This window comes from Homo sapiens, chromosome X, assembly GCF_000001405.40.
Source record: "Homo sapiens chromosome X, GRCh38.p14 Primary Assembly".
Taxonomy (NCBI): Eukaryota; Metazoa; Chordata; class Mammalia; order Primates; family Hominidae; genus Homo; species Homo sapiens.
In genome coordinates, this window is record NC_000023.11 from 9,110,739 (window position 1) to 9,182,827 (window position 72,089).

A 72,089-nucleotide genomic window follows, 5' to 3' on the forward strand; every position below is an offset into this window, starting at 1 on the left:
AGCTACCAGTCCCTGCATCAACCTGGATGAGTATCACAGCTGCTGCTTTGAGGAAAAGCAGCCAGACATACAAGAGTCCAAGCAACCTGCTCCCACCTCCGTGGACTTTACAGATAATGGAAAACATGGATGATGACGGAAGTCAGAAGAGTGGCTCCCTCAGGTGTAGAGACAGAGACTGGCCAAGGGCAGGAGGGGTACTGCTGGCTACGAAGGTGTAGACAGATGTAAAATGCATCATGCTGTATGCTTAAGATTAAGGGCATGTACACCGCATGCCTTTTACTGCTGGTAAGTAACCACTCCATTTAAAAGTTAAGTGGCTTTCAAATAATGTAAGATCTTAACAATGAAAACAACCCAGGAAGCACAGTGCTTCCAAGAAATCTATTCTGACATGAGAAGAATGCATAACACGTTTGTTCTACATGTAACAGAAAACATGACTAATTGCTCTCAAAACATAAAGTGGTATATTTCCCACTCTATGAGAGTGACATTTTGAATTGAGTGAAAAGCTTCCTGGAGCCTTGTTTGTAGATGAGAGGGTCATAAAATGTAAAAGGATGTATGCACAATGGAGTGCTGTTCAGCCTTTAAGAAGGAAATCTCCACATCTGCAGCAATGTGCATGAATCTGAAGCATATTATGCTAAATGAAATAAGACAGGCACAGAAAGACAAGTACCGCATGGTCCCACTTACATGTGGAATCAACAAAAGTCGAACTCACAGAAGCAGAGATGAGAATGGTGATTACCAGTGCCTCGGAGTTGGAGGGTAAAAGAGATGTTGGTCTAAGGATACAAACTTTCAGTTAGACCAGGAGGAATAATTTCATTGTGCAACATGGCCAAGATAGTAATAATGTATCATATTCTTGAAAATCACTGAGAGTAATTTCTAAGTATTCTTACCACACACACACACACACACACACACACAAAGATAAGTGAGATAAGGCACATTAATTAGCTCAATGTAGACATTCCACAATGGGTACATATTTCAAAAGATCACATTCTACACAATAAGCGTATACTATTTTATTTGTTCATTAAATAAATATATATATAAATTTTTATGTGCGTGTGTGTTTGTTTCAGACAGAGTCTCACTCTGCTGCCCAGGCTGAAGAGCAGTAGCATGATCTTGGCCCACTGCAACCTCCACCCCCCCGGTTCAAGGGATTCTCCTGCCTCAGACTCCTGGGTAGCCGGGATGACAGGCGCAAGCCAACACACCTGGCTACGTTTTGTATTTTTTTGGCATAGACCAGGTTTTGCCGTGTTGCCCAGGCTGGTCTTGAACTCCCGACCTCAAGTGATCTGCCCCCCTCAGCCTCCCGAAGTGCTGTGATTACAGACTTGAGCCACCACACCCGGCCTAAATAAATATATTTTTAAAGGTGAAAGGAAACAGAGGAAAGTATAACCAACAGCAGAATCTACTGTGGATGGCAACCATGTGGAAACAGCATCCTGTGCCATCAACATCCTGGTGTCACGGATCCTTGTCCCTGGGGTTCACTATGGACGACCTCAAAGGTGGCGTGTGGAATTTCCGAGCCTGGCTTCAGCACCTTGAATGCAGACTTACTGTGATGTGATTCGCAAGGACAGCTGCATTTCAATCTCCGTGAGGGCTGGTCCATTAAACTTGATGTGTCTGTCTTATAACTACCACAGGGCAGCTGAGACGCTGGCCACCCTCCTTCAGAGGACCTGAGCCCAGACAAACCTGATGGTCACCTCCACCAAATGGGCGTATCTACCGTGTGTTTTGGTGTCTGCATAACTTCTAGCCCTTGTCGTGTTGCCTCAGGAAGACGTGAGTAGCTTGCATCTGGAAAATTAGACTGGAAAAGCAGACTCAAGTCTGAAATCTGTCTCAAAACCAGATGGCCTGGAGAGCTATTTTCATCTTTTTGTCTGCTCTTTTGCTACTCAGGTTCTAGGTTATTTAACTTATTTTTCTTTCTTTTTTCAACTTTTATTTTAGTTTCAGGGGGTACATGTGCAGGTTTGTTACCTGGGTATATTGCGTGATGCTGAGGTTTGGGGTACAAATGATCCCATCACCCAGACACTGAGCATGGTACCCAACAGTTAGTTTTTCAACCCTTTCCCCCTTTCACTCTCCCCCCTCCAGGCTCCCGTGTCTATTGTTGCCATCTTTATGTCCATGAATACCCAATGTTTAGCTTATAAGTGAGAACTCACTTTTAAGTGAAATTATGCAGTATTTGGTTTTCTGTTCCTCCATTAATTGGCTTAGGGTTTGTTCTTTTTCTTTTTTTTTTCTTCTTCTTTTTTTTTTTTTCAGCTGAGGATCTAGATCTAACCCAATGGGGTCGTCTTCTGTTCCAGATAGTTTCAGGAGTGATAATGAAAACCTCTCTGCAGCCTCCAACTTAGAAATAAGACACGCAATCTGTGGAATACAGTATTGTCAGCAGTAGGATGGTTTCCATGGTAAGGACCAGACTGTTTCAGTAGGTCACCCAGACTGTGCAGACTTGTCCCTGAGCTGCTAGAGACACAGATGAGCCAACCAGAAAAGCAATAAAAGTATGAAACAGAGATATTAAGGATGCAAGAGTGTTGTTTACCGCAAATATTGTCTCCAGGCTGTCTGCACAATAAGCCTGGTGCTACATTTTAAATGCAGCCAGTAGTGACAGGAGAAAATTTTAAATGTCAAGCAAATTCAAAAGAAGACAAGAAAATGGTTTTAAACAAGGTCCTAAGGCATTCACTTGTAGAGCACCAGGGTGAAAATGAGCATTTCCTGGAAATTCAGCTGGCAAAATATCTCTATGCAACAGTGTAAGCTCTCCCAGAGCATCTTATTTTTTTACCTCCTGACTTTTCCAGGCTCCCTCTCCATTCGCTTCCAGCTGGGCATGAACAAAGACTGTGGAGTCATAAAGTCCTGGGTTTGATTCCCATCTGTGCCACTTATTTAGCTGCGGGACCTTGAGCAAATTGCCATTTCTGCTGAGCCTCTGCTTCCCTTTTTTGTTTGGTTGGTTGGTTGGTTGGTTGGGTTTTGTTTGTACGTTTGTTTTTGTTTTGTTTTTCTGAGACTGAATCTCGATCTATCACCCAGGCTGGAATGCAGTGGCACCATCTGGGCTCACTGCAACCTCTGCCTCCCCAGTTCCAGTGATTCTTGTGCCTCAGCCTCACAAGTAACTGGGATTACAGGCGCCTGCCACCACGCCTGGCTAATTGTTGTATTTTTAGTAGAGATGGGGTTTCATCATGTTGGCCAGGCTGGTCTCAAACGCCTGACCTCGAGTGATCCACCTGCCTCAGCCTCCCAAAGTGCTGGGATTACAGGCGTGAGCCACTGCACCACCTGGCCTGCTTCCGTCTTTCAAATGGAGATAATAAAACCTTTGTCCTAGGACTCTGAGAAGATGAAACAAAGCATTAGAACACATAGCATGCAGTATTCACAAATATACTAATTAACACCCCGATTCCCCTTTCTGCCCTTGTGAACTCTCACTGCTAAAAGTAGGCTGCGTAATGTGACTTAAATTCCAAAGTGCAGAATGAAGCAAGCATGCCTCTTTAGGAAAATCATGAAGATCTACAGCAGATGTCAGCAAGCTTCCTGTAAAGAATCAGATAGTAAATAATTTTGGCTTTGTGAGCCACATGGACTCTGTTGCAAATTCTCAACTCTGCCATTATAGCATGAAAGTAGCCGTAGACAATAGGTAAACAAGGGTGTGGCTCTTTCAATACAATTGTATTTACCAAAGCAGGCTGGAAGCCATAGTTTGCCAACCTCTGGTCTATAGTTTATTGCTAAAAGTAGACTGTTGATTTCTGGTTTATTATAGTAAGTATATTCTTTAATGGCAGAGGATTAGAGAGAAAAGAACACTGAAATTGGGAAAATTGCATTTGACTCCCGACAAGTCCACTTGCTGCTCATTTACTCTTGAGCAAATCACATAATGTCCTCAAGCTTTGTTCAAAAGTTTGCTGAGAGGCTTAAATGCAGGAGGAGTAGAGTAGTCAATTTCATGTGTCAACTGCACTGGACTACAGGGAGCCCAGATACTTGGTCAAACATGGTTCTGGGTGTATGTGACGGTGTTTCTGGATGAGATTCCCATTTGAATCCATAGACTGAATAAACCATAATGCCCTCCCCAGTGTGGATGAGCTTCATTCAATTAGTTGAAGGTCTGAATAGAACAAAAGGGCTATCCTTCCCGTAAGTAAGAGAGAATTCTTTCTGCCCAACAGGTTTGAACTAAGGCATCGTCTTTTTCCTGCCTTCAAATTCAAACTGAAACGTCAGATATCTTCCTGGGTCTTGAGCCTGCTGGCTTTCAGATGGGAGCTACATCATAAGTTCTCTTAAGTTCTCTTAAGTCCCCAGTTTGCTGGCTGCAAATCTTGGGACTTCTCAGGCTTCTTCTCTTTCTTTTCTTTTCGTTCTTTCTTCCTTCCTTCCTTCCTTCCTTCCTTCCTTCCTTCCTTCCTTCCTTCCTTTCTTTCTTTCTTTTTCTTTCTTTCGTTTTGAGACAGGGCCTCACTCTGTTGCACAGACTGGAGTGCAGTGCAGCGATCTCGGCTCACCACAACCTCCACCCCGAAGAGTTTAAAAGTGGTTCACTTGCCTCAGCCTCCCAAGTAGCTGGGACTACAGACATGCACCACCATGCCCATGAAATTTTGCATTTTTAGTAGAGACAAGGTTTCACTATGTTGCCCAGGCTGATCTCGAACTCTTGATCTCAAGTGATTCACTCGCCTCAGTTTCCCAAAGTGCTGGGATTACAGGCATGAGCCACCACGCCCGGCCCATAATTATTTCTTAAGTATCTGTGATGATCAGTACATGCACAGGACCTAAGATGGAAACAAAGAGGAAATCACATGCATCTTCCAAACTCGAGGCCATAAGACTTAAATTGAATGTGATCTGGGCCATGAAATTATAGCCCCAAGATACAGTCCCTAAAGCCTAGGTTCATTTCTGGTGAGAAAAATCCTCATTCACCCCAGTAAAAAGGCAGCAGAGATGTATGCATCTTATTGATGAATAATTCTCTCTTAAAAGAATTTCGCACCAAAGATTTCCTTCATAGTCACCCTGGAATTGCTTAAATACGTAGCCTCCTCTAATTTGCCTGCCTGGCAGAAGCCCAACCTCAGCTTTCTGAGCATCCATATCCCAATGAAGAAGTCCCCATTGACTCCAGCCTCATGTCCCCACATCCTCTTCTTGCCCCACCACTCTATCTATTGACAGAATCTTGTGTAGACCTGCACCCTGATTGATGAGACAAAGACGACAGAGGCAAAAAAAAAAAAAAAAAAAAAAAAAATCTGGCAACAATCACAGCACCAAAACCTAACACTCCAGTGGGGTTTAGATGACATACATGCATGTTGCCTGGAGCTAGGTTTTGATAGCTTTGCTCCAACTTCTGGGCTCAGGCCTTTCTCCACCTGCTGCCCAAGTACTGGGACACTGTAATCCTTGTGCTTCCTCCAAAGTTGTCTAATCATTCAGCCAGCCTACTCCTCCAATTCCTGATAAAGAGCAATCATTGATGGGGACCACAAAGAGATTGTGGTGTCTACCTGCCACAGTCTACCTGCCACAGGTAGACTGCACCCTCAGTGCCATCCCCAGCCCTGCTGATGTCAGATGAGACCGCTATCGAACAACGCTTCCTCCTCCCCAATCTCTCCCTCTCCCCTTCCTTCCTCCCTCCCATCATTAAATTCGCTGTCTCTTTACCAAGTTTCCTAAGCTTTTTACACCCTTAGGAACTGTTCCTTGAGCAACACACTGCAACATGGGTGCACAAGAAAATCCACTGGGATATAGAAAAAAGTTGTTATATTTTCTACTTATGTTAGTTTACGTGGCCCTTTTTAAACTTCTATTTTTGCATACATTTTATCATGTATATTAGTATAATGTTTCATATAAAATACATTTAACTGTAGGTATGTATTTGCAGATATGTCATTCACATATATGCATATACAATCATATAGATGTATGTATGTATAATTATATGTGTATATATTTATGTATACTCATACACATCTGGTAGAGGTGCTCCTGGTTTTTAACAGACAAGGGTGCATAATCAATAAAGCTTGGAGAACACTGCTTTAAAATGCATAGTCCAATTCTACCCCAAAGCCACCTGCCTGTTCACCATCTGACATCTGTGAGAAGCTCTGCACCAGCCTACACATCATCTTCCTCTTCCCTACTGGCTATTGAGGTCCAAGCTCCCTCAACTTCCAAGATAGTCCCAAATCATCTCTACCTCCTGGCATTCACACCCTTGTGTAATCCCCTCCCCTTGAGTGTGGACTGGCCCAGTGACTTGCTTCAGACCAATAGCATCTTTCAAAAATGATGGGATGACACTTCTGTGATTAGGTTATAAGACTGTGACTGTTTTGGTCACCAACTTTCAATGGCCTTCTTGGTTTGCACACTTCAATGTAGCAAACTGTCATGTTATAAAGGCCCATATGTCAAGGAACCAAAGGCACCCCCAAGCAACAGCCAGCTAGAAACTGGGGCCCTCAGTCAAACAGTCCTTGAAGAATTATTTGCATGACAACAAAATAAGCTTGAAAGCAGATCCTTCCCCAGTCCAGCCTTTACATGAGATGTCAGTCCTGGCTGACACCCTGATGGCAGTCTTGAAAGAAACCCCAATGTGGAGAACCTAGCCAGGCTGTGCCCAGATTTCTGTCCCACAGATACTGTGAGATAATAAGTGTGTTATTTTTTAAGCTGCTACAGTTTGTGGTAATTTGTTATGCAGCAGAGGCTAATTAACAGTGCTTTCTCACCAAGGCTACCTGAGGTTTATTATTCTTAACTTTTCATCTGTGCTTTGTGGTAATTTAAGAGTTTTTTGCTTTTCTCCTAACTCCCATTTCTTTCTGACTTTCTTCCTTGCCTCAAAAATTCCCAGGCATGAAGTGCCATTTCTCTCACCGATCCTGGCTTCCAACAGTAACTACTGTACAAGCTACAAGCCCATCAGAGACACAAGGCAATATAGTCTGCTTCTTCCAGCCTTCCTGTCCCTGGCTGGTATGGAAAGTTGTTCCTTATCTGTGATAAACCATGGAGCCTACTGGGAATCAGGAAAATTTCTCCAGATCTAAGAAAGGAGCCCTGAATTCATAGGTGTTCTAGCCCATCTGAGCTTTTGATATATGGTAGAAGCAACAGCCAGGATCTGGACAAGAGACAGCTACTGTCACCGACCCAACCCACCATGCCTGCCTTGAGTTATAAAGTCATGCCTTAGGCATTCAGTGAGTAGGAGAAGAAACTTGAAGACTCTTTGCTCCTATCTAACTCTGACTCTCTTCCATCTCTTAAGCTGGTCACCAGCCCTACCCTTCCCTACTAGTTACTTTCAAGAGACTCCAAGCTTTCCTAACTCTATTATAAACTTTAGACCCCTAAATCTACACTGCCTAGTTCTGGATCAATAAATGTTGAATGAGGACATAAATCCCTGGAGAAATTCATGCAGCTGTAATAATAACAGTGGAATGATTAAAGATTCATAACTAAGAAAAAAATTCATTTGCTACTCTCAAAAAGAGTTCCAGATACACACTAAAACCTTCTCTTGAATCAGTATAATCGAGTGTTACATTATATTGGAAGACTAGAAATATATATATATGCTCTTCATAGTACTGATACGTCTCTTTGTCTCATTTACTAATAGGGTACACAATCAAAGTTTGGAAACCACTGTTTTCAATCACCCAGAGCAACTTTTGCCACCAAACTGCCTACTCCTTCTGAATCTTACATCCTGACATTTTAATAAATTGTTTGTGAATAAAATATTCTAAGAGCAGGAAAGAAGCTGAATATGCTAGAGTTGTGTGTTTTCTGCCTCTCTCCCTTCCTTGCACGGCCATCACTTAACTGCCTGATATGGCCCTTTATGGAAGTCTCCTGCAGTCTATTAGCAGGAAGGGCAGAGTTGCTGCCTCACTGTTATTTTTTTAAAACCACGTGTTCCATTATTTTTCCAGTAGGTAATCACATAGGTTTCTCAGTGTAAGGAAACAAGTTGGATACAGTGGTGATCAATTTTTCATCAACATGCCCAAGAATATGTGTCCCATGAATGCAAATTTCTTAGCATGCTAAACTTCCAAAAATCAGAGCACTCAAGTGAGTTTAAAGAAAAAGGAAACTAAACACTTAACATTTTTAAATGCAGAATTAAATATTTGGTCAGAACTCTTAAATTACCAAAATACATTGAAAAGTGTAGAAATAGCTTGAAGACTCAGAGGAATCAACACTCTGCAGGGCTAGCTGCAGTGAACATGCTTACTGCTTCTAAAGGTACCATCCTATTTCGTTCTCACAAGGACAATACATGTGGAGCCGGGACTCAAATCCAAGACTTCTGATTCTAAGACTAGCAAATCCTTCTGACAACGAAAACCATCTTTATCCCAACAGAGCTCACCTATTGAGTTTGCACCCGTTGAGTTTCCTTTGCATAGTCAGCACCATGAAGAGTGCAGAAGAATGGGTTCTGATAGGCAAACAGCAGACAGTGCGTGTTCCTTGCTGGTCTCAAGAGCCCTACTGAGCTTAGGACCCCTAAAGGAGACCAACAGAGTTATGCAGCAGAGAAGGGATATTGCCCATTTAAGGGGCGGAAAGATGTGGAGCTATTAAGATCCACAGGACATAGGTGAAGGTGCCTGTACAGGATTGGTCTATAGAACATATCTAGAAATATGTATTTTTTGAGACAGAGTCTCACTCTTACCCAGGCTAGAGTGCAGTGGTGCAATCTCAGCTCACTGCAACCTCCACCTCCCGGGTTCCAGTGATTCCCCTGCCTCAGCCTCGCGAGTAGCTGGGATTACAGGTGCACACCACCACACTCAGCTAATTTTTGTATTTTTAGTACAGACAGGGTTTCACCATGTTGTCCAGGCAGGTCTCAGGTTCCTGACCTCAAGTGATCTGCCCCCCTTCGGCCTCCCAAAGTGCTGGGATTACAGGTGTGAGCCACCGCACCTGGCCCTTTTTTTTTTGAAACACTGGAATATAGAGCAGGGTTTGGCGTCTCCTGCTTTTATGTCTATCTTCTGCTGAAATGCTCTTCTTGAACTCCATATGTCCACAATCTAACCCCAAATTGCTGTGTGTTCTTCTGCGTGGTGCCTTTCTTAGTATATGGTGCCAGCATCTACACAGTTAGGCATCTTACTAAACTCCAATTTGTTCTCTCTCTGACAGAGAAAATTCCAATCCATCCTTCAACATCTAGTTGAAATAACACCCATTTCACTAATCCTTCCCTTATTTCCCAACTAGGAGGGAACTCTCCATCCTCTGGAATTCCACAGTGCTGTGAAAACTCATTACATGGTACTCTGTGCTGTAAATATTTGTATGGATGCCACCTCCCCTTCTAAAATGTAATCTCCTGTAAACAAGTTTAAGCAGAATGGCACAGTGATGCAGAAAAAGCAAAGGCTTTGGAAACAGGTAAATCTGGGTTCAAATTTTGACTCCCCACACTTAGCTCTGAGATCTTGGGCTACGTACTTAATTTTTCTGAGCTTCAGTTTCTTCGTCTGTAGCGTCATGTGAGTCTGTTCAGCAAATGAATAGAAACCATTTAAGACAGTGCTCCCCTCCCCAATATTCACACACCTTGTACTCCATAAACCATGTAACAATAAACCATGTAACAATAATAAATGCATAGATGGGCATGAGCTTCAGTATCACTTTCATTCCCCAGCCCAGCAAGGGGAACATACCCGCATGATTGCAAGGCCAGAGAAAAGCACAGTGATTCACGGATGGGAAGAGAATAGTTGAGGTCCCCAGAGACCACAGGCAGTAGTTCAACATGGAGTCAGGGTAGACATTTGAGCTGTGTAGCCAGAGAGTGGTGAATCCACCTCTATCCAGCTCTGGATTCCAAGAAACAAAACCAAGCAGTCAATACTTGGTGAACAAGTGGTAAAAAGGAACCAAGTACTGATACATGCTACATGGGTGAAGCTTGAAAACATTAGGCTCAGTGAACAAAGCCCCCCACAAAAGTCCTCATATTGTATGATTCTATCTATTTGAAGTGTCCAGAAGAGGCAAGCCCATTGAGACAGGAAGTAGATTTGTGGTGGTCAGGGGCTGGAGCAGGGGAAATGGGGTATAACTGTAAACTGGTGAGAGGGATCCCAATGGGGTGATGGGAATGTTTTAAATGGAGTTAGAGTGATGGCTTTACAACTGAGTACATTTACTAAAAGTCATTGAATTATACACTTAAAATGGGTAAATGTTATGATATGCAAATTATACCTGCAAAAAAGTTGTTAAAAGGTATAAACACAGGCTGGGTGTGGTGGCTCATGCCTAATCCCAGCACTTTGGGAGGCAAAGGCAGGCAAATCACTTGAGGTCAGGGGTTCAAGACTAGTCTGGCCAACATGGTGAAACCCTGTCTCTACTAAAAATACAAAAATTAGCTGGGCATGATGGTGGGCGCCTGTAATCCCAGCTACTCAGGAGGCTGAGGCAGGAGAATCGCTTGAACCGCTGCACACCAGTCTGGGCAACAAAGCAAGACTCCATCTCAAAAAAGAAAAAAAAAAAAAGATACAAACACAGAAAAAATGTAGTGTGAACCATCTCACCACTTTTAAGACATTTTACGAATTACCTCATAAGTATCCCTGCTCACTGAACTCCAGAATGTTTCAAAGAGAATGATAATATAATAAAACAAAATTTGGGATTTCTAAAAAATATATAAATAAATAAACTTATTGGTATGGTCTGAATGCATCTCCACTCCAAAAAATTTATATGTTGAAATCCTAACTTCTAAGGGATGGTATTAGGAGGTAAGGCCTTTGGGAGGTGACATGGTCATAAGGGTGAGGCCTTCATGAGTGGGATTAGTGTCCTTATAAAAGACGCCCCAGAGAGCTCCCTCACTCCTTCCTCCATGTGAAGACACAGTGAGAAGGTGCCATCTACGAACCAGAAAGCAGGTTCTCACTAGACACCAAGTCTACTGGTGCCTTGATCTTGGACTTCCAGCTGCCAGAACTGTGAGCAATAAATTTCTGTGGTTTCTAAATCACCCAGTCTATGGCATTTTGTTATAGCAGCCTGAATGGACTAAGATACTTACTTTACCTTGGATGTACAATCTTCACACCAACTTCCACCCCTCGTATTCCAGTACAAGTGTTGCCGGCAAGGTCACTTTGGATCCTGTAGCTCTTTTCCTCTTAAAAATTCCACTCTCCACTCATGTCATGAAATCGCTATTTCATAGTTCTCCTACTTCCTCTGCCACACAGTCTCCTTACATGCTCTCCTGGTGATTCTGAGCATCCCATCTTTAGCCTGTTTTTCTCCTCACTCTGGGTACTTTCCATGGGGGATCCCATCCATTGTATACATTGTATATGCTGATAGCTCTCAAATATATACACACACACACACACACACACACACACACACACACATATCACATCCCAGATCTCTCAATGGTGCTAGAAGGTCTATAAACACAACTGCACCAAGGGGGCATGCTCACGTCAAACTCGATATATCCAAAAATGCGATCAAAAGACAGGTGGGTGTTAAAAGGCATCACCGTCTACACTGGATCTTGTGCTAAGTTCCCACTCCTCTCTCACCCCTCATCAGAGTACCTAGTAATCTCTCTAATCCATCTATTCATCTCCAGCCGCACTGTTCCTGGTACCAACTAAATCTTGTTTGGAATACAGGACTGGGCTTCCACCTAGTGTCTCTACACATGGATTCTTGGGTATCTAGAATCTATTCTATCCAAAACATTAATATGATTGTGTGGTCTATCCAAAACATTAATCTGATTGTGCAATTCCCCAGCTGAAAATATGTCATGACCTACCATCACGTGCAGGTTCCTTTAGCAACTTTCCTTCTGCTTTTCCCAGCACATCCTCTTACTACCTACCCACAGGCACCCTATTCTAGCCTTTTGAAACTACTTGCAAGGGTGCCTTATTTGTCTAAGGCACCATGCTCTTGGTACATTTATGTGAGTTACCTCCCGTGCCTTGACAACCTGTGTTTTCTTTCTCCCATCTAGCTAGTCCCTCACAGTTCATCAGGACCCCACGTAGCCTCACCTCCCCCATGGTCTTCTCTGACACCCGCAGGCTGGATTAGCCTTCTGCTGCCTCTGCATCTTTCAGCACTTTATACATTCCTCTTCCGTCTGTTTTTATTACCCATTCATTCTCTGACTCATTCACCAGACTGTGGAAACCTTGGGGCCAGGATTGAGTCTTTATTCTTTGTATGCTCAATGGTTAAGGCAGTGCTTTCCCACAGCAGGCATTCAATAAATACTATTGAAGAAATGAATGAGAGTTGTGCCCAGACACATCAAAACCTAGTAAAAGTGTTATTTCTATGTCTTTCTCTCCCAGGTGTTGCCTTTCATATAATTATAGATTGATATATCATTCTGAGTTATGGCCCCACCAAAACACATGGACTGCATCTTTTTGATCTTCCATCATATGTCAGCCCTTGAATTTATTTCATCATTTCTTTCTCTTTCTGTTGAACTCTCTTCAAATTGTGTCTTTCAGCTACTAAAAGCTCTAAAATATTTATCATGATATTTCTGTGCTCCTTTTAATCTCACTGATTTCTTTCCACAAGAAATGGTAGCCTTGAAGCCAATCACGAAATCATCCCGGAATATAACATTTTAGAGTTATTTTTCACTGACATAATTGAAAGTAATAGAAACTCAGATTAAGTATATTTCTCAAAATTTAAGATCATAGACAGCTTTATTTACTCATTTATCTTGACAACAATTCTTCTTAATAATTAGATATCATTTACATAGAATAAAATTTCATTACAGATGGCAATTCACAAGCAGTCCTGATGTTATATATATATATATATAATATACAAATAAAAGTAATTTGTTTTAACCTGGTACAGCAAATAACCAGTGGTTTCATCAGAAATCAGGTGCCAATGGCTGCCTTATGAAAGTAAGACTAATTTTAATCCCTATGTTTTTAAACATAGGCATAAACATATGGCTCTCTTAATACTAAATTTCTTAGAACAGCAACACATATTCTGATTTTTTTGTCATAATGGATGCTAAAACTTGGATGACTTCTTTTTACCATTATTCATTATTTCTAAAGATTTAACAATCATCACATTTTTCCATGGGTGGGAGAAATTACAAGTCTATAATAGCCTCAGGTAGTTTTGTATTTGGATGAGAAAAATACGGCAAGGAGAAAGTAATAACTTGAACAATGAGAGTTTGTTTTTCTCATATACCAAGAAGTCAGGAGGCAGGTAGCCAAGAGCTGGTGAAAATGATGCCTCTGGGGTCCTGTGCTCTCTCTGCATCTGTCCCTCAACCCATAGCACCTTGTTCCATGTCCATCACAGCTGTGACCTTAGAGACTTGAAGGCTGATTCGCGTCCAGGCTTCCATGCATAAAGAAGGATGGGCAAAACATGAAAGGACATCAGTGGAGTCTCTCTTTATCAAGAGAGAAAAAGGTTTCCAGGACCCCACCTGGCAGACTCTCACTTACATGACCTGGGCAGGACCATCATATCATGGCTCTAGTTGGAGGAGACCAAAGGGATGCAAGCTGTGGATAGAGGTGGGGTCCACAAATTAAATGTTTCTTCCACAATGTGAATGTCTAATTATCAAAACTGTCAATGTAAAAAGAATAAATTTGCTTTCTTTTTTCCTTCTAAACTTCAGAAGAATGTGTCATTCTAGACATTGAGAGAGAGAAAAGAATATAGGTCATATCTCCTAACCCCTTCCTACCCATAGCTTACTATATCTTTCAAGAAGCTACAAGAAAGAACCACCTTAGGCACTTGCAAAGACTTATCATCCATGCATTGGAGCCACTGCTGCTCAAGGTGTTGTCACAGATGGGTCCGCACTGGATAAGACCACTTTCCAACATGTGCTGTAGTCTTACACAAAGTTTGCAACTACAAAGATTCCAAAAGCAGCTGGAGTAGAACCCAGGACCCTCAGAAATTAAATTATTTCTTTGAGTCCAACAGGGACTAATTCCTATGAACTGGGCATTTCCTTCAGGGCCATGTGGGGAGTCCATAGATTGGAAGGCAAACACACTTATATCCTAACTGCAGGACCTTGGGCAAATTACTGACTCTCTCTGAGCCTAGTATCCTCAACTGTACGATGAGATTAGCCAGGCCCATCTTATACCACTGTTTGGAAGACTTAAGAGATGGTATGTATATATAATCACCCAGGAATGGCCTAGCCTATTGTAGCTTCAAGTTTTCTCCTTTTTGCTTTCTCCTCTGTATCAGATCAGAAGTAAGATCTGTGTGGGAGTGGCCAACCTACCAAAAGACTAATATAAATGAATTTTCAGTTAGAGGGGTCTTCTAGATTCTTGCACATTGACACAGGGAGCACAAATTTGCACAGTTCCTATGAAAGCTAATTTCATTTCTGTTTCTCTCAAAATTACTTTTTTTTTTTTTTAAGACAAAGGTTCGCTCTTGCTGCCCAGGCTGGAGTGCAATGGCACGATCTTGGCTCACTGCCACCTTCGCCTCCTGGGTTCAGGCAATTCTCCTGCCTCAGCCTCCCATGTAGCTGGGATTACAGGGTCCAACCACCATGCCTGGCTAATTGTTTTTGTATTTTTAGTAGAGACGGGGTTTCACCATGTTGGCCAGGCTGGTCTGGAACTCCTGACCTCAGGTGATCCACCTGCCTCAACCTCCCAAAGTGCTGGAATTACAGGCATGAGCCACTGTGCCCACCCTCGAAATTACTTTTAATGAATGAAGGAGAGGAAACAAGATTCATATCCATATATCCTATTTGCATAGAGAAGTTCAGTAAGCATATATAAGATAAAGAGAAAAGTGATTACCAGAGATTGGGGATATGACAGGGAGTGTGTGGAATCCATACTTTTCCCTATATGTATTTTGTGTTATTTTTATTTTGAAATACGTGAGAGTATTATCTATTCAAAGTAGAAAATGCAGCCAGGCATGGTGGCTCCTGCCTGTAATTCCAGCACTTTGTGAGGCCAAGGTGGGCAGATCACTTGAGCCCAGGAGTTTGAGACCCACCTAGGCAATATAGTGAGGCCCCATTTCTACAAAAACATACAAAAATTAGCCAGGTGTGGTGGCACATGCCTGTAGTCCCGGCTGCTCAGAAGGCTGAAGTGGGAGGAAAACTTGAGCCCAGGAGGTTGAGGCTGAAGTGAGCTGTAATCACACCACTCCACTCCAGCCTGGGTGACAGAGTGAGACCCTGAAGAAGAAAGGGAGGGGGGGAGAGAGAGAGAGTTAAAGAAAGAGGAAAGAAAGAAAGAGAGAAAGAGAGGAAAGAAAGAAAGAAAGAAAGAAAGAAAGAAAGAAAGAAAGAAAGAAAGAAAGAAAGAAAGAAAGAAAGAAAGAAAGAAAGAAAAGAAAGAAGAAAGAAAAAGAAAATACGTACTTTTCAAAAGTGGGCCTTTTGTGCTCATTCGGGGGCGAGAATTCTGGCTTACGCTCAGTAGATGCCTAACTAAAGACAAGGATGAAGGATTCTGTGTAAAAGAAAGCTGCTCTGTCTATGTGGCTAAAGCTCAGTTTTCAGAGGACCAGAAAGGTAATCTAAATATGAAAAAACTTAATCTAAAAAATTATTTTATGATTGCTTTAAATAATTACTTCCTTTTGGTTCAGCCATGATACTCAGTACAGTTACTTTTTTAAATCCCAGCCTGTTCGGGAGAGGGATTTTGTCCAAGTTTGTGCTCCTTTCTTCAAGTTTGTGCTCCTTGGTTCAGGGCAAGTTTATGACTGTGAAAGTCAAAGTGAAATGCACCCAATGAAAAATAAATCTCAAGGGGAAAGTAGATAGCATAGCCCTACTTTTCTACCTGAGGATCAAAACTTCCCTACTAAAACCTAGGAACATTTTCTGGTTTGATTTATGCTGTTGTACTTGGTGGTTGTGGTGGTGGTGGTTTATCTTCTTCAGTGAACCATTGCCTTATTTTGAAAAGCAAACATAAACCCAGTGAAGGAAAAAAATGGATCATGGAAAAAACATTAGCACTGTCATTAAGCCCCAAGAGAAAATGTCTTACTGGACCAGGTTTGTGAATAATTTCCTTGCCAACCATGACCTGGTTCTTCAGGCTCTCCCTTGCCAGAAGGAGAGTAAGCCATCATCCTGAAAATCAGTTTCTACTCCTTGACACCATCAATGGAACCAAATGTCAACATCTCTATATTGGTTTCCTATCCCAGCATAACAAATTACCTCAAATATCATGGCTAAAAAATCCACATTTATTATCTCACAGTTTATGTAGGTCAAAAGTCTAGCTCTGTTTTAGCTGCAGTTTTAGCTCAATGCCTCACAAAGTTGCAATCAGGATATTAACTGGGCTGTGTTTCTTTCTGAAGCTTGGGATTCTCCTCCAAGCTCATTTCATTTCCTTGTAGCTGTAGACTCCCATTGTCTTGCTAGTTGTTGACCAGGGGTTGTTCTCCATTCCTTGGTGCTTGGCCCACTCTATAGCCCTCCTCACACTTCCAATCTTTTTGACTTTGGAAAGGTTGAGTTCCTCTTAATAGCTCACCTGATTGGATCACACCCTACCAGATAGTATCCCCACTGTGGTTTGAATATTTCTCCCCTTCAAAACTCACGTTGGAATTTAACCCCCAATGAGGCCATTCTGAGAGGAGGAGGCCTTAAGAGGTGATTGGGTCATGAAGGTTCTGCCCTCCTGAAAGGATTAATCCATTTATAAATCAATGGGTTAATGGATTAATGAGTTATCATGGGAGTGAGACTGGTAGCTTTATAGGAAGAGAAAAAGACACCTGAGCTAGCACACTCAACCCCCTCACCATGTGATGCCCTGTGCCAATTCAGGACTCTGCAGAGTCCTCACCAGCAAGAAGGCCCGCACCAGATGTGACTCCTCAACTTGAGCTTCTCAGCCTCTATAACTGTAAAAAACAAATTCATTTTCTTTGTAAATTACCCAGTTTCATGTATTCTGCTATAAGCGACAGAAAAAAGACCAAGACACTCCCTTTTGATTAAATCAAAGTTGATTGACAAGTGACCTAATCACAGGAGTGATATCCCATCATATCCGAAGGCTCTGCCCATGCATAAGGGTTGGAGATTATATAGGGCGTATATACCAGGGAATGGGACTCTCTGGGACCGCCTCAGGATTCTGCCCAACTAATTTCCATTTTCTTCTACCACCACAATATCCAAGTGGAAAACAGAGAAGTCTGGCTTCAAGCCCTTTAGTTTTCTTGGCAGAAACTCAGTCACAAGCGATGCATTGCAGATCACTTTTGGCAGTGCCATCTGGGTGCATCTGAATCAGCAGAAAGGGGAAGATGTTAGGGCCGTAGAGGCTTCGGTAGACTCTTGGCATTCCATGAAATGCTGAATGCTACAGGGGACTGTCAGTTGTTTCACTGATATAGAGTGAGACAAGGAAGAAAGGAAGGAGAGAAAGAGAAGGAGGGAAGGATGGAGGGAAGAAGGACTAACACATTTTTTTAATAACCATTTTTTACCACAATGAGATACTAATTCACAGCAGTCAGAATGGCTACTATTAAAAAGTCAAAAAACAACAGATGCTGTTGAGGCTGCAGAGAAAAGGGAATGCTTACACTGTTGGTGGGAATGTAAGTTAGTTCAGTCGCTGTGGAAAGCAGTTTGGAGATTTCTCAAATAACTTAAAACCGAATTACCATTTGACCCAGCAATCCAATTACTGGGTATATATCCAAAAGAAAACTAATCGTTCTACCAAAAAGACACATGTATTTACAAGTTCATGACAGCACTATTCACTACAGCAAAGACAAGGAATCATCCCCAGTGCCCATCGGTGGTGGATTCGATAAAGAAAATGTGGTGCGTATGCATCATGGAATACTACACAGCCATAAAAAGAACAAAATTATGTCCTTTGCAGCAACATGGATGCAGCTGGAGGCCATTACTCTAAGTGAATTAACGTAAGAACAGAAAACCAAATAATGCATATGCTCTCTTATAAGTGGCAGCTAAACATTGGATGCTCAAGAATATAAAGATGGCAAATCTCAGCACCATGCAAAATACCCAGGTAACAGACCTGCATGTCTACACACTGGATCTAAGATAAAAGCTGAAAAAATAATGATAAACAAATATTTTAAAAAACAATCATTTCCTCTATGCATTTATTAAGTACATGTTTAAGGAAGACCTATTGAGCCTAGAACTGGCTGAACTGACTCAGGTCCTAAGGATGTAGTGTTGGACAAATGACACATGCAACCTGCCCTAATAGCGATTACATTATATTGAGAAAACAGCCCACTGCAATAAAAGTAAGCCAATACACAATATAGTCACAAATTGTAATTTGCACTATTAAAGAAATTCTGTTCAGAAACTGTGTGCTATAGAAGAAAATGTGTTAATTCTTTTATTTGACACACTAATGGTACATTGGTCAGGAGGCCACATTTGCCAGTGTCATTTTGGCTTTCTGGGGTGTCATCTGTGTTGTGCGGACCACACCTTTGGAAACTGCTCTACTTTCTCTCAGTCCTGGATTAAGATTACAAACTCCTAGCTCAATGTGTGCAGCCCCAGACTCTCAGTAAAGATCTCAAAGCAGGACATCTGCAGCTGGCAACATGTCTCCTCAATCTGCAAGGGTCCGGGCATCCTCCCTGCCAGACATCTGTGGCTTTTCAGTAGCTACAGTTGCATCCCCGTGGGGAGGGCTTACTTGTATTTTTATGCTCCCCCTAACAGGGAATTTCTTCTCTCTGAGATATGCTTCTGCACAATTGGCTTCTGCTCATCATCATCTCCACACAAGTTTCGACGACTCGTTGACTCCAGGTCTTTTTGTTTTCTGTTTTTCCCTGTTAAATCACGTATTCCTTTCCGGGTATGGAAACTGCATTCTTACTTAAAAGCAAGAACCCGAATTTCCCTTCTCCTCTAGCCAGGGGACTAGTTGCATCTATAGCTCACATATTTTCCATCCATCTCCGAGAGAAGCTCAGCATACTGGAGGCATGTGCAGCAGATGTCTTCCTGGTTAACACTTTCCCAGTAGAAGGCCTGTTAACCTTGAGTACCCAAACTTCAGAGAATGTTCACATTTCTCCAATGCAACATTTGTGATGTATTTTAGGCTCCTTGTTGGCATTTTCCTGCAGATCTTTGATTTTCCAAGAACAGACTGCTGACGTTCGCAGGGTAGAAGGTGGCTGTGTCTGTGCCAGGTCTCAGTCCCACTTCTCTCACTGCCGGTGCCTCCTCTACCTACTTGTGATTCCCCATGAAAAACGCCCCCTTTTAATTCACCTGAATAAACTGCCTCTTCACCACTCCCGGATTCTAATACATTGTGTGGGTGTGGCAGGGGATGACACCACTTCCCTTCAGAGCAAGCCTCTGTTTCTTCGGTAAGCGTGGGAGGCCACTAAAAAATTAATTGCAGCAAATTGAAAAAAGTCTCGGGCAACATCACAAATGCTAATACAGCAAGGAAAGAGCAGCATGATTGCCTTTTAAAAAGGCCTTTTCATTGATAGTATTATCTCAAATGTCTTCATAAAAAGAAAGGGTGCCATCCCTGGTTGCAGAGATCTCCTTAATGAGCTCCAATTTTAAAGGAACATGAGGAAGGAGGAGTCTGCAAATGGAGATGAGCAGGGCCACAGTGAGCTGGGACTTGTGAAGTGTGCCAAGTCCATCTGCAGCATCTACAGAGACTTTGTCAAGGATAGGCAAGAGACGAAGTGGAAGCATTTGGAATAGATACCTTGGGTGGCATAGGTGGCACAATATTATCCCATCAGAGCAAGAAATGTTTGCTACTAAGGAGAATGTTTTAAGCTGGTGTGTGAGTTATCTTTTGCTGTGCAACAAATAACACACTTAGGACCTTGAAACAACACACACTTGTTAGCCCACAGTTGCCATGGATCAGGAGTTCAGATACAGCTTAACCAAGTCCAGCCCTCAGGGCTTTGCAAGGCTATAATCAAGGTGTCAGGCTGTGGTGTCTGGAGCTGGGGTCCTTGTCCAAGATCATATGGTTTTGGGCAGGAATTAAGTCCTTGCAGTTGTAGCACTGAGGCCTTTGTGCTCTCACTGGCTGTCAGGCAGGGGTCACTGCTTCCAGAAGCTACCCTCAGGCCCTAGCCTGTGACCCTCTCACAAAATGATAGTTTGTTTCTGCAGTGCCTTTCAGTTGTTCCAGGAGAGTGTCTCTCTCTCTTTCTCCAGCCTGCTACCATGGAGTCTTATATGACATAATGTAATCATGAGTGGGTGACAACTCATCTTTGCCATCTAAGGTAACGTAATCAAGAGAATGACATTCATCATATTCACCGGTCTCACCCACACTCAATGGGAGATGATTAGACAGGGCATGCATGATGCATATACCAATCACCGGAGGAGCTTAGGGTTCAGCCTCTCATAGCTAGACAGGAAGACACAACATGATTAAGAGGGCCAAAACCAAGAACGGTCACAAGATGTAATCTACAATTAGTTTAAACTTAGTGCAGCATTCTAGATGCAGGTGAGAATTCTAGATCCATTCAAGTTCACTGAAAGGCTGTACCCAAAAACTGCAGAGAACCACTCCTAGTCATCCCGAAATACAGGCACATCTCCTCAAGTCTGGAGTTGCCACCAACTTGAAAATAAGGCAAAGAAGTAGACTCCAAACCAAAGACTCACGGTTTAGTTGTGAATTCTAAAATACATTAGACAAATTTTTTTTCAAGCTCCTAGGGAATGTTATATTGATTACCAGGAGCTAATGCTGATTCACTAAAACAATTCCCTTCAGTCTAACCCAGTTCTTTCTTGATGCAGCCTTCAGTAGATAGCTGAGAAAATACTGAAAACGTGATCCCCATTGACTGTAAGATAACTCACACAGGTGCTCTTTGTGGGGAAAGTGAAGAAATATTATCTGAAGTAAAGTGCTCGCTGTTTTTTTAACTGCTTTACCTAGAAGTGGGTCAGCTATAAAGTGGGATGGATATTAATCTGAAGAATGGCATTTTGCAGTGAGAGGAAGGACTGTGCACTCAGCACTGGCCCACTCAATACTAAAACGGATGTTTTGGAATGTTTGTGGATTGCCTATTTTGGGAACAATGGTCCATAAAATAAATCACGGCCTGGAGATTCAATATCATCCCTACAAGCTTAGCCAGTTGGCAGCAGTAAAATCAATTGAGCTTTCATATCATATGCTGCCTCGCATACAGTTGACCTTTAACTCAATACTATTTAACAGAGATCGAAGTAAACTCCTCTATATAGGCTCAGAACTCCACCAAGGAAGTACACTATGAGGAATCCCTGGCTTAACAGCTTTCATGTGACAAACATCAATAGTTCTAATGGCCTTAAGGCACAGTATTAACAAGAGCCAACAGGGAGAATCCACAGTCTACAGAGAGTTACAGCAGTGGACATTGCCTGTGCCCTACAATGCGAACAGATGGATAAATGGGTGTGTGTGGGGGGGGCGGGTGTCTCATGGTCAGATATGTGTGGAAAGTGTCCAGTCAAATGAAGTTAAGCAAGTTTCATTACTGTAATCCTTCCAGATGTCAGCATGTATTTTGAATATCTAAGGGTGGACAATGATTTCACTGAGAATTTCATGGAACTAGATTCTGGAAGCACTCAGGGAAAAACTAAATTATCACAACACCAGGCTGTCCTCATTAGTATGCAATGTCTATATTTAAAAAGCTAAAAGTCAAAGGTCACCTGCCCTGGACACAAGACTTCTGTCTTGCAGAGGTCAGTTCTAAGGGCCTGGAAAATTCCAAGTTATTCTGGCTAACCAGAGCACACCCAGAGGGGAAAGGCAGATGCAGCACAGGATACGCTCAAGAGGATCTCCCTCTGTCTGTCCAGGTGCACTGCTATAAAGAAACACCTGAGACTGGGTAATTTATAAGGAAAAGAGGTTTATTTTGGCTCACAGTTCTGCAGGCTGTACAGGAAGTGTGGTGCTGGCACCTGTTTCTGGTGAGGGCCTCAGGAAGCTTCCAATCATGGCGGAAGGCAGGAGAGCAGACGTGTCACATGGTGAAAGCAGGAGCAAGGTAGGGGAGAAGGTGCCACACACTTCTAAACAATCAGATCTCACACGAACTCAGAGCAAGAACTCACTCATTACTATGAAGAGGACGCCAACTCTTTCATGAGGGATCCACCCCCATGACCACCTCCAACCAGGCTCCACCACCTCTAGCATTGGGGATCGTATTTCAACATAAGACTTGGAGGGGACACACATCCAAACCATATCATCTCCCTTCCTGTGTCTTGCCGTATCTCATTTTTTTATTATTATTATACTTTAAGTTTTAGGGTACATGTGCACAACGTGCAGGTTTGTTACATTTTGCCTTGTTCACAAGACAGCCTTATGAGCTGCAGAGAATGAAGCCATGTCATCCTTTCATCCCTTATGGTCTCTCTGCCCTCATATATGCATAACTATCAAGAGATAAGATGGTCTCAGCCTCTTAACAAGTTCTCAGTAGGAGGCCTGACCATTTGGGAAGCTTTTCCTTCCAAGTATTCATGGGCTCTCAATTTAAAAGCAAGGACATTAAATCTACTCAAGGCTCCTGACACATTCCTGGTTCCCTCCTATGGTAGGCTGCTTCTAAAGCAGCTTCCAAGAATCCCACCTCCCTGTAGAAGCCTCTCTGCCTGTCTGTGGGCTGGACCTAATGACTCACTTTTAAGCAATGAATATGACAAAAGCAATGTGACTTCTAACATCAGTTGTAAATGTCTGTAACCAATCTATAAATACATAAAGCAGATTCATTGTTGCTGAGGGCTGGGATGGGGGTCCGAGGGCTAGGGGTTGGGGGGTAATAACTAAAAATATATGAAGTGTCTATCTACAGCCAGACCACCCTGAACATGCCTGATCCCAATTGATCTTGGAAACTAAGCAGGGTTGGGCCTAGTTAGAACTTGGATGGGAGACCACCTGAGAATGCTGGGTGCTGTAAGCTTTATAAGATAAAATAAAATTTAAAAAATAAATAAATATAAAAATGAAAAGATATGAAGTTTCTTTTGAAGGTAACAAAAATGTTTTAAAATGTATTGTAGTGATGGTTGCATAAATCTGCAAATATACTAATAACCATTGAATTGTACAAATTAAATGGGTGAATAGTATGGTATGTAAATTATATCTCTTTTTCATAGCAAAACTTTGATCACATTTTATTAAATATAAGGTAACTGTAAAAAGCATTTTAACGTCTCTTAAATCAGTTTGCATTTTACAATCAATAATGTCTTTTGATCACTGTTGGGATAGACTAAGAGCATTTTAAATTAAAATTTCTTCATGAGATTTTAGACCACATGGGTGGTGTCAACTCAGAATATAAATCTGCTTGCGGTTCAAAATCTTTTTCCCCTCCCTCTACCTAGTGCTATGATTGAGACATGAAAGTTTCCTTGCTGTTTCTTTTCACATGGTAGTTTCGTTTATTTCTATCCTAGGCCTCTGGTTGTGAGCTGCCCTGTAGAGAAGCCCATATGGCAAGGAACCGAAGGCAGCCTTGGGACAACAACCAACAAGGAACTGAGGCCCTCGAGCCAATAAGCCTGCAAGCAAAGGAATCCTGCCAATAACACGTGCGTGAGCTTGGAAGCAGATCCTTCCACAGTCAAGTCTAAAGATGACCACAGTCCTGGCCAACATCTTCAGATGCTGAGGACCCAGCTAAATGACCGCCAGATTCCTGACAGAAAAACTTGAGATAAAGCCTCTAAAGTGGGGGCCATTTGTCACACAGCAACAGATAGCTCATATACTTCAAAAGAGTTCCTCGGTCCTCTCCTCAATTTTTTATTCTTTGCCAGACCTCTTTTTAGCTTCCAGAAAGGAGTCTTACAAAAACCTCCTGGTGCAATGCTTCATGCAGGGATTATGCAGACCATCCCCGCCCCCACCCCTTGACTCTCACCACTTTCCTTTCCTGGAATGTCCCCTTCTGTCTCCTCAACATGCATATGATGTTGAGACTTCCTTCAGGCCTTTGTGTTTTTTATGAAGTGCAAACCCACCTTCCAGCCATACACTCTCTTTCCGAGAGTGATTTTACCTGTCTGAGAATTTCCAGGACACAAGTTGACACATTGAGCAACAATATCTTACGGTATCTTTAATGTGTAGGTGACCAATCAGGAAGATTGCTTTTAAATCGCTTTTCGGGAAAAAGAAGTTTATTTTCTCTCAATATTTATATTTCTGTATAAATTTTTAGAGATTTGCATTTCTTTTATCCATTGCTCTGATTCCATTTTTGTTTGTTCTTCAGTATCCCATTTTATATAACTAAGGAATTCCCATTTTTGTCCTTTTCAGAGTTATATTATATGGCACTGTATTTTTTCACATATTTAAACTTATTCTTATCTAATTGATATTAATTTAGACTTCCAGTTGTCTGCTATGTTGTAATATTGTACTTATGTTTAATTATTCCACATCTATGTGTGTATTTTTAGTACCCGAAATACCATCTAATTTCAGCCACTATAGCTACTTCATCATCCATTTTTGGATTCTTAAGCATGTCTTGCCCAGAACCTTTAAATGGATTTGCACTAGATTTACTACCTTTCTCGGCCTGAGAAAGTTATTACAGTTTTTAAAGCCCCAAACTTATTACCAGACATTGGTAGCAAAGGAAAATTGGTTCAAGTTTTGGGAGGCTCTAACTCAAGATGAACTTCATTTCATTCAAGGTTCTTCTTTATCATCCTTGGATGAGATGAAATTTATGTGAAAGTGTCCTGGAGGCAGAGGGTGCAGTGAGCTGAGACTGTGCCACTGCACTCCAGCCTGGACGACAGAGTGAGACCCGGTCTCAAAAAAAAAAAAGGATATACCAAAACATAAGTCAAGTTGTAAAACTGAGTATGAACATCAATGTATGGATCTAGATATCAAATGTTCAAAGCATTGAAACCTATGAAATTCCAGAAAATAAATCTTTATAAAGTATATTGTTTCCTGACCAAAATCTAAAAATGTTCTTCTATTTATTACACTACTAGACAAAACTCTAAAATAGATATTTATATAGTACAATCTTGCCAAATGGCTCTGTGATGGAGACTCGGTGACTCATTGCTTTAAAGAAAGAGCCAGCCCAGAATGTGCCGAAGTCTTTAAGATATCCATATAACAAACAGTGTTGAAGATAGAGATGTCATGTACAAGGAAATGAGAAAGATACTCAAAATAAAGAGAAAATATTTTGCATAGATAATTGAAATGAATGTGCTTTCATTTCCAAATATTAAACTAACACTAATCATGATAAGAGCTAAATCCCCAGGCAGGGCTTAGAAACCCAAGAGGCATGTGGGGCCCATTAACCAAAAGAGGCTTAAGCTCGGGCGATGACAGTATCTGCAAACAAATACATTTATTAAGAATGAAAGTAGTTCAGCGTCCTTGAAGAGCAAACTTCCTCTAAAGTGAAGTAGAAATTTATTTCATTAGCGAAAATGTCTATTTAGCACCAAATTGGCACAGTGTCCACATTGCCTGAGCAAACTATAAGGGGAAATTGGTGTTTATTTACATCCCATTTCTCTTCCCAAGGGATTTGAAAGACCAGGAGGAAGCTATTAAGGAGACAGTCGTATTTTTTCCATTGTTATCCTCATTTATGATATAGCCATTGCCCCGTCACTAAAATAGCTGCTGAGCCACTTGGTAAGGCAAAAGGGAATTCTAGGCAATACGGCAGACTAAGCTGACACAGACAGACCCTACTCGTTCTGCAAAGACTTTGCAAAACTGGACAAAATATATGCATATTCCAGCTTGGGGCAGAGGGCAGACTGGGTGGGGAATGTCCTAGGTACCAGACACAAAGAAGCGATCAAAGTAGAGTCATAAGTGGCAGACAGTAACAAGACCACAGTGGAGTGTGTGACTTGTATGATCGGATCTGTGGACTGGGGTCTCGGTGCTCGCAAGAAGACAGGAGGCATGGCCTTGGGCCTATACAAAGTGACTAAGCTAGTACTGGTCTCAGGGAAATCCAGAAGTCCACATGTGTTACCCACCCATGAAATAGAGATGGGAAGAACTATCCACTGGCCCAGGGACACGGAGGCTTTTCAAATCCCCAGGGCCTGGGTGACACAGGTGGAAGCAAAGAGGCTTCATATGACATAGAAAATCTGGCATCGTGCTATGTTGAGGGTACAGGCCCCCAGCTTTGTTCATTTCGTTTGGAACCTGAAACCAAGAAATTAACATTAAAAACTCAAGGGGGACCAGCAGGAGCAAAAGAAAGAAGAAAGAAGGCAAGCACAAAAGGAGCTGAGAGAGCACACAAACATGACAAGCAGGGAGAATGAGCAGCCGAGGACTGGGAATCATCATGCCACCTAAAAAAGACAACACAATAAGCTTCTAAAAAGGAGGGAAGAGGAAAGAGAAAGGATAGAAACCACAGTGCAATAACAAGGTATTCTTTTTTTAAGAAAAGAACTATTTAGAGAAACACTACACAGAATTCTAGAAATGCGCACGCATGCCCACACACAGAAACGTACATAGCTTCATTGGCATGAAAAACTCCATCGAGGAATGGAGGAGCTCCAGTTTCCAATAATACAGGCTAAAGTCAACCTCCCATTGAAAGCAACAAAAGAACCGGCTTGCTTGTAGTATCTCAAATCACCTGGAAACGTGGAAGACCTCAGAAGCTGTGGAGGCCTCCCGGGCTGATTTTTAGGCGCACACTGGGACTAGGGAAGAAAATAGGTATCAGACACCAAACCTTTCGTGCACGCCTTCACGTCACTGTGACACTAGGAACTCACACCTGGCCTTTTGTTCTCATTCTAAGAGAAATCTAATGGGTCCCACAGAAGACCTTGCCCTGTACAGTGGTGAGAACAGACAACAGATAAATTAACTCTACTGCCCGCTCCTTAGTCCAGAGGACTTGATCTGAGTGGAAAGGAAAAGGGAAAGAAAGCAAAAGAGAAGGACACACACATGGAAGTTGTGACCACTGACCCACTCTAACTTGCTCAAGAAAAAATAAGCTAAGGATACCTTCTGTCACCTTTTCTACTCACCATTGTTCTGGGAATCAGAACACACACATAGTTTTAATAAAAGACTTCACATCTTCATAATTTTCAGACAAGATGACTGTCAAATCACAAAAATTCTAACTGAATCTACAAAGAAGCTCTTGGAACTAATAAGAGAGTTTGGCAAGATTTTTGGATACAAGGTCACTAAACAAACATCAACAGGGTTCCAGCCACAATCAACCAGAAAAAATATGTTAATAATCCCATTCACAATAGCAACAAAGAGTGTAAGTTACCTAGTCACAAATCACATAAAGAAGGTACAAGATCTATACGGAGATTATGGTATGGACATAAGAGAAGATCCTGCAATCTCACTCCTGGGTTATACCCCTAGAGAAATGAAAACTTCTGTATATGCATGTATAGAGCAGGTCTAAGCATAATCACCCAAACCAAGAAACAACAAAAATCTCCTTCATCTTGGTGAATAAATAAACAAAATGTGGCCTATCTATACAACAGAGTGCTATTCACCAATCACATGAAATGAACTATTGATACAACTTGGGTGAATTTCAAAGGCATTATGAGCTAAAGAAGCCAGTCTTAACACAAGTTCATTTATATGACATTCTCCAAGAAAAAACTGTAGCGCTGGAAGACAGATCAGCCATTGCAGGAGTTGGGATGGAGAGGACGTAACTACAAAGGAATAGCATTCAAGAGTTTCAGGGCTGGCAGAACTGTTCTATATCCTCATTTGACTGGTGGCTACATGTATAAAATTAATAGAGCTGTGTGCATTAAAAAGTAAATTTCACTGTATGTTAATTGAGAAAATAAAATTTTAAAGTACAAGAACAGCCGGGCGCGGTGGCTCACGCCTGTAATCCCAGCACTTTGGGAGGCCGAGGCGGATGGATCATGAGGTCAGGAGATCGAGACCATCCTGACTAACACGGTGAAACCCTGTCTCTACTAAAAATACAAAAAATTAGCTGGGCGCAGTGGCGGGCGCCTATAGTCCCAGCTACTCGGGAGGCTGAGGCAGGAGAATGGCGTGAACCCAGGGGGCAGAGCCTGCAGTGAGCCGAGATCACACCACTGCACTCCAGCCTGGGCGACAGAGTGAGACTCCATCTCAAAAAATAAATAAATAAATAAATAAATAAATAAAGTACAAGAACTTTTTTTAAATCCAGTTTTTAAAAAAACTGGATCTGATGTGATGGGAAGGTAATTCAATATGGTAAAGATGACATTTTCCTCAAAATGAATCTACAAATTCAATGAATTTCACAAAAACCCAGCAGAGTTTAATAAAACTTGACAAATTTATATTAAAATTTTTAATGAAGAATAAAGATCTAGGCATAACCTTTTGGAGACAATTTGAAGAGAGGAAGGACACGGCTTACCACATACCAAGAAATATTATAAAGCCCTAGTAGTTAGAACCATGAGAAAGGGGGATAGAGATAGATAAACAAAACCTGACAGTGTGTACAGTTACACCAGGAAATTTATAAATTGCTGTTCATGCACTATTCACAATAGCAAAGACATGGAATCAACCTAAATGCCCAACAGTGATAGACTGGATAAAGAAAATATGGTACATATACACCACAGAATACTATGCAGCCATAAAAAAGAACAAGATCATGTCCTTTGCAGGGACATGGATGGAGCTGGCAGCCATTATCCTTAGCAAACTAATGCAGGAACAGAAAACCAAATACCGCATATTCTCACTTATAAGTGGGAGCTAAATGATGAGAACACATGGGCACATAGAAGGAAACAGCAGACACTGGAGCCTATTGGAGAGTGGAAGGTGGGAGGAGGCAGAGGATCAGGAAAAATGACTGATGGGTACTAGGCTTAATACCTGGATGATGAAATAATCTGTATAACAAACCCCCACGACACAAGTTTACCTATGTAACCAACCTGTACATATACCCCTTAACTTAAAATACAAGTTAAAAAAATATATAAATTGGTGTTCATTTACATAGATTCAAATATCTCTCATCATCTATCAATCTTCTATTATCTATCATCTATCTATCATCTCTCAATCATCTAGCAATCATCTGTTGCTTATCTATCATCTGTCATCTATGTATCATTTATTTATTTTCTATCAACTATCTATCTACCTAACCATACCCCAGGCACAAAAATAAATTCTAATCAGATTAAATTCCTAAAGGTGAAATGCAAAACATAAAAAAAGTACTAAAAATCCAGAAGAAAAAAATATGACAGAAAAAAATAAAGGATATGAAAAAAGTATGCCCCAAGGGCCATCAGTCAAATAAAAATTAAAGCAATACAGTTTTACTTCACACCCATCAAATATGTGAAGATGCAAATGTTTGGCATTCAAAACACTGGCAAAGATGAAGAAATGAACTTTTTAAACAGACGTTATCACAGCAGTTTTGGATTAACAGAAAAGCTACAGAAAGTATGGACTTCCCATCTGTTACCTTCCACCACCTCCACAGTCAACATTTTGGTACTTTTGTTACAACTGATGAATTAACATTAAGAAATTTATTAACTAAAGTCCATAGTTTGCATTGAAGTTCACTCTTTGTGTTATAGTTTTTATGAGTTTTGACAAATGTATAATAACTTGGGTCCACCATTACAATATCACGCAGAATAAGTTCACTGCACTGAAAACTCCCTGTGTCCAGACTGTTGCTCCCTTTTTCCCCCTGAAACCCTGGTAATCACTGATCCTTTTACTGTCTCTATAGTTTTCCTTTTTCCAGAATGACATATCTTTGGAATTATACAGTATGTAGCCTTTTCAGGCCAGCTTCTTTCACTTAGCAATATGCATTTAAGTTTCCTCTTATGTCTTTTGGTGGCTTGATAGCTCATTTCTTTATACTGCTAAATAATAGTCCATTGTCCCAGTGTGCCACAGTTTGTTTATCTACTTACCCACTGAAGGACATATTGGTTTCTTACAAGTTTTGGCAATTATGAATTAATGGGCTTCTTATATATCACTGGGAGAAAGACAAACTGCAACAACAGCTTTGGAAGATAAGGTGGCAACATCTAATGCAGTTGAAAAATTCTTAAGGAAGAATAAAGACCTAGGTATAGCCTTTTGGGGACACTTTGAAAAGAGGGAGGAAGGGCATGTCTTACCACATACCAAGACTTACTATAAAGCTCTAGTAGTTAGAACCATGAGGAAGGGCCGTATACACAGAGCTCAGCACTTCCATTCCTAGGTACACATCACAGAAAAACTCTTGCCAGGAAACATACAGAAAAATGTCCATTAAACACTTTCTGTAATGGGGAAAATTGCAAACAAACTAGACGTGTGCCAATTACTGTATTGGGATAGGAGACAATTCTCCATGAGGCTCTCTCAGATGTCTGCACATTTTTTCAGCAGAGGCACTGGCAGCTTTTGTTCTGGATGATCTTTTCAAGAGTATTTGTATGGTGAACAGCCTCAGAAGATAGTAATAGTGTCTCCCTCTGGAGCAAAGTTTAAGCAGACTGGCTTACTGACCATTGTAAAAGATTTGAGTTTTCTAACTTCAGGGTTCCTCTGCTATGACACCAACTGACTGCATGTGTAGCAAACACGTGGACTCCTCCACATCACCTCCATGGAATTCCAGGCACAAAGAGAACTGGTAAAAACATGAAGCTCCTGCTGTTCACTGTGACGTGAGTAACAGAGTCCATTGTCTGATCCAAGAGTCTCATGATTGCTGTCAGTATCCAAGGTACTGTGGCTGGCAAAACTCCTCACATGAAAGTAGGGTAAAATCTTAGACCCTCCTCAGTTCTTGAGAAATGGGTAAATAAAATTTTGAAGTGGTTATACAACAGGCTGCCAAAGAACAGAATAAATAAATTAAAACAGCAGGTATCCACACAGATAAATTTCAATAATAGGCCAGGCACAGTGGCTCATGCCTGTAATCCCAGCACGCTGGGAGGCTGAGGCGGGCAGATCACCTGAGGTCAGGAGTTCGAGACCAGCCTTGCCAACATGGCAAAACCCCATCTCTACTCGAAATACAAAATGAAATACAAAGGTCAGCCCAGCTACTCAGAAGGCTGAGGCATGAGAATCACTTGAACCCGGGAGGTGGAGGTTGCAGCGAGCTGAGATCACGCGACTGCACTCCAACCTAGGAGATAGAGCGAGACTCTGTCTCAAAAAAAAAAAAATTTTCAATAATATATATATACACACATATATATATATACACATTTATACATATATACACATATATACATATATACACACATATACATATATACACATATATATATACATATATATTCATATATATGTGTATGTATATATATATATATATATATTTTTTTTTTTTTTTTTTTTTTTTGAGATGGAGTCTTGCTCTGTCGCCCAGGCTGGAGTGCAGTGGCACGATCTCGGATCACTGCAAGCTCTGCCTCCTGGGTTCACGCCATTCTCCTGCCTCAGCCTCCTCAGTAGCTGGGATTACAGACGCCCGCCACCACGCCCGGCTAATTTTTTTTTCGTATTTTTTAGTAGAGACGGGGTTTCACCGTGTTAGCTAGGGTTTCACCGTGTTAGCCAGGATGGTCTTGATCTCCTGACCTCGTGATCTGCCCGCCTCAGCCTCCCAATCAATAATATATTTTTAGGTGAACATAGCTAAACCACAAAATGATATATCCAGCACTTCCATAAAATCCGTGTTGCTTTGAGCACATATACATGTGTAAAATACAAACGGGCACTGACATATAATCTTCAGGATAATGCTTAACTCAGGAGAAGCAGGATGGAGGAACTGAAGCAGAATTTCTTAAATCTTATGAAAATATGTAAAAATGCTAACATGTGTTCCTTCCATCAGCTGGGTACAGAAGTTTGCTGTATAGATCCACAGTCTTTATATGCAATTCTGAAAAATTTGTTCTTAATTCTCTTTCAATGTATATACATACATACACACACACACACACATATTTTATAATTTAAAGGTACTAAAATGAGGGCCAGGTGTGGTGGCTCATACATGTAATCCCAGTACTTTGGGAGGCTGAGGTGGGAGGACTGCTTGATTCCAGGAGTTCAAGACCAACCTGGGCAACATAGTGAGACCCCCCATCACTACAAAAGAGGAAATAAAAAATTAACCAGGTGTGGTGGCATGCACCTGTAGTCCCAGCTACTCAGGAGGCTGAGGCAGGAGGATTGCTTGAGCCCAGGAGGTCAAGGCTACAGTGAGCCATGCTTGCACCACTGTACTCTAGCCTTGGGGACAGAACAAGACCCTGTCTCAAAAAAAAAAAAAAAAAAAAAAAAAAAAAATATATATATATATATATATATATATATATATGAAAAAGTAAAAAGCTCTAATACTAACTAGCTCTACCACTTTTAAAATGTAAAACCAAATGTGCATTGCAGAACGCACATGATTCTCTACAAAACAGAGCCCAGGGCATAGGTCAAGGAGCCCTGGGATGCATCATGTCAGCCTGGTGTCCACTCCTAGCCTCATAGTGGCAAAAGGAAATCTGTCCCTTATGCACAGCATGGAGAAGACCATTCTGGAAACATTAATCCATGGTTTTTGTAATTCCTAGAGCATATTCTAGAAAACAAATATATTATTTTAAAACTTGGTAAGATAAAATGATACAAGATTTTTCTGTAACTATGAAAGAGCTAATGCTTATTTCTGTTCATATTGCCCTTATGGTCCCTGCTTGACTATTAGATTCATGCCTGATCTAAGAGCTCCAGGTCCCCCAAGTGATGAATAAAGCTGAGCACTTGTGTCTTTGGGTAGGATGTCTCTTACACAGCTCTTCAGAAGCTTTTGGCCTCTCTGGTCTCCTGTGCCATCACCCAGCTCTGCACAGGCTCTGAGAAGCTCCATGCAGCTGCACCCTGATACCTGTCAGATTCATGCCGGGAGCCTCCTGCCTTCCTTCTCCCTAAGGGCATCTCTGCTGGGGTCATGGGTGTCAGCTGACTGCACACTCCGCGATGCAGGGGAATAGTTGCCTGCTGAGGGCGAATGTTTGACCAGAGGGGTTTGGAGCCAGGTGACAGATGCTCTCCCTTCCTCACCCTGGCTGGCTGGTCTGAAAAACATTCCTACCCTTCAGAGACAGTGTCATTGAATGGAGTAACCAGTAGCCCATGGTAGTGACCCATTGGGTAAATCGCTCCTGAATTAGATCCTCCTCTCTTCCTGCCCAACCCACCTTGTCCGTGGTTCCTGCCCATGGGGGTTACTCTCCGCAATAAAATGTCCTACCTCAGGCTCATTCTCTGAAAAAATTAAGCCAAAATAGCCTCATGCCAGTCTCACATTTCCAGGTAGGTCCAGGTATTTTGGGAAGAAAGGAGGCTTTTCTCCTAACTCTAAAAAAAATCCCAGATAACCTCAGAAACTCAGAAAACCATTTCTGACTTGCTATCCATTTCTGTGCGCTACTTTTTACCTATGGCAGTAAAGATCTTCTCTGAAGATCAAGTTTTCTTCCAAAGCACTCACCTAAAGTGTCCCTGTTGGCAAACAATTCACAAACCTGCCTCCGCTGTTGTCAAACGACCAAAGCTGACTTATTAAGACACATCCGTGGTTTCCGGGCATTTTAATAGATGGTAGCTCGGTTTCATTCATGCCTGTCGGCGGCATACCCTTTGATCAGAATGAGCACTTGCTTTGCTTCTCTGATCCTAACGATGAACTTCTACCCATGCATCCGATTTGCCTGACAAGAGCCACACACTGGGGCTTGGACTTCACTTCTGTGACTCCTAAACGGAAATAAAGCAATTGACCTGCGTGAGGAAACACCCCCGGGCTACACTCCTCCGCTTGGTGTCCTGCTCAGCGCCTTACACCACACAAAACCAAATCCAAATCATAATTGAGCCACAGGACGTCTTCCTCTGACTTTCCATGCTAGCACTCATTCTAACTTCTCTTCCTGCATGTTCTGTGAAGCAATAAATAGAACTAAGTGTCTTTTTAGGACATTTTTATTGCAACATGTTGTTTTTTTTTTCTGCCTCCTGCCATCTTATTATGTTATGTCACCAAACACCAGAGAGACACAAAACAGATGTTCCCAATAGGAGGAAGCACAGAGGGAATTTCCCTATCAGAAACCATGACGAGGAAGCGCTTGGAAATCAGCTATGCTCATGGTGATACTATTTGGAGCCCTGAATGTAAGGTGGAGTGAGAGGCTCACGCGCGAAGGGTAGCACTAAGTTTATCTCTGTGGAATAATGTAAAAGGAAAACAATATCTTGGCAATTAAAAAGGAAATGAAAGGTCAAATGCTTCTTGTTACAAATGCTTTGAGATAATGTCCAAGTTTCTTTGTGGCACTGGAAAAAAAAAGTTTCACAAAAATGTTGTTTGGAAGGAATATACTGCTGCCTAGTTCATGCACATTTTTATAAACAACTATTTTTTCTTGGGATGGCATTGGTGCATTGGAGTACGACTGAATTTTATGTCTGACATATTTCCATACACAAAATTCCATACCCCCAAATTCTTACCTTCTAATGTGTACAGAAGAATGATAATGTGAATGAAAATAAGAAAGAGTGAAAAATAAGAATTTATAAAGTCCTATTTGGTTCATTGCATATATTTAAGACAGAGATATTAGATTATTTATAATCTTGCAGAACTCCATGCCCCTTTTTGGAAATATGAACTGAAATAAGTAACAATATAGCTCACAGGCTTCCCATTCAAGAAAGCAGACTTAGCGCATATTTTACATCGTTTCTCTCTTAAGACTTCTCAAATTGATGGTAAATGGGTGATCAAAATAACAAATCCATGACAACAAAAATGTTATGGTGTAAAGCTATTGACAGATATGCAATTCCAACAAAATTCTACGTCAAAGTTTCCTAATCCCAGCGCTCTTGACATTTGAATAATTCTAGATTATGAGGGCAGCATCTCTGTAATATGTGTTTAGCAGCACACTTGGTCCCTGTCCACTCGATGCCAGTAGCATCTTCCCTCACCCCCAACTACAACAACCCCAAATCTCTTCCAGACATTATCAAGTAGCTCCTGGGGGCACCATCACCCTCGTGAAGAACCAATGGTCTAAAGACAGAGAGAAAATGAAGGAATGTTTACTCACACAACTGAGAAGAGAAGGCTGCAGCCTAGAACATTTGTAGAGGGTACCACAGGGCAGAAGACAGGCAAGCTGCACATCAGAGCATCCGAGAAAGTCTAACAGGGATGCTACTGTGCAATAGAAGATCAGAGAGATGGAAGGAATGAGGGAGCAGAGAATACTGAGACTGAGTGGAGTCTGTAGACAGAACAAAAGAATAAATACATGTGTACATACACACACACACATACACATACACATGCACACACATGCACACCCATGCAGATACATGCCCTCAAACACACTCATACATGCACACACATCTGGATGCACACGCATGCACACATACTCTGTCACACTCACATATGCAACAGCAGAATGTCCATCTACACATGAATAAACAGTATGTGGTCTACCCAGACAATGAAACATTATTCAGCCAGAAAAGGAATAAAGGACTGACACATGCTATGACATGGATGAAGCTTGAAAACATCATGCTCCGTGAATGGAGTCAGACACAAAAGGCCACACGTTGTATGATTCCATTGATATGAAATGTCCAGAATAGGTAAATGCATAGACACAGAAAGCACATGAGTAGTAACCGGGAGCTGCCGGAGGAGGAAAAGGGCAGTGACTGATTAGTGGATAAGGATTTCATTTCCGGATGATGAAAATGCCCCGGAACTAGACAGAGGAATAATCTTGTGAATGTACTTAATGCCACTGAGCCGGAAACTCGTATGCTTAAAATGGTCAACTTTATGTGTATTTTACCCCATTTTTTAAAAAAGAAAAGAAAAAGAACTCTGTTGGTGTTGGGAAATCAGATTACTCTGGGAGCCGAGGGCCAGGTGTTCCCACACTGCTGAGAGCAAAATGCAGTAAAAATCTCTGAGTTTAAGCAAATTGGATTGAAATCCTAGTTACTACGTATAAGTGAGGTGAGCATGGAGAAGTTAATTTTTCTACAGTTGGGTTTCCTTTTCTGCAAAGTACATTCCAGGATTGTCCTGAGAGACAATGAATGAGGCAGATGGAAGCTCCTGGCACACAGCAGGCCCTTCAGTGCTCACAGGCGGCCCTCCTGGCCTCGGTGGCTCCATTCCACTCAGCAGCATACCAAGCTCTTCTTCATAGCCAGCAGGAGCCTTATTACATGCTCACCATTTGCAGAATGTAACAAAAATCTGCTGCAGCTTTTTTTTTTTTTTTTGGCCATGGTTTTCTAGGTGAAGGACTCATACCGCTAAGTGTAACCTTCACTTATAGAGCGTAAAAAAGCCTGATGCTTAACTGAAGGACCACAAGCATAGCTATAATAATATTCAAACAATATTTTCAAATCATGCAAGGGACTCACTGTGAGAATTCAGCCTCTATTTAACTGGTGGGATTGTTTTCAAAATTTCTGTCTTATAAAAAACTCGACAGCAAGAATCTCAAAAAGAAGCTGAAACAACAGATCGCGTATGCTTTGTCTTCTTCCACAACTGCAGCCCTGCAAACATACTTGGCTGAGTTTATGGTCTTCATAAAGGGCTAGCTGCAGTCACACTTAGTGTACCCCCTTAAGCCAGCTGAGAAAACAAAGGGATTAAGACTGCCAAACTTCACGGTGGCTTTTTGAACCTTCTCATGTCTCCCATGAACGCCTGTAAGATGGAAAATCTTTGCAGGCCAGCAAGCTGTCCAGGCAGCAGCCTTCTTCCGCCTCCCCATCCACCTTAGCCCGCTTCATCTCCCTCCCCCACCCCCAGCCACAGCCCGCATTTGCAGAACACAGCCTTTGCTTGCCCCTTTCAAATGCATCCCATCCACTGACAGAAGCCGGCTTTGTTTTTAAAAACTTTTCCTGTAATAGCTCACCGAGGTCAGGCCTCAGCTCTTGTAGGCAGCTCTCATTAAACTTAGGTTATCAAAGGCTTTCCTTGCCACTGTCAGTTTGCCAGGCTTAATGGGAATAAGCAGTGTAGTGTTCCTATTAAATTTTTTTTTTTTGAGACAGAGTCTCACTCTGTCGCCCAGGCTGGAGTGCAGTGGCATGAACTCGGCTCTCTGAAACCTCCGTCTCCCGGGTTCAAGCGATTCTCCTGCCTCAGCCTCCCGAGTAGCTGGGATTACAGGCCCTATTAAATATAAGAAGCATTTTGAGCAAATATCACAAGGGTTCTAGATTTATTTACAATTTGTGGTTCTCAACTTGGGGCAATTTTGTCTCCCGGGAGATCTGAGACAATGTCTGAAAACATTTCTGGTTGTCACAATTGGGGAGGGAGGGTTGCTACTGGCATCCAGTGGGGAGAGGCCAGGGATGCTGCCAAACACCCTGCAGTGCACAGGACAGGATCACCCCATCCTCCTGCAGCAAATAAATTAGGGGTCCCAGACGTCAATTATGCTGAAACTGAGAAACCTTGACTTAGAGGAACACCCCAATAATTTAAACATTCATCTCCCTGCCCCCCAAACAAAAAACCATAACTCATAGAAATTTTTCTTATCTATTCGTTCTTTACGTATGTTTTCATTCCTGAATTTGTTTCTGCCTTGAGTCTAATTGGGACTTGCACCGCGGGTTGCTACAGAGCCTCTGGGCACATTCCTTCCTTGTTTTGCTCGGGAAGTTGCTAGGATAGGAGGGAAAGTCTGCTTGTTTATTCCTAGGATAATCGATGGTGCAGTCAGGCCGAGTTCCTGCAGTACAGTTTGGGTATTTTTTTTAAGAGATGAATCAGATTCATGCAATGAAATTGCAGGGTTTTTGTTTTATTTGGGTCATTCTTCAATTTTAAGAGAATATATCTCAGCACAACATCACCTGAACAAAAGAGAACTAGAAGTGAAATCCTTCATTAGGTGATACAGTTGCTCCCTGCCCAAGGAGCTGAGTCCTCAGAGGGAACAGGCCTGGCCTTTAAAGGGCAGAGTTCTTCCCAGATTCACAAAGCAGGAGATAGAGCAGTGCTTCCCAAATGTTGACATGCATCAGAAACCCCTGGAGAGCCTGTGATGGGGCAGATTCCTGAGCTCATGCCTGAGATGCTGACTCATTGGTTCTGGGATGGGGCTAAGCATTGACATTTTGAGCAAGCGCCCAGGGAAGGAGTGCACGTTGAAAAGTAAGCCTCTGTAATATAAAAATGCACATCCTAACACCAATATCACCTGAAGAGACTCATGGCTCATTCTAAGTTGTCTATAGAAGATCCTCATGGTCCCAACCAACTTCTTTCCCATATGTACTTCGGGCTCTGAGTTGCTTCTGTTAAATCAAGTTTAGCCCGAAGCTGCCTCCTTACATATTTTAAGTTCAGCCTAAAGGTTTTTCTGTACAATCGTGAACTATAACCTAAATGGAAGTGTAAACAGACTATAACCTACTCTTGTGCCAATCACCGAGTTTTGGCCAATCACAGGTGACCAACTGTTCAAACCGTGTTCAAATAAGGCAAATGTCTAGCTCTAACCAATCTGGCTGTTTCCATACCTCACTTCTGTTTTCTGTACGTCACTTTCCTTTTTCTGTCTATATATCTTCTTCCATCACGTGGCTGTGCTGGAGTCTCTGAGCCTACTCTGGCTTGGGAGGCTGCCCAATTCACGAATCATTCTTTGCACAATTAAACCCTCTTAAATTGAATTAAGCTACAGTTTTTCTTTTAACACTTCTTCCTGACTCTCCTATTTGGTTTTGTTGCACACCATGCAAAGTGCAATGGAAATTCTGGGGTGGGACAAGGTCAAGGACAGACTTGAGACAAGAAATACAAAGCACATGAGGCAAAGAATGGAGCCCCTGTGAGCATATTTGTCATGGAAACACAACTTTACAATGTGGCAATTCTTGGTTCACTCACTCCAAAAGGAGCATGGCATGGTGCCATCAAATATAAGTATCGGATTAACAACAAACTATGTTTAAGACTACTATGCATGGTGATGGAGTCAAAGAAGTATGAAACTCGACTCTGCCCTTAGGATCTTATCAATGACTTGGAATCCTGGTCCACAATGGGTCCAGGCACAAAACTAAAGGCCAAAGAGCCAGAAAGGTTACAACCCACAGCCTGAAAAAGGAGGAGCACCGTTGTAAGCATTGGTGCCCTTGTGCAACATAGAGACTCACTCCTGAAAAAAGGAACATAAGAGATTTTGAGGTGTTTGTTTTTCTGCAGGCAGCATGGATCCATTTTATCTATAATGTTGCCTTTCATGGAAACCAGTGACTAAAGCAACAATGGAAATATCCACAGCAGAGCAACTTGGAGCAAATGGCACTTGGACAGGGTTTGTCCATGGAAACATCTGACCTCTCTCTGAGCTCCAGAATTGCAGGATTATTATTTCTATGCCCTTAAGTTGTCAAGGGGAAGACCTGCCTATCGGAACATCTGCATAACTCGGAGTTTTACTGAGCAATAGAACATTCTGTACTTCTCAGATCCACATTTACTAGTCTATCCTCAAAAGGACAATGTGAAGATTAATTAATCTAATGTTCATGGAGCACAGAGGAGCTGAAAATGCACCATAGACAGATCTGGCCCTCACTCAGTCAACCCCGTCACACAAATTCAGTTACAGCTGGCTGGGTCTTGAAGCATGGACATGATCCGTATCCCTCCTTTAGAGGGCTTGTCATTGAAATATCTGCCATTTCTCCACTGTCCTTCCTAAATCAGAGATGTAAAGCCTGTGGTTTCTTCAAGGAAGGTTAAGTAACTGGCCTTCATATGTGCTAAATAATGACTTTAGTTTTGAAACTCCAAGGAAGCCAAGAAAGGCTTTCTATCTCTGGCTTGCCAGAGGAATGGTTTTCAAACCCGGTGTGCAACCCTAAAAGTCCTTTGTGATAACTTGGCAGGCTAAAGACCACAGGATATTGGGCCATGGGAGCAGTGTCTGAAGAGCACAAACCACCCGATCACTCTATGGTGGAAACTCTACTCTGGAATGCGGGAGCAGAAGGAAACTATGAAGGCATTGCATGGGCAGTAGGACATGCCAGCCTTCCATCCACCTGGCCCCAGCCATTCCCCATCACATTCCCCTGTCACATAAGAAACAGTGCACCAACTGCTTTTACATTTTAGTCCTTAGATGGCAATTTCTGTGCCTTAACTTTGTCAAGGTCAAGACAAAAAGGAGTGTGGATCAGAGATAGAAGCATTCACTCAGCCTAATAGGAAATAGGATCAGGCATCAGGCAATAACTGAAATGAAAGCAAAATGGATGGTAATAAGTGAAGATGTTTGTGAACTATCCCCAAGAGGAGACACCTTCCTGCTTAATATAAATGGCATATTTCTCCAAAGCACTTGTCTTCTGTGAACCTATAACCAGAGTCCATGAGGTAAAGGGTTTTCTCAAGAGCATATGACCAGTCAACATGGGGACTCGTGAAGGGGAGCCCACCAGACCCCTCCCAATTCCAGACCCCAGTCCCTTTCCATGAACCATGTGGTATGTATGTGTTTATTTATTGCCAACATTGTATAACCCTACCTGAAATAGGCAGAAATGTAAAAATTACACTTCTTTGAATTGACATATCCTAAACCATGTATGCAAACATGAGACCTTAAATAGGAGAGAAGTAAATGATTTCTGTCTTCTCTTTATATTTGGTCTGCAAATTGAGGCAGATACTGTTACAGAAATACCAGGGGTTCAATCTAGGTCCTGTTGTTCACTTGCTCACTGCTCAAAAGCCAATCACTGAGATGACGATTATTGCCAAGGAAGAAGGATTTAATCGGGTGCTACAGCCAAAGAGATGGGAGATCAATCTGAAATCCATCTCCCTGACTAAAACTAGGAGTTTACATAGCAGAGAAGAAATGTAACAATGTGTGAGAAACAGGAACTAGGGAAGGGCAAGGAAGCAATCATGATGAATAAGGGGTGCAGCATCTCACAATGCAGTGATCTGGTGAGTTTCAGTTCTTTTATACTATATTTAGAGATCTGAAGGTTGTTTCCTGAAGGATCTCAGATACAACAAATACAAGTTTCAAGCTTTAAGACCATAAGGGTCCATTTCTTTGTTTATAAAGAAAAAAAAAACTATCTATGGGACTACTGGGTCAGTTTCAGTTGGGGGCACTTGTGCCCCTCTGGAGACATTTGGCAAAGCCTGAAGACATTTTTGGTTGTTACAACTGGGGTGAGGGATGTTCCTAGCATCTACAGAGTGGAGGCCAGGGATGCTGCTAGATGTCCTCCAGTTCATGGGACAGCACTGCCCTTCCCCATCCCTACAAGAAAGAACTACCAAGCCCATGATATCAGGAGAGGCAAGGTTGAGAAAACATGACCTAGACTACATAATTATATCATCAAATCTAAAACAATAATATATAATAAGATTTGCCATTGGACCAATCGAAGAAAAGGTCCATGTGGATTCCTGAACCACACCTTCTCACTAAAATGTTTGCATACTGGCAAAGTGGAAAGATCAATGAATTAAAACAGGGTGTCACACCTGCCAGTCTTTCTCTGCCCCAATTTGCAATCTGCAACATTAGGGCATGCTGAGGTGTTTTCCATTTCAAAATGCCATAAACTACAACTTGATTATTTTTCAAATAATCAGAATATTTTTAACACAAGTAGCTGCTCCCAAATGCTCAGCATTAATGACTAGTTAAGTGTTATACAATGATCATTTCAAAGCATCAGTCTAGTTCCCTGGGTTCATTTGTTTCCATTTTTACTACAATGTTTTTACATAAACTAACATCAGATTTATTTTTCTAAATAGGTAAACTTCAAATATTAATTTCTACTATGTGTTTTGTTTACTAAATCTATATTTCATAAACAGTAAAAGATGATTTATTTGTTTGCAAACCAAACCCCTAGCAGAATGTTACAATGTAATTACTTTTTAATTGTTTAATCTTTATTTTTTATAACACTCATAAGAAATCAAAACTTGTTTCTTATATGTCTAATTTCCACTATTATTTATTGGCTAAAATAATGGAAATGATAAAAAGGTAAGAAAACAATCAATATATCTTTTACTTTCCTACAACTCCCAAAAATACAAGCCTAGATGAGTCAGTAAATCTCCAAATCTTCTATGTACCTAAGTTGCAATTACAAGCCAGTGGCCAGTGAACTTTATTTTTGCTGATTCTGAGTGGCCAGAAGACATTACCTTACAAATCTCCTAGTCACATGGTGCTTGAGAAAGGAATTTTGTACCTTTTATTTGTTTAAAGGCTCTAAGAATGTGTTTTGGGGACATTACAGAACCACAATGATGTCAATGTCTTCCAGCTAAAGACTCACCAGGAAATCACTTGTAGATAATTATGGTTGGGTTGACTGACTCACTGCAAGCAGGAAGAACACACATCCTGGGGGACCATGAGCATCCCAGTAAAAGGTTAGAAAAAGCTCGTTATAGAACACAGGCTTATGTTAGGTGACTTAGGGAAGGATTCAAGAAAGCAGGGCTTTGCTTCTGGCTGGATGCTATCAGAAGGCAGAGGCCATTACCTAATTAGGCATCTTGATACATCTTGTCCAGAAGGCAGGAAGTAAGGCTACAACTATAATTAGTAAAGAAGCAGCAGTTGGGAAAGTGGGAGGTTTGGTCATTTGGGTGGTTTGGACAATGTTCATGTCTCTCCCCACATTCGGATGAGATTATGGAGTGACCTTGTATTTCCTGACCCATCATGGTCATAGAGTAGCCTTGTCTGATGTGAGGGTCCTGTTCAACTGGACAGCATCATGGCCTAGCTGTGAGGGCCAGACTGGCTTCCAGCTGTGAGCCACGTTGTCTTTCTGGATGGTCATCTTCCTCCCGCCTCACCTAAGAGGCAATTCTGTCTGCTGCCATCTAAGTTCGCAAAGAGATTGCTTCTGCTGGCTGGCAACAATCCCTTCTCTCATGCTGGCTGAAAAGAGAAGAGTCTCTCTGGAGGCCTGTGTCATCCAAAGATTCAAACTAAATCCTTAATTTGATTCTTCCCTTCTGAAAGTCTTATTTCTCATCCTCCCCCATTCCCTGAAGTGAGTAGGAACTCACTTGGAGTTAGGTATCATATTTAATGTATTTAACGAGGGCACCAACACCTCAGATTGCATTCCCGTTAGGTGTTAGAGGTTCCCTGATTTGCCTGGCTCAAACTCCTCAGTTGCTGGATTTTAGGGAGGTCCAAGGTACCCAGGGACAAGCCAGGGTTATGGATGGGCACACAGGAGCTAGAAGCAGTGGTTATTTATCAACTCATCCAAAGGTTAGAAAGAGTATGATATTTTTGGAAAATTGAAGTTGAGTTCTATAGTCAACAAGTGGGAAAAAAAAACCTAGGAGCCAGTTTGTGTGTTGCTAGGGTGTTATAAGTTGAATTATTTTCCAGATACTTTCACTCTGTCCCTTTACTTTCTTTTTGTTTTTTAATCTTTTATTTTTTGTAGAGACAGGATCTTGTTGTGTTGCCCAAGCTGGTCTCAAACTCCTAGCCTCCAGCAATCCTCCCACCTCGGCCTCCCAAAGCACTGAGATTACACATGTGAGCCACCATGCACAGCTATCCCTTTACTTTCTTAGGGGAAATATACTTTCCCACCATATTGGAGTTAACCTTGGCTCTATGACTTGCTTTGGCCAATGGGAGGTTAGCGGACATGATATGTAGAGGCTTGAAAGAATAAACGTGTGCTGGCTGGTTCCCAGACTTGTGGATATGCCCAGAGAAATCAGCAGAGCCACCCAAGTGAATCCAAGTTAGATCAGCCAACCCCAACACCACCCCCCATCAACCCACAGACTTGTGCACTGGTAAATGTTCATTATTGTATGCTGCTGAAGTTTTGTGATTGGTTGTTATACAGCAGCAGCTGACTGATACACTAGAGTACCAGACTGCTGATTTATGATTCAGCCAATCACTTGATTATTTCCATCTCTCATCCAAAAATAAATTCCATAGTGTACAGATAGCATGTTTAAGGTCATGGGTACATTGCCCAAAGTTCATCATAAAACAAATAATGTACTGACAAGAGGGGAAAATGAATATGTTAAGGCAATAGGATAAAATAAGGTTATAATTTGAGTGGTCACAAATAGTACTGTCAGAATGCAAAATAAGGTATTTATTCATTTATACATTCATTCAACAATGTTTATTGGTAAGAAAAATACAATGCAACCAATACTGATAAAAACCAGCAAGACAGTCATGGGATAGACATTATCCTATCCTCGTGAGGGTAATAACAGAGGATCTAGAGGTTTGCAGTGAGAATTTCATAAGGATTAAAGAAAAATTAAACTCAATGGATTGGACTCCATGCTCCAGCCCCTTGCTCTTTCCCCACCTTGTGTTCTTATCACTGTGTTTCTTGCAATGACCAATCAGTCTCTACTTCTTCACAGGCTGAGACCAGAGAAAATAAAAAGGGAGAGATTTCTGGTGCCCCAAATTAAATTTGCATGCCCAGAAGTATCCTGAGACTCCAGAAGCACTTCCCAGTGAGAGCTGTGAACATCCTTTTCTTGGAGATATGTAGGCAATGGGTATGAAAATAGCCTTGGGGAAAAGTTTGAAATTCAGTTCTGCCCCATGGAGGTTGGAGAGCAGAACCAAGTAATTGTAAGAGCCTCTGACTCTCTGGTTGGTCTCTGAAAAAATGACTATCCCTGGGCAGGGTTTTGTTTCCCATTTTCAATTCAGCTGGCTCTACATTTGAGGTCATTAATGGATTGTTTAATGTGTATTCCATTGTAGCAGCTAGTCTGCTTTCAGAAATAAGCTAAAATAATCGATTTCTAAAAATATACTTCAAGTCCAATTGCTTTTGGCATATCAGACACAGGCAGCATTTCCTACAGAAAGTTTAGCAAGTGGAATATTTTTGTAGACCCAGACTCAGTTGCAGTCATCACCACACTGACAACCATCTGTATCAGTCTACTTATCCCTTCCCATTTTGTTCAAGGGAAGTGAAAGTGAATGGGCAGAACCCGATGTGTTCCAGGAAAGTAGAAGAGAAAAGTAATGGAGGCATAGATGTTAAAGAAGGCGTCGTGACATGCAAGTTACTCTTTTACTTATATAGTTAATAAGAGTGTACTCACAATTCGTGCAAAAAGAAGCATTAGGAAGCCTACTGAAAAGAAAATTGTCAGTTGGTATCACCACCAACAACTGGACTTAATGGCCTGCTGTTCCCCATGTGATGCCTGCAAGGGATGCAGCTGCGTGTCGGTGGCATGTCTGCCCCAAAAATGTAGAACTGGAACCTAATCCTGGGAAGCCTCAGGCCAGCCCAACTTGAGCGTATTTTTCAAAACACTTGGCCTGTACCTTCTGAAAATGCCAATATTATTAAAGACAAAGAAAACACAAAAACTAAATACAATGTGGATCAGAGAATCCTAAATGGGGGAAAAGTTTTCCATGAAAAATATTCTCAGGAAAATAGGTGAAATCTGAATATCAACTGTATATCTGACAATAGTAATGTATCAGGGAAGGTGGGGAAGGTTAATGGGTACAAAAAAACATAGTTAGAAAGAATAAGACATACTATTGAATGGCACAACAGGTGACTATAGTCAATAATAACTGTACATTTTAAAATAACAGAAAGAGTGAAATTGGATTGATTGATTTTAACTCAAACAATAAATGCTTGAGGGGATGGATACCCAGTTTTCCATGATGTCATTATTTCACATTGCACACCTGTATCAAAACATTTCATGTATTCCATAAATATATACACCTACTATGTACCCACAAATATTAAAAATTTTAAAAAGATTAGACAGTACTATACGATGCTGTGATAAAAAGAGTAATGTATCAATATTAAATTTCTTTCATTTGATAATCATGGTGGGCTTTGGAAATATGCTCTAAAATATTCAGGGGTACAGGTATAATGTCAAAAATTCACTTTCAAAAGGATGGTGGGATGGTTCAGAAAATGCACAGATAACAAGCAAATGGGGCAAAATGTTATCATTTGGCGAATTTGCTGAGGGTTCCTGCGAATACATTCTAGGCCTTTTGTGATTCCTTTATAAGTTTTAGTCTTTCCGAATAAAAAGTTAAGAATTCTTCAGCAAAATTTCTTAATGTTTAAAGGCTGTGGTAGCATAAATTACTAAGAAATCCTTTACTCCACCATCTGATACGTAATCAGATTGAACTTTAACTCTGTTAGCATGAATTTGTGGTAAAAATGGCATTCAAAACAGGAAATTTCCTGACCTAAGAAATAGCTGCTTAACCTTAGCTAGTTGCTCAGTGGAATCCACAATTTGTTAGGATTTACAGAATGACAATACTGATTGTAAATTTGAAAGAATACAATTGAAATAACTAGTGTTATTTTTAAAAAATCAATTGCCATATTCAACCAAAAAGAATAAGATTAGTGGGGGGTGGTCTGACCCCTAGGCAGCTGGAATTTCTTTTTTTTTGCTTTTTTTTTTTGAGACGGAGTCTCGCTCTGTCGCCCAGGCTCCGCCTCCTGGGTTCACACCGTTCTCCAGCAGCTGGAATTTCTAATGTAGCAGAAAATCTTAATGCATGGCCCCAACTTCTTGTCTACACTTGACTTGGCTGCTACAAGATTAGCTCTTTTTTTGTCAAAATGGCTGCATTTTTTAAATAAAGTTGCTTGATTAAATTTATCAACTATTAGCCAAATCAGTATTTTCCAAGTTAGTTTAAAAAAAAAAACTGAATTTTCTGTACATTAAGTCATGACTGGGGGCATTTTTAGAAAAAAATTTTAAAAAATCAAATATATCTTTACAGGAGAAAGGGAACTTTAAGGTCTTTGAAATACATCAATAAATAATTTTTTGGTTCTCATTCTTTAAAACATTTAAACTGATCATATTTGGAAGGAAAACACATACGTGGCAAATAAATTGTAAAGGAGTAGGAATACCTCCTTGAATGGGCCCATCCTTTCGTAGGAATACATAAAATCTTTCTTGTTATTCTTAATGCCAGAAAGCCTGAAAGGCGAATGTTTTGCTGACCTCCAAGAATGGCTAAAGCCAATGCTCAGCAGTAGGCACCAAAACAAGCTTCCGGGGTTGCTGAACGCCGAAGCATGTCGTCTTTCTGCCAACAGTAACCTCCCACACTTTTCTCATCCCTTATGCCATAAACCCACCTCTATCAGGTGCCGGGCTAACTCCTGCTCATTCTTCCAAACTGCTGTATCCTAGAAGTGTCTCCGTAACCCAGAATGCCAGGTGTTCCCTTAGGTCTCCATGCCCCTGAATTCTCCCAGCATAGCACCTGTTAAACACTGGGAAACTGTCTTTGGTCTTTCTTCTCACATGATAATCTCTGACAGCACAGACCCTGTTCTTCTTACTCACCTTTGCACCCCTAATCCCTAGACGGGTGTATACAGCAAAAACTCAGTAAATGTCTGCTGGATGAATGATTTAGACGTCGTAGCCCATCCTTCGTGACACATTGATACTGACCATACTATGTAGGCATTTTCTCTTTCCCCACTTTTTCTCTGTTTAAAAAATATAACTTAGTGTACGCTCTGCTCATGGAGAGTTACAAGTTCAAATCAAACACGTGAGCTCTGACTCAATCTTCACCATCTGCCCATTCATCTGGAGATCATCTGATTTTCTCTGGGATTTTTGTAGTGCAAAAAATGCATTATACGGACCAGAAATAAACTAGAAATTGTAGCTGGCGCATTTTGTGGGTCAGGATATATTTTTTAACATTTAAGGAACATTGTCACCCCATGGGAGACTGACTACTCCAAATTGAAACTCTCAGTTTTATTCAAGCTGGTAACTTTCCTTCTCAGGCTCACCCCTAACAAAGCTCCAGAATAAAATGTTACAGGGTGACTGAATGCTCATTCGTAAGTTAATTGCTTGTAGCAAACCCATGGCTGCCTAATAATACAAATACACTGTACATTTGTCTTTCACCGTTCATTGTGTAAAATTACAGGCAGCTAGACTATGTTTGAGGGACTTGTTTATATAGTGCCATTGCTGAAAATAAGCATTTAATCATAAATCCATTAATCAAAACTAAACCAATGATCCTGCTTTTCTCCAAAAGAATATATCCATTTTCCCAATGCATTACAATAAGTTCAATGAATATTAAACTCACGATGACAGAGATTCTCAGAAAGAGCATTTGGCAGCTCTATTCTTTAAAGTATTTACTGGGACTTTCAATATGATAATCCAACACACTTTGAAAGGAGCTGGCAAGAGGACTGCAACAATCCACTGTGCCTTCCGATCAATAACTAATTCATCACTACCAACTGGCTTCTTCAGAGGACAGAACCAGCTCTGCTGCCCAGGCTGGAATGCAGTGGTGTGACCATGGCTCACTGCAGCCTTGACCTCTCAAGCTCAAGCCATCCTCCCACCTCAGCCTCCTGAGTAGCTGGGACTACAGGCGCATGCCACCACACTTGGTTAATTTTTTAATTATTTGTAGAGATGGGGTCTCGCTATGTTGCCCAGGCTAGTCTTGAACTCTTGGGCTTGAGCAATCCTCCCACCTTGGCCTCCCAAAGTGCTAAGATTACAGGCTTGAGCCACCACACTCAGGCTATCAATGACTTTTAACAAGCACAACAGAAGATAGTTTATCATGATGTCTGTGACTATTCCTTGCAGCAGCACCTCTCATTTGGGAATGTCTGGAGACATCTTTGGTTGCTGTATCCCGGAAGAGCAGTGCTATTGGCATCTAGTGGGTAGATGCCAGAGACGCCGCTAAACATTCTACAATGCACAAGACAGCCCCTTGCCACCACAAAAAATTACCTGGCCCAAATTTCAATAGTGCTGGTGGTTGAGAAGTCCTGCCTTATAGAAGGTTAACAGATGTAATTTCTAGATCTGTACCATTCAATGTGGCAGCCGCTAGCCACATATGGCTATCAAGCCCTTAAAATGTGGCCAGTTCACATTGAGATGTACTCTAAGTAAAAAATACACGCCAGATTTCAGACTTAGTATGAAAAAAGAATGTAGGATACCTTAATATTTGATAATGAAATTTTATATTAAAATAATAGGTTGGATGAAGGGTTATATTATTAAAATTAATTTCATCTCTTCCTTTATACTGTTTTAATGTCTACTACAAAATGTAATATACATATGTGGCTGCCCTGCATTTCCCTCTGGACAATACTAGGCTGGGGGGTTCCTTCTGTTTCCTTGATGATGTGCTGTCTCTATCCATGTAACCCACATTGCGATAAGCAGTTCTCTCAAAGTAAATTTAAATTCAAAAAGCACCCATTAGCTATATTCTTATAGGGTAAATAAAAGTGCCAAGTTATTTAATCAGATCAAAGATACATGAAGTACAAATTAAAGTTTCCCTATTTCTGTTTATTATAAAACCAAGCTGAGATGAAGCAAATGAAGCATGGAGATGCATTTTCCTTTATGCCCAAATGGTAAGGAATTGACCCCTTAGCAAACTGTCCAAGTCGACAAATTCAAAAGCTGGAAGGCAAAGAAACAGGGCTTTCAACAGCAAGCAAATATTATATTTCCAAGGAGAGTCAAGCACAGTATCTTGCTCATTAAAAAGAATAAACCTGAGAAGAGCACAAAAATTAGGCAGATCTGTTAAAATGATTAGTCATCAGACTAGCAACCCTTCTAAACACAGCACAACAGGGGCAGGGCTGGATGGTAGAGAAAAAGCCACAGGTCCTTTCTTAAAGATCCACCTTAAAAGGCAGGACAGACAGTTGAAAACATTACATATTGAAACATGAGAATGAACAGGGATATTCCAAATTCCAAATGAGAGTTCAGAGTCAAAACCAGAATCAGTGAGGTGCCATACTTGGGCATGGAAATAAAGGTAGAACTTAGACCAATAAAAAACCATGTTATGCATAAGACGGAAGTGGGAAGCAGAGTAAGCTAATTCTCAGAGCTGAAATAAGTATGATGCTTGTGACTGAGACAGTCGTACGAGCTGACTTGCCAAGGCTTTGCATTTATGTTGAGGAGGGTGTAGCAACTGGACAAACTTCTTTGTGATGGGCCTTAACAACCAGAATGAGAACTTAGAACTTTATCCCATAGGCAACAGGGAGACAGAGAATGGTATGGAAAGAGAGAGAAGTATAAGGAGAACATTTTAGACATGTACATGAGGTGGATCAGAAAGAGAAGAAATGGCCAAACAACATGTAATTAGCTTAAATGTATAATGATGAACCACCAGGGTGGTAGTACTGTAGCTAAAAGACAAGACACCAAGTGAACATCAGAAACAGAAAATAAAGATGACTCCAATTTTGAGTTGGAGTAACTAGGGAGGAAGGTACATAGATACAACAATGAATGCCATGGGGGCATTGACATTGGGATGATTGATTGTTGGCTATCAAGGCTGGGACTCGGGTTCCAAGAATAGAGCTATAAATGTAAAGGTCAAACTAATAGATATACCACGTTGCCTATTATTTTATAGGACATTAACAACAGTCTGTGGGCTAGGTTGGGAGGTACATTCATCTCCACGGTACCAAGAGGTCAAGGTTGCTTGGCCATTGCATGTTGGAGCCGGACCAAGAACTCCCAGAGTTCTATCTTCTAGGATTGCTTTCATCCCAATGTGCCACACTTTTTCCCTCTAAACTGTGCAGATTCTCACCCAGCGAGGGTGGTCAAAGCTACAAATAGGAATTCTGAGAGAGAGAGAGAGAGAGAGAGTCAACTAAGTTGGGCAAGTCTTGAATTGACAGAAAATCCTGTTTTCTAACCTAGATCCCATGCACTGGGTCCAGTTAGAACCATCCATGATGTTCTTAGTTTGTGCACCCTTCCTGCCTCTCAGCCTCATTGTCCACTTGTCTATACCCTAGATTCTCAAATTCTATTACCTGAGAACCTTGGTAAGTCATGATAATATCCACTGAGGAGTAATGACCCATATAAACTTAAAAGGCCACCCACTTTGGAGGTACTTGCATTTTAACAAGGGCCTCTTGAAGACACAGTCCTTCAAAAGTCTAGAATAGTAACTATGATTCAGTGATTCAGATGGTGGAGTTGGGGGAATATTTCTTCATGATAATCTTCAAATCCTGCAATCAACATATACATAGGACCTGCCTTATTACAGGGATAAGATGTAGATTTCTCCTCCCTGTACTCCCAATCCTATTTCCTTGGAATGCCTTCCAAATGTGATTTAGTCATCACTAGAAACCAGTATCTACACCTGAAAGGGAAAAAAAAATGTTTTCACCAAAGTGCTATGTCACCTCCATGAAGGAAAATACGAAATACAGGGCTGTGAATCTTCCCCAACTCATCTCTAGGATGATAAATGAATATCAAAGAAGTATGCCAAAAGATGATCAATGAGGGGCTAACATCTCTGCTCACAGGGAGTTATCACAGTGAATTTGGTGTACGGAAAACCAAAGCTCTTCCACACTCATTCCAGCTTCAGTTTTAAGGGAATTTTGACTTTGTTGCTGTGATATGTAAGCCTCCCCTTAACTCCAATGGCAAATGCTTTGATATAGAAAATAAGTAGCAGGCAATGAGTTTCACACACTTACCTTGAACTTTAATGAGCGGCGATTTCCCCTCTGGTTTCTGAAATTAGGTGTGTCACATGCTTTAACACAATCAGCTTGTCCTAACACCATGGCAATAACTCCATCTGCCTGCAGATATGAAAGAGACTGCATTATCAGTCTAGTATTCATCATCAACAAAACACCAAGCAAATGTATGGTCAGCATTTTAAAGTGTGAAAATATGTACAACTATTATGTATCAATAAAATATACTTTTAAAAAAGAAAAATAAAGTTAAGTGTGCTGGCGATGAGAATACCTTGATGTCTAAGAGTTATTAAGTACCAAAATGATAACTGATAATGTTGTTTAAATATTTTGTTAAAAAACTATTCTCTAATTTTCAAAAACATTGAGGACAAACTTAAAGCCCATTTATTTCACCAGCCAATCTAGTTATATTGAGTGTAGTAGGAAGTATATCATTCTTGGAAAAAGAAAAAAAGACTGATTAAAATCTCAGATAATCAGACAAAATAACTTGGCTTCTAAGTGTTGTTAGTCACTTCCTGACAATCCAACATTTCCGAGTAGGATTCAAGTTTTCACAGGAAATGTAAACTCAGCATTTCTACCATTTTCTTCATGGAAATACAGAAGCAATAAAGGAGAAGAAGAAAAAAGTTTTTCTTAAATTCATTTTTAGTAAAACAAGGAGTTAAAACCCCAGACCTCAGTGTCAAAATGACTACAAATGTCAGTGGAGATTGATCAGGGTGTGTTGCAGAGGAGACAGAGGTAAACAAACATCACGGGGATCCAACAGCAGCTGGAGATTTGCCAAAGAGCAGCAGAAGCACGCTTCCCAAATAGAAGGGGCACAGCCAGAGGCACACAACTTTAATCATGTGTTTGCAAGAATAGAAGTCACGGTGAACCAGCTGCAGCGGAAGCCTCCTGCACCCAATTAGGTTCCAGAAGCAGAAAAAGTGAATTAAATGAATTATATTTGCAGGCATTATTCTGTCTTTATGGCATCAAGAAAAGGAGAAATTTAAGTTGTTAGCAAAGAAATTTGAAAAACTAGCCTTTGTTGGCTGAGAAACAAAAGCTAAAGAAACTTATACATGGCTGGGAACAGTGGCTCACGCCTGTAATCCCAGCACTTTGGGAGGCCAAGACTGGCAGATCACCTGAGGTCGGGAGTTCGAGACCAACCTGGCCAACATAGGAAACCCTGTCTCTACTAAAAATACAAAAATCAGCTGGGCATGGTTGCAGGTGCCTGTAGTCCCAGCTACGCAGGAAGGCAAGGCAGGAGAATCGCTTGAACCCGGGAGATGGAGGGTGCAGTAAGTCTAGATTGCGCCATTGCACTCCAGCCTGGGCAACAGAGCAAGACTCCATTTCAAAAAAAAAAAAAAAAAAAAAAAAAGATATTCCAAGGACCAGTAAGCACAAGAAAATTGTTCAGCCTCATTAGTCATCAGGAAAATGCAAAATATAACCACAATGTGATACCACCATACACCCACCAGATGACAAAAATTGAAGACCGACAATACCAAATGACGTTGAGGAATTGGGGCAACTCGAATCTCAGGCATGCATGTTGGTAGGAGTGTAAAATGGTACAATCAGTTTGGAAAAAAGTCCGAGTTTCTTCAAAAGCTAAAAACCTACCCCATGACCCATTGTATTAGAGTGTTCTTGCATTGTTACGAAAAAACACCTGCAACTGGTAATTTATAAGAAAAGAGGTTCAGCTGGCTCACAGTTCTGCAGGCTGTACAGGAAACATAGCTCCAGCATCTGCTTCTGGGGAAGCCTCAGGGGGCTTTGACTCACGGTAGAAGGTAAAGCAGGAGGATACACAACACATGACCAGAGCAGGGGCAAGGGGAGTGGGGGCGGAGCAGGTGCCACACACTTACAACCAATCAGATCCAGCGATAATTCACTATCATGAAGACAGCACCAAGATATGGAGGATCCGCCCCCATGATCCGAACACCTCCCACCAGGCCCCACCTCCAGCATCAAGGATTACAAATCAATATGAGATCTGGGCGGGGACACATATCTAAACTGTATCACCCAGCAGTTCTACTCATAGGTATTTGCCCCATCCCGTGCCAAGGAAAGGGAAAACAAAATGTACGGGACCACGAAAAAGAGCTGTGCAAGAATGTTCATAACAGCTTTATTCATAAGCAACAAAACCTGCAAACAACCCAGGTGTTGCTTAATAGGAACACAGAGAAACCAAACATAGGATAGTCATGTAATGGAACAGCACTTGCCAGTGAAAAGCAACAACAAGAAGTCTCAAAAACATTATGCTTAGTGAATGAAAGAAGGCGTCCACAAAAAGAGTGCATACTACACAAAATTCTAGAACAAATAACTCATGTATGGTGGTAAAAGGTCAGAGCAGTGGTAGGCTCTGAGGGAGTGGGCATAGGGATTAACTGGCAAGAGGCATGAGGAAACCTTCTAGGGTGATGATAATGAGCTGTATTTTGATAAGCATTACACAAGCGTATGCTTTTGTCCAAACCCAGTGAATGTGCACTTAAGATTTGTGCATTTCACTGCATGTAAACTTCAGCTGGAAATAAAAAATACTACAAATACTAAACTCTAGTTCATGATGTGCATGCTGAAGTATTTAATGGGATGTACACTGGTATCTCCAGTTTACTTTGAAACGCGTCAGAAACTAAGATGGATTAGTGTATAGAGGGCCAAATAGATGGATAGATACATGTTAAAGGAAGGTTAGTAAAATGTTAATGGTAGAATCTAGGTGGTGTGTAATGGGTGTTCACTGTAAAATTCTTTCAACATTTCCATATGCTTAAAAATCTGTATAATAAAATGTTGGAAAAAGTCCGAAGAAACTAAAACAGTAATGAAGGAAGATTAGCCCTGTATATAGCATGCTGAAACATAAATAAAACCTTAATATTTAACTTAAGTAGACAGAAAGATCAATGGAACATAGTAGAAAATTCAGAAACAGAACCCCCCATATGGAAAGTTAGTATATGTTATAAGTGGCAACTCAGGTCAGAAGAGAAGAAATGGATTATTTAATAGTTTTGAGAGAAATGAGCTGCCTTCTGGAAGAATATATTTGGTTCTATGCCTCACACCTTATGCCAGGATAACTTCCCAAATGATCAAATATTTAAATATATATAAATATGTAGAATTCAGTGATAAATGAAAGAAACCATGGGATAATTCTTCTGTTAATACTAAGGGGGAAAAATCCTTTCAACTATGACCCAAATGCCAGACATGATAACAGACTGAGTAATTCAACCACAAAAACGTCAGAACTCTTCAAGCAAAACCACAATAAGCAAACTCAAAAGACAGGTGGCAAACTGGGGGAAGATTGTGAGATCTCATAAAGTTAATTTCTCTAATAAACAAGTAGCTTATGGCTACAATGAAAGAAAAAGATGGAAAACAATACGAACAAATAATTCAACAGAAGACAAATGGTTTTTAGTCCCATACAATTATCCTCAACTACAAACATAATAATGGAAAAAATGGATTGCCATGTAGTTTTAACTTGCATTTCTATTAGAAGTTAAAAAAAAGCCGCAGTGTATAATTCACTTTAAAAAGGAGAGAAACACACACACACACACACACACACACACACACACACACATACACATTACAACACATAAAAATGTGCTCATAGATATTTTTAAAAGCTCCAGAACGTGCATTGCTTATTCAGGGTGACAGGGATGTTTTTTAACAGCTTATCCTTTTATACTTTTTAAATTTTGAACCATGTAAATGGAATACCTAATTTTAAAAATTAGATTTAAGAAAGTGAGAATAATTATATTGCAAACAAAGGCAGCAGCGTGGGAGGCAGCCCAAGCTCCAGCCCAACTCTGCTACTAATTAACTGGGTGAACTTGGGCCAGTCTCTTGGAATCATTGACTATTCTGGCTGCAAAGAATCTCAGAAATATTCTCATTCCACACTTGTTTTATGGAATAGGAAACAGAAGCACAGAATAAATTAAGTGACTTAGCCAATGTCACATGCAGTCAGTTTACTGCAGAGCCAACAAAAGCTGTAGATGTGTCAGTTTCTTCTTAGATAAGATGGGAGTACTGCCATTAAGAAAAGGCAAGCTGCAGAGATGGGGAGAAAATATTTGCAAATCACATAACTGACAAAGGACTTATATCCAGAATATATGTTTTTAACTCTCAAAACTCAACAATAGGAACAAAAATAAAGATGCTTAAGATCATTAGCCATCAGGGATATTCAGATTCCTAAAAACCACAGTGAGATACCACTGTGCATTTTTTAAAATGGCTAAAACTTTAATTTAAAAAACCTGACAATACCAGATTGGAAAGGATATGGAGCAACTAGAACTCTCACGCATTGCTGTTATACAAAATGCAAAATGGTACAACCACTTTAGAAAACAGTTTGGCAGTTTCTCATAAAGTTAAACATACACTTAACCAATACCACATAACCCAGCAATACCACTCCTAGGTACTTATCCAAGAGTGCCAGGCACTCCAGCCTGGGCAATAAGAGCAAAACTCCGTCTCAAAAAAAAAAAAAAAGATTCTTTCACTTTTTAAAAAACAAATAGTAATTAATTCCCAAGGACTAGAACAGGTTTGTATTACATGTGGCACAAAAAATCTTATAATTTTTCTTTAGGAAAGATAAACCTGAATAACTATGAAATTCATAACACAATGACAATGTGGAGAGACAGAAAACCCTGTAAACTTACGTTTACAAAAAAACCTGTACATAAGTGTTTACAGCAGTTTTATTTTTAGTCTTCAAAAGCTAGAAGCAACCCAAATGTTCATCAACTATAGTACATCCATGCAAGAGACTATTATGCATCCATACAATGGAATATTATGCAGCCATAAAAAAGGAACAAACGATTGATACATGCATCAAATTGAGTGGATCTCAAAGGCACAATGCTGAGTGAAAGCAACCAACCTCAAAAACCTCCACAGTGCATGATTCCATGTATATGACGTTCTGGGAAAAGGCAGAATTGAAGGAATGGAAAACAGATCAGAGGTTGCTAAGGACTGGGGCAGGGAGAGAGGTTGACTAAAAAGCAGGAGCATGAGGAAATTTTAGAAGATATTGGAACTGCTCTGTGTCATCATTGTAGTGTTGGATACACAAATCTATGCATTTTTAAAACCCACAGAATTGTATACCACCAAACGCATACTTTACAATATGCAAATTTAAAAATAATTTTTTTCCAGCCTTCTTGAGGTATAATTGACAAATAAAAAGTGTATATATTTAAGGTGTACAACGTGATGTTTTGATATACATTGTGAAACATTTGCTACCATAAAGCTAATTAACATATCCATCACTTTGAAGAGTGAAGTCATCAATCAAAGATCTCTGTGATCCTTTCCAGTTTTAGAAACATAAAGATTCTTTCACTTTTTGTGGCCGGGCACAGTGGCTCACGCCTGTAATCCCAGCACTTTTGGAGGCTGAGGTGGGTGGATCACCTGAGGTCGGGAGTTAGAGACCAGCCTGACCAACATGAAGAAACCCTGTCTCTACTAAAAATACAAAAAAAATTAGCCGGGCATAGTGGCGCATGCCTGTAATCCCAGCTACTTGGAAGGCTGAGGCAGGAGAATTGCTTGAACCTGGGAAGTGGAGGTTGTGGTGAGCCGAGATCAGGCCATTGCACTCCAGCCTGGGCAACAAGAGCAAAACTCCGTCTCAAAAAAAAAAAAAAAAGATTCTTTCACTTTTTAAAAAACAAATAGTAATTAATTCCCAAGGACTAGAATAGGTTTGTATTACATGTGGCACAAAAAATCTTATAATTTTTCTTTAGGAAAGATAAACCTGAATAACTATGAAATTCATAACACAAAGACAATGTGGAGAGACAGAAAACCCTGAAAAGAGTGTAAAAATAATGTCTTGGAATTTCATCTCCTTGACAATTCAGCTAGCTTTCAGGCATTCTAATTTTTCTCTCATTTGGAAGTGCAAAGTTAATAGAAAAATAGACCAGTCTATTTTTCCGTATTTCTATATCTCACTGTTTAAGTTTTGCTGATCATATTTTAAACTTCCTTTTTATTTAAAGGTGAAATCATTGATAAACACCATCTCTTACGTATCCTTTTCTCTCCCTCAAAGCTTGTTCTTGTGACATCTGGACTGTCTAGAAAGACATGATCCTTCAAATAATTCCTTGTTTAGTTACAATCTCTTTTGTTCCAAAAACTTCCAGTAAAATATCTCTCATATAGTGTTTTTTACCTTTTTAGGGTGATGTACTCCTTTGAGAATACGATGTAAGCTATAACTCTATTTGAAAAGGTTTAAACAAAAACAAGACCATAAATACTGTCTTAGTCCATCTGTGCTTCTGTAACAGCATACCCGAGGCTAGGTAATTTATAAATAATACAAGTTTATTTCTTATGGTTCTGGAGGCTGAGAAGTCCAAGATCAAGGCACCAATAGGTTCAGCATCTGGTGAGGACTGCTCTCTGCTTGCAAGATGGGGCCTTGTTGCTGTACCCTTTGGAGGGGAGGTTCACTGTGTCCTTACATGTCAGAAAGGATGTAAGAGTAAGAGAGTGCTTCTTCAACCTTGAGCCCTTTAAAAGGGTGCTAATCCCGTCCATGAGGGTGAAGCCCTTGTGACTTGCTTCCCAAAAGCCACACCTCTTAATACCTTTGCATTGGGGATTAAGTTTCAACTTAAATTTTAAAGGAGACACCTTTATTCAAACCATAGCAATACCCCCACATACGCAATTCTGGTGACAATGTCAGAGGTTCAAGGGCTTTCTGAGTCCTGTGGATTTCAGGATTCCAGGTATATAGAGCACAAGCTCCTGAGGGAAACCCTTGGTTCAAACCCTTGCACTGCTATTTAACGGCTGTATGACGTTGGGCATGTATTTTTCCTTTCTCTGCCTTTGTTTGCTCATCCACAAAGTGCAAATAATAGTACTGCTAGGGGCTAGACGTAGTGGCTCACACCTGTAATCCCAGCACTTTGGGAGGCTGAGGTGGGAGGATCCCTGAGACCAAGAGTTTCAGATCAGCCTGGGCAACATAGCCAGACCCCATGTCTACAAAAACATTTTTAAAAATTAGCTGGCTGTGGTGGCACATGCCTGTAGTCCCAGCTACTTGGGAGGCTGAGGCAGGAGGATAGCTTGAGCCCAGGAGTTTGAGACTGCATTTGGCCATGAGCACACCCCTACACTCTAGCCTGGGTGATAGAGAAAGACCCTGACTCTTAAAAAAAAGTGCTACTAGGATTTAATCATGCCTTGTCACTGGAAGGCCTCAATAAGTATCACCTAGAGGGTGAAAGAAAAATTGACTCATGCCATTTTCCAAGGCTTCTAAGTCAGCCTCCTTAGAAATTTGGATTCTATAGAGTATCGTCAAAGTGTCATCTGCAATCCACTGAAGTCAACTGAAGTGCCTCCTGTTGGGAGATCCAGAAATGCAATGTTATCAAAGCAAATTATGTGCAATTCCATAGACTTTCATTTTCTAATGTATGACTATGGGCTACAACTGGTAATTGACTGAGTTATTAAGAGTTACCAAACTAAAATTAGCACATTACTTGATTTTATCCATGACTCTAATTAGTTTTCTACTCAGACTCTGCTGCCAAACAACCCATGGCAATATCACAAGATACTTGCATCTCATGCCTACAGATACTTGGCATCTTCTAGACTGGAGGAAGGATGCTTGTTATCACAGCATCATCAGCATTGTCTTGACTGAGGGATGGTTTTGATTGTTGTTACTCTTAACTTTGATGATTTATATTTTATAATTGGTTTCATCATTATCAATTTTGTTTACTGAGAGTCATTCAATGGACCTGAGGACAACAATAGTATCAATCATATTTTGGCCTATAATTTTCCAACGATTTGGTTTTAAGTTGTATATGTATAACATGGTTCCAATGGGAATCATTCAAATTCTGATGGCTATAGTACACATGCACACAATCTCCCAAAATATTCTCATATTCTCACTATTGGCACCCAGTGTTTGGTTTTTAGGGGGAAGGGGTGGGGTTGCTGGTTTGTTTGCTCACTACTGGAAAGTAAAGGTTGGTAGTAGAGATGAGAGAATGAATACAGTCTTTTTTTTTTCTGTCAAAGTAGACCATAGTAAAACATGCGTGCATACACTCACACACAACTAAGAATCACTAGGTAGCTAAATTTGAAATTAGATATCAATACTTCTCACTTGCCAGACCCTGAAGAAGTGAGTAAACTTCTCTGAACTTATCTGGGAAATCCAAACATCTACCTGGCCTCCTGTAGAAACAAACTTTCTTCGTAAAGAGTAATTTGGTAAACACACTGGGCTTTGGGAGCCCCAGGGTCTCTGTCACAACCACTCAACTCTGCTGTGATCATGTGAAAGCAGACATGGACAGTACAAAACAACTAGCATGACTATGTCCCAATAAAGTTTTATTTACAGAAACAGGTGACAGCTCCACTGACTGTAGTTTGCTGAACTCCGCCATACACCATTGTGAAAGTAACATGGCAAAATTCTAGTGATGATATTATTGCTATCATCATTATCATCATCATCATCAATGCCCTTCACTGCTTAGAAAGCACTCCCATTTGACCCTCCCAATCACAGAGGCAGGAGCAAACACTACTCAGGATGTTTTATAACTAAGGAAGGCAAGTTCACAAGAAGCTAAGGCTTCAGCCATGGGGTGGGTGGACGTAACTGAGAGCAGCCTTCAGCTCCCCTGACCATTAGGCGTCTCCTCTCTTCACTCAGAGAGCTTGGGAAGCCTCGGCCCATTGTACATTTATTTGTAAGGGATAATTTTCATGTCATTACACTGTCCTCACTACTCCCAGAGAGAAGGTAAACCTTCTCATTGCTGGGGTAAAAAAATGCTATGGGAAAAATAGAAAAGCTTTTATTTATATTATTGTAAGCTTTTAAAAATGATTTTGCCTGAATAGGCTATATTCCTCTTTTCTGTCTGATTATTACCATTTTTATTTCCCAGTTGTAAAAATATATGTTTGCCATTTGTTTGAAGAACAATGCAACTCTCTCCAATCCATCACATAGCTCTGCTCTTAGCAATTCTCACAGCTCATCAGGAAAATGATTGCCTGATTAAACAGGCGTGACTAAGCCACAGCATCCTCAGAATGTGCATGGAGCCCTTGGCCCTGAGTGCATCTTACTCCAGCAATGCCAAGCATCGCCTGACGCACAGTGCAAAGAGCAAGACCAAAGGGGAGTTTTCAAAAGAAGGAAATCATGTATTTTATGACCAGCAGCATTTGTAAAAGCTATTTTCCAAGTAATTATGTGAATTGATTTTGGGAAGGCAATATGATTCTTTCAGCTTGATGATTCAACGAAATGAAAACCTTCAGAGGGAGAAAAAAAATGATCAGGTAATCTTTCTCCTGACCACGATTCATGCTGTGTTATCTCAGGCTCCAATGAAGTGCTTATTGTGCACAAAATGCCCTCTAATAATTTCTTTTAAAACATTCATTGTCAAATTAGCAAAGCAGCAGTCGACAGTTGAGTCTTACAACCTAGAGTTCAATACTGAGAAGTGGGGTTGAGTCGAATCCTATCTCTGCTCACTGTGACTTCAGATGCAAGCTACTTATATTCTAAGACTCAGTTTCTCCATCTGTTAAATGGGACAAAATAGAAACTGCCTTGTGTGGTTAACGTATAGATATGCAGTTGACCCTGAGAGAGGAGAGGGCTGGAGAGTGAGTTAATAATCAATCATGGTTACATGACGAAGCCTCCCTACAAATCCCTAAACTAAAGGGTTGGGAGAGCTTCCAGGCTAGTGAAGTCATGGAAGAGCTGGGAGAGCGGCACTCCTGGAGAGAGCATGAAGCTCCACACCCCTCCCCAACACCTCGCCCTGCGCGTCTCTTCCATCTGACTTTTTATCTGTATCCCTTGTTAATAACCTTTATTATAAACCAGTAAACATAAGTAAATGTTTCCCTGAGTGTTGTGAGCCATTATACCAAATTATCAAACATGAGGAGGTGATTGGAGGAACCTCTAATTTATAGCCAGTGGGTCAGAAGCACAGGTGACAACCTGGAGCTTGTAATTGTCATCTGATGTCGGGGAAAGTCTTGTGGAATTCAACCCTTAACCTGTGGGGTCTGTGCCAACTATGGGAAGTTAGTGTCATAATAGAGTAAGTAATAGAACACCCATTGGTGTCCACCAAGAATTGGAGAATTGGTTGGTGCGGGGAAAAAACCCACACATTGGTATCAGAAGTTGTATGAGTGTCAAGAAAACAGTATTCTTCTTTTACTGTCAATTCTCTGAACTGTCCATCCACTTTCTCCTTGAATTCCTGCAATCTGATGTCATCAAAGAATTGTCTTGATACTCATTTTGTTCAGAACCACTCATACTTTTTGTCACTAACCAACTTACCTTGCTATCTTACTGGTTTTGAACTCTGAGCATTTCTTGTCAGCTGAGTCCTGCTGCTATGTCTGAATGTATCCCCCAAAATTCATAGGCTGGAAACTTAATCCCCAATGCAACAGTGTCGGGGGCGGGGGGGGGGGAACTTTTGGGAGGTGTTTAGGTCTTGGGGGCTCCATCCTCATGAGTGGATTAATGCTGCTATGAAAAGGGCTTTGGCTAAAGCAATTGTGACAAAAACAAAAATTAACAAATGGGACCTAATTAAACTAAAGAGCTTCTACACAGCAAAAGAAACGATCCACAAAGTTAACAGACAATCTACAGAATGGAATAAAATATTTGCTATGCATCCGGCAAAAGTCTAATATCCAGAATCTTTAAAGAACCTAAACATATTAACAAGCAAAAAACAAACAACCCCATTAAAAAATGGACAAAGGACATGAACACTTCTAAAAAGAAGATTTACATGCAGGCAGGCAATAAGCATATGCAAAAAAAAAATGCTCAACATCATTAATCATTAGAGAAATGCAAATCAAAACCACAATGAGATACCATCTCACACCAGTAAGAATGGCTACTATTAAAAAGTCAAAAAAAATAATAGATGCTGGCCAGGTGTGGTGGCTCAAGCCTGTAATCCCAGCACTTTGGGAGTCCAAGGCAGGTGGATCACTTGAGGTAAGGAGTTCAAGACCAGCCTGGCCAACATGGTGAAACCCCGTCTCTACTAAAAATGCAAACATTAGCTGGGCGTGGTGGTGGGAGCCTGTAATCCTAGCTACTTGGGAAGCTGAGGCAGAAGAATTGCTTAAACCCGGGAGGCAAAGGTTGCAGTGAGCCGAGATCATGCCACTGCATTTCAGCCTGGGTGACAGAGCGAAATCCCGTCTCAAAAAATAAATAAATAAATAATAAAAAATAAGGGATGCTGGCGAGGTTACAGAGAAAAGAGAATGCTTATATACTGCTGGTGTTAATGTAAATTAGTTCAGCCATTGTGAAAAGCAGAGTGGCAATTTCTCAAAGAACTTAAAACAGAATTACCATTTGACCCAGGAATCCCATTATTGGGTATATTTCCAAAGGAATACAAATCATTCTACCATAAAGACACATGCATGTGTATGTTCATTGCAGCACTATTCACAATAGCAAAGACATGGAATTAACCTAAATGCCCATCAACAGTAGACTGGATAAAGAAAATATACACCATGGAATATTATAAAACCATAAAAAAGAATGAGATCATGTCCTTTGCAGCAACATGGTTGGAGCTGGAGGCCATTATTCTAAGTGAACTAACCCAGGAACAGAAAACCAAATACTGCATGTTCTCACTTATAAGTGGAAGCTAAATGATTAGAACACATGGGCATGAAGAAGGGAACAATAGGCACCAGGGGCCGGGCGTGGTGGCTCACACCTGTAATCCCAGCACTTTGGGAGGCCAAGGTGGGCAGATCATCTGAGATCAGGAGTTCAAGACCAGCTTGGCCAACATGGCAAAACCCCATATCTAGTAAAAATACAAAAATCAGCTGGGCGTGGAGGCACATGCCTGTAGTCCCAGCTACTTGGGGGGCTGAGGCACGAGAATCACTTGAATCCAGGAGGCAGAGGTTGCCGTGAGCCAAGATCGCTCCACTGCACTCCAGCCTGGGTGACAGAGCAAGACCCTGTCTGAAAAAAAAAAAAAAAAAAATAGACACGAGGGCCTACTTGAGGGTGGAAGATGAGAGGAGAGAGAGGATTGAAAAACTACCTATCAGATAGTATGTTTATTATCTGGGCAATGAAGTAATTTTGTATACCAACCCCCCATGACACGCAATTTACCTATATAACAAACTTGCACTTGTACCCCTGAACCTAAACTAAAAGTAAAAAAAAGAAAAGAAATCACGCCTGAAAAAGGGGGCTGCTTTGGGGAGTGGGTTCACTCTTCCACTCTCTGCCATATGAAGACAGACTTCCTCTCTTGCCTTTCCACCTTCCATCGTGTGATGACACACTAAGAAGGCCCACACAAGATGCCAACACCTTGATCTTGGACTTCCCAGCCTCCAGAACTGTAAGAAATAAATTTTTGCTCTTTATAAACTACCCAGCCTGTGGTATCCTGTTATAGGAGCACCAAACAGACTAAAACACCAGCCTTAAAATATATTTGTCATTCATTTATCCATCCTACTCAGGTTTTTTAATAAGGAATTTTTTGATATCTAGTGCATTATATTGCCAAAACTAAAACCAAAATCAAGTCAAATAAGAAATTAAAATGTCTCTACTAATGACCCATCTGCTTTCTGATCTTACTTCTATTTCTCCACATGTTTCCCCACAACCAGAAAGTCTCCTAAGTGGCCCCATGGTCACTCAGGATCACTTTTATTCTCAGAATCCAAATTTCTTCCCTGCCTAGAATTTCTACTTTCTTTCCTTCCACCTAGCCCAGGGTTTCTCATCCTCAGCACTACTGACATTTTTTTTTTGAGACTGAGTCTTGCTCTGTCGCCCAGGCTGGAGTGCAGTGGCACAATCTCGGCTCACTGCAAGCTCCGTCTCCCGGGTTCATGCCATTCTCCTGCCTCAGCCTCCCAAGTAGCTGGGACTACTGGCGCCCGCCACCACGCCTGGCTAATTTTTTGTGTTTTTAGTAGAGACGGGGTTTCACCATGTTAGCCAACATGGTCTCGACCTCCTGACCTTGTGATCTGCCCGCCTCGGCCTCCCAAAGTGCTGGGATTACTGGCGTGAGCCACAGCGCCCAGCCCCACTACTGACATTTTTGCAGGAGAATTCTTTGTTGAGTGAGAGGAAGCTGTCCTGTGTATTGCAGAATGCTGAGCAGTGTCCCTGGCCTCTACCCACTGGATTCCAGCAGCACCCTTCCTATTTGTGGCAAACATGAACGCCTCCAGGCGCTGCCAAGTAGCCCCTGGAGGGTAAAATGGCCCTTGGCTGAGAGCCACAGTATTCATATGCAATATTATCAATAATATGTCATTAATATTAATATTAATTAATGTGCAATATATTCTAACCTGAGAGGTCAAACGGTACAACTTAGCACTATAGCACTGCGTATATTACTGTCCTATTATTCCATGTTTTTCCAAATTCACTTCACAATCATTTTGTTTCTTAACTCACCTCGCATAGCATGAGGCACAGAGCAGGGACTCAATAATATTCATGTGCTGTGACCAAAGGGAAAATGTCAGTTCCATGCTTTTAGAAAATTTGGTCAAAAGACTCAGTGTGTGTACATTGACAGAGACAACTCGGTCAGTGGGCATAGGAGTGTGAGAACATTCAGATTAGTTGTTTGATTAAAACTAAATCTGCTGGCTGGGCACAGTGACTCAAGCCTGTAATCCCAACACTTTGGGAGGCCAAGGTGGGCAGATCACCTGAGGCCAGGAGTTCAAGACAAGCCTGGCCAACATGGCAAAACCCCATCTCTACTAAAATTACAAAAATTAGCTGGGCATGTTGACACACACCTGTAATCCCAGCTACTCAGGAGGCTGAGATAGGAGAATCGCTTGAACCTGGGAGGCGGAAGTTGCAGCGAGCTGAGATCGCTCCATTGCACTCCAGCCTGGGTGACAGAGAGACTCCATCTCAAAAAAAAAAAAACAAACCTAAATCTGCTAAGTGATCATATCCTATAGTGAGCTTTAAACTACCAATTTTAATAATTTAATGATTCTAAAATTGCAAATTAATAAATTATGTTCGATCCACTTGAGAAACTGATTTGGCTGGCTTTTAGACTTTAATCAAATTTTAAATAGCATTCCAAAGTGTTAGAAATATTTCTTCTCTTTTTTGCAAAGACAAATTGGCTGATGAAAATCAGTGGCTTTAGGTCACTCAGGAGCAATTAATCAACAGATATTTGAATAAACGTCATTAAATGACAATACATAAAATGTGATTAAGACATAATGATTATCAGTAATCATAAGAGTGGATAAATGGTTTTAAAATGTCAATTTATGACATTCAGTTATATTGTAAGAACAATCCTTTGATGCATTTTCTGTTTGTATCTATATTTATACTGGCAATATAAATTTGACATTAGATAATTCCTGAAATATCTTAATATTTAAACAGACAATTATGCTTATCAATGTTTTCATTTAAACTAAATCACACTTTTTGAAACATTGCTGAATATGTGATTATACTTCTCTTTTAACTTTTGTTTATAAAATAGAGGGCGTTATTCCTTAGCATTAGACTTGAAGTACTTGTGTTAGTCTCAAGTATTTCCAATAGTTCTCATCGTTTTAAAAAGTTACCTTCTCAGTACTGATCTTGCAAATGTTAGCAGGTTTTTGAGGCATTTGAGTTGCAAGGACTTACATCTTAGTATAAATTCATCATGGCTAAATTCTTCATTCTTCCTCAAGTGTCCACACAATATCCAACATCCTGATGTAAAGTAAAAACGTTAATCATCACTCAATCAGTTTCATGTATCTACATGTTTGGCGCCACAGACAAAACGTGATTACCAGAAGTTTTCCTTCTCCCTTTGACCCGATGCTCCAGTGTCACACTAATACAGCAAAGGAGGAAGATAGTGTTATGGGAGAGGAGAAAAATGAAGCTAGTCTTATTTGTTGAGACATCTTGCAGTTACGTGAGCACCAAAGAAAAGGAGACATCCAAAATCATGCACAATTCTATCACCAAAGGAAGAATTCAAGGTGGTATTTCCTTCTCAGTGTCCCATGACTGACTTACTCACACATCTCTCTTATCCCAGGCCACCACCATGCTCTGATAAATTGTCTGCATTGGGTTGTGGCTTTTCTCTTGTTTTGAGCCTGTTTTTCTATGACCGTGTTTGAAACGAGCTCTAGAATCCCATCAGCAAGTCTAGTTTGGATGAGATCTATCCTAGCTGTCCTTCCAAAAGTTGAAATTCATGAGCATCCCTAGATCTGTGTGCATCTGATTCGTATTTTAGGTTGGTGCAAAATTAATTGTGGTTTTTGCCATTACTTTTAATAGGGTTTAGAAATCATTTAAGATCCTTTAAACCCTTTGCTCTGGGACCAAGGTAGACTCAGGATCTGACTAACAAAGTTGTTCTAGATTTCTGCTTTCCTAGGCAGCTGCTCAAAAAAATTAACAAGGGTCAATCTCTTTGCCTGAGAGTCAACAGGACCTACGGTGGAATCAGCGAAACAGGGTTAAATGGAAAGGGCACAGAGCCCCAACCTCACACACAGGTACCTGTTCTGACTCACCCAGTACTCAGTGCGTAGTTCACGGCAACATGAGTGCCTGCTCATAGCTGTAAAAATAAGAGAGAACATGGGTAAACAGCTGATCGATATCAGGTTCCTTAGATATAAAACATGAACCACAATAATAATTCCTACTTCATGGGGATGACCTGAGGCTTGAATTAGAGTATTTATTTGAGCATCATACTTAGAAGTGTCAACCACTGTGAAGGGTCTGAGATTTTAGCAAACAAGTTAGCTTGCCACAGATTCAGGGATGCTGGCAGAAGACACGAAATTCCTGGGTCAGAGACAAATGACTCTACTACTCACAGCAATATCAGCGGCCAGAGTATCATCAATTAAGCCTATTCCTCAATCTCCAATTTCAAGAGGCAATGCAAAGGCCATGTGACCCCTGCACACACAGTGCATTACATTACAGGAGAGAGAAACTGAGTATATTATAATAGGCAGTACACCTGCCTGATCTTTGCCCTGGAGAGAGACATTATCTCTACAATACTGCAGAGTAAGCAAACAAATCTGCTGCATGCTCTAGACAGAGACACTATCTCATCTTCCAAACTGTAATGGACATAAACACCAAGATAGTCTGGAATAAAATGGCATTTTGTGCCACATTTGCAGGACATGCTGAAACACAGAAAACCTTTGGAGAGTTATTAATATTTCCCAATAAGAAGTCAGTAGATCTCCACTCATTTTCCTTTCCTTGCTCTTGCCATTTCTCTTGCCTGGAGTTTTCTCCTTGTCCCCTTCACAGATCCAAAGTCTTTACTTCAGTCTTCCTCAGGCTTTCACCATGGCAGGACAAGAGGATCTGGTGCAGCAGGAGATTCAGTAGGACTGGGCGAACTGGGAGTACATTGAGATAATCACCAGCAGCATCAAGAAAACTGCAGACTTTCTCAACTCGTTCAATATGTCTTATTCAAGATTTGCAACACTAAGGGAGAAATTGACAGCCCTTGAACAGAGAATAGAGTACATTGAAGCATGGGTGACAAAAGGTGAGATGCTTACCTAGAACAGTGCCATGCTGCTGCTGGGAAGTTGCTTTACAGAACACAGGCCACGTGAGAAAGGCCCCAGCAGCCTTCTGTTCCTTCCTTTCTCCTTAAAGAGCAACAGGGCTTATTCTTGTTTTTCCTTTTCAAAAGTGTGGCCTTTGGGTTCTTCCATGTACATCTGAGGGTGTGATGTGGTATATGAGGAAAAGTCTAGAGGAACTCTTGGAAACAACATTAGGTATTTTACCTTTCCAGTAACATTTTGTAGAATTACTTGTCAATGTATTTGAGACATTCACAGCCAAAAGCCTGGGATTCTTTGTGAAGGTCCTCCCCACCCCTATCCTTCTTTCTCTCTCAGACTTTCCTTAAAGTTCTCATTGCCTCTGCACTGCTTCTGTGAACAGTCTTTGTCTCCTCCCCACCTTTGGTGGGAAGTGTGAGGCAGTCCTGGCCAAGACACTCATGCTCTGGCAATGTGGCTACCAGAGAATGCTGTTGCTAATCCGCCGGTTTCCTGTTGATTTGGGGAGGTCGAGGCCAGGCTCCCACTTGGCTTAAAGGGACATTTTCAGACATTTCTTTCTGTCACTTGGGGTGTCTATGCCTCTCAAATTTCCCTAATAAACTCCTCAACTTGATCTGACTGCTGTGATTATGGTAGGGACAGGACCTAGAGATGGGTTCACTTATTCCACAGTAATGTAATGTATGGGATTATTATTCCAACAAAACTTTCAGATGTAGCTGTTTGATTCAAAGCCTAAGTGGCTTACCAGCCCAAGCCCCCATGTTTGGACTTTCAGCTGATTAGTTTATCCTAGGAATCATTTGGTCATTCAGCACATTTATCAAGTACTTACCATGTAGGCATGTTATACTCCAATAAAAGATACATCATTGAATCAGAGAAAAAAGTCTTTGCTTCATTCAAAGCACAAATCCAATGTCCATTCCTTGAGGAGCCTTTGCAAACACTGCAGTCATTATAAATCCCTTCGCAGAGTTCCTACTTCCATTTGTAGTCTGTCTCATTAAAACAAGTCATTTTTTGACTTGTTCAATGCTTCTCCTACTTTTTAAAAACTTTAAATTGAGGGACTTATTGTAAGGAGTTGTAGTAGATGCTAGTTGTGTCCCATCTATAGCCCCTTAGCCTCATGAGTGGCCAGCTCATTACCTGAGGGCTCTATCTAGTGACTCGAATGTGCACCTGCAGGCCTGAAGAGCTAGGGAATTAAGCTCCACCCCCCAGCAGCCCTCAACCAGTGGCAGATGGAAGCTGGTGTATCAATGCCCCAGCTCCTTTGTTCCTTGGGTACGTGCATGCTCCTGACTCCTAGAGTTCCCGTGGGGCATTAAGCTCCATTTATCCTCAGTGGAACCTGGCTTGATGACAGACCCTTTGGTGGGTGCCCTCCCTTTCCTGTCTTGTTTTCCCCCTCCCCACCCAGTGTTTTCTGAGAAGACCAGCTCCCCAAAAATCTAGTTGCACTAAATCATACAGCTTTTACTCGCAATTACTGTCATATCAATTATGAGGCATCAAGTCCAATTCCATCATAAATATTTGAAAATCATCCTTATGTTCCCAAAGAATAAAATAATCATGATATTACAGTTATAATATCACTGAAATAACGTTTGGAGCTAAATGAATCTATGTGTGAAGGCAACAAAAATATCAGCAGCCAGAGATGCATTTGGCCCCAGAATGTGTCTGAAATGCTGCTTGGCATCTGAGAATGACTTAGAAGTGCCTTTCCAGCAGTCCAGCGTGGGATGAGATGTAACTAGAGGGGCTTTGAGAATACACAGAGGACACTCAAGTGCTACAGGGAAAGTGGCAAAGGTCAACTGCTTCTTTTTCGAGGACTTTACTTGCTCCCGCTCCATCCTGATATACACCCTGAGTTTTTGACGACATGACATTCTGATGGGGAACTGCCCCTAGCCCTATCATTGTGGCATGATTTGTGGCTTTTTTCTCCCTGGTAGTCAAAAGTGGATAGCTGGCTTCTTGAGTCACGAGTTGTGCTGTCATCCATGCTTGTAGTAGGAGTAACAGGGGCATGTTAACTGGTGTGCATAGATCCCCCTTGAGGTGTGAGAGGAGTCACGGTCCTGGGGGGATTTAGGATGGGGCCCCTTTCCTGAGGAGATCAGCGCAACCCCAAAAGGAAACACAGCATCAAACATTTTAAAGGCACGATGACAAGGCAACAAAAACACCTGCCACCAGGATTCTGCGCAGGATCCTGTCATGCTTCCCCATCATGTCTGGATTGACACCAGGTCGCAAGACTGTTTCTATCATCAAATACAACGTAGAATCCATTCACTGAACAGGTCATGGAAGATAGCCCATGGATTCTTTCCCCACCATTGCCCTGAAACTCACAGGAATGCATGCCACCTGGCCACTGCAACCCGTCAAGAACGGGTTACAGGAGGGGGCCTTGGCAGAGAAGGCAACTGTTTCGCTCTGCTCTCTTACTAAATGCACTAAAGCCACTCTTGCTATAATTAGTCCCCAAAGAGAAACTAAAGTAATGGGAAAGTGGAAGCTTCCTTGCTAAGACCCTAGGGATCTCTACTGAACTCCAGTGTTACTGAACTCTAGAAAGGATACGACTCACCTTGCTCTTTCAAAGGCAATCGTGTCTGACATATCATCTAGGAATTGTTTCTTTGATGTCTCATGTGTCCTTTACCCTGTTGCATCTGCAAAATGCATGCACACACTTTATCCAGGAAAAGACAGTTTTGAGGGATTTTTTTTTATCCTAGAAGTATTGACCTTTTTCAAGTTCACTTACAAAAATTAAGCAACTTAGTGTCAGATTATCTAGAAAGACATAGAAAGCAGAAGGAAAATAAATCAGTGGACCTAAAATACTATTACTATTACAGTAAGGAATGTGAAACTTTAAAATAGGTAAATTCAAATGTGACCCATAAATCAGGGTCCTCAGTGTACAAAACCAAAACCCTTCACACTGTGGATACTGGTCCAGGACAGGCGCACTCAAAGAGATTTGGGAAGAGTGAAGATGCCTAGGATGTAGGAAAGCTACAAAGAAAGAGACCATTCTGGGCATGAAGCTAGCTGGAGAAAATGATCACTGCATTTAACAGAATGTGGGTGTACTCTGCAAATAGGTACTATATTAAGGAATTTCATAGGTAAAAGGTAATTAAATATCAGCTTGAGTCTTATATCTGAGCTCAATCA

The 72,089-nt window shown here is 41.1% G+C and overlaps 2 pseudogenes, besides 5 other annotated features; both read left to right on the forward strand.

Moving 5' to 3' along the window:
* Window positions 19,748–20,947: an enhancer, noted in NCBI's record as "CDK7 strongly-dependent group 2 enhancer chrX:9098527-9099726 (GRCh37/hg19 assembly coordinates)". NCBI's record gives its function as "activates an origin of replication core promoter dependent on BRD2, BRD4, P300/CBP, MED14 and CDK7 cofactors, with strong dependence on CDK7, by STARR-seq in HCT116 cells {active_cell/tissue: HCT116}" and the evidence as "EXISTENCE:reporter gene assay evidence [ECO:0000049][PMID:35650434]".
* RNA5SP499 (RNA, 5S ribosomal pseudogene 499) lies at window positions 23,090–23,208 on the forward strand (annotated as a pseudogene).
* Window positions 23,946–24,446: an enhancer, noted in NCBI's record as "H3K27ac hESC enhancer chrX:9102725-9103225 (GRCh37/hg19 assembly coordinates)". NCBI's record gives its function as "activates a minimal SCP1, AML or CMV promoter by ChIP-STARR-seq in naive H9 embryonic stem cells {active_cell/tissue: H9 hESC(naive)}" and the evidence as "EXISTENCE:reporter gene assay evidence [ECO:0000049][PMID:30033119]".
* Window positions 33,337–33,861: an enhancer, noted in NCBI's record as "NANOG-H3K27ac-H3K4me1 hESC enhancer chrX:9112116-9112640 (GRCh37/hg19 assembly coordinates)". NCBI's record gives its function as "activates a minimal SCP1, AML or CMV promoter by ChIP-STARR-seq in primed H9 embryonic stem cells {active_cell/tissue: H9 hESC(primed)}" and the evidence as "EXISTENCE:reporter gene assay evidence [ECO:0000049][PMID:30033119]".
* Window positions 33,862–34,387: an enhancer, noted in NCBI's record as "NANOG-H3K27ac-H3K4me1 hESC enhancer chrX:9112641-9113166 (GRCh37/hg19 assembly coordinates)". NCBI's record gives its function as "activates a minimal SCP1, AML or CMV promoter by ChIP-STARR-seq in naive and primed H9 embryonic stem cells {active_cell/tissue: H9 hESC(naive and primed)}" and the evidence as "EXISTENCE:reporter gene assay evidence [ECO:0000049][PMID:30033119]".
* Window positions 38,036–38,541: an enhancer, noted in NCBI's record as "OCT4-NANOG-H3K27ac-H3K4me1 hESC enhancer chrX:9116815-9117320 (GRCh37/hg19 assembly coordinates)". NCBI's record gives its function as "activates a minimal SCP1, AML or CMV promoter by ChIP-STARR-seq in primed H9 embryonic stem cells {active_cell/tissue: H9 hESC(primed)}" and the evidence as "EXISTENCE:reporter gene assay evidence [ECO:0000049][PMID:30033119]".
* BRK1P1 (BRICK1 pseudogene 1) lies at window positions 68,628–69,162 on the forward strand (annotated as a pseudogene).
* Window positions 69,163–72,089: the final 2,927 nt, after the last annotated feature.